The 72,089-nt window shown below is 30.9% G+C and overlaps 3 pseudogenes across 3 annotated transcripts; all 3 read right to left on the reverse strand.

Moving 5' to 3' along the window:
- Nucleotides 1-7,065: 7,065 nt before the first annotated feature.
- LOC149201316 (putative serine/threonine-protein kinase WNK11 pseudogene) lies at nucleotides 7,066-8,748 on the reverse strand (annotated as a pseudogene). The gene is made up of 2 exons (XR_016253416.1): nucleotides 8,616-8,748; nucleotides 7,066-8,332 (listed from the first exon to the last, which is right to left on the reverse strand). The product of XR_016253416.1 is annotated as a putative serine/threonine-protein kinase WNK11 pseudogene (transcript).
- An 18,152-nt stretch (nucleotides 8,749-26,900) lies between these two features.
- LOC149201317 (putative serine/threonine-protein kinase WNK11 pseudogene) lies at nucleotides 26,901-28,599 on the reverse strand (annotated as a pseudogene). The gene is made up of 2 exons (XR_016253417.1): nucleotides 28,479-28,599; nucleotides 26,901-28,184 (listed from the first exon to the last, which is right to left on the reverse strand). The product of XR_016253417.1 is annotated as a putative serine/threonine-protein kinase WNK11 pseudogene (transcript).
- A 15,579-nt stretch (nucleotides 28,600-44,178) lies between these two features.
- On the reverse strand, nucleotides 44,179-45,991 carry LOC149201318 (putative serine/threonine-protein kinase WNK11 pseudogene; annotated as a pseudogene). The gene is made up of 2 exons (XR_016253418.1): nucleotides 45,818-45,991; nucleotides 44,179-45,534 (listed from the first exon to the last, which is right to left on the reverse strand). The product of XR_016253418.1 is annotated as a putative serine/threonine-protein kinase WNK11 pseudogene (transcript).
- Nucleotides 45,992-72,089: the final 26,098 nt, after the last annotated feature.

Genomic DNA, 72,089 nt, shown 5'->3' on the forward strand with positions numbered 1-72,089 from the left:
ATGATAAAACTCTACTCATCCATGAATTTTTGTGATATTCTTATTTGTTTTGTAGTTGGAATGAAGATTTGCCTATAACAATATTAGTTTGCAATAGCATGCATGTTAGGATCTTGGATGGAGTGGATGTATTACCCTCTCCAAGCCTAATTCGAGCACTTAATCAAATCAAATACAAACACGTATCCAATTTTGCATCCAATTAGAATATGTGACATAGATTAACATTATGAGATTGCTGAAGCAAGCATGGGGATAATGAGTGTAGAGGGATTGCTCAAGGACCTCAAGGAAATTACAAAATAAAATTCACTTAGGGATTAGGCCATATGACTAATAATGAGATTGAAGCACCACCAATGTATCTAGGGATCACTTTCTTAAAGGATATAGAGTAGTGTGTTGTGGTTATTGTTGGAGACTCTCATTATCATAAGACCATTGAGCCAAGGAAGTGCTCCTTTCTTCCTCACCTTCACTTGCATCTTTCAAAGATAATCTTACTCCTCCAAACCTTTGATCAATCTCATTTATTTTAGATCAAGCAAACATACAACTCTCACATTGACAAAATAACCTACACAAAGGGTATTTATTTTATCTCATTGACACAGGTTCTCTTGATTGCATTTTTTAGTAGATGTTTTCTTGATACCTAAGGATTTCTCATCTCATTGGAGCTTTCATAGCCTAAGCACATCATTTTTTGGACTAACAATTCATTCCTTAACATCACAACCACTCAACACAAAGATAGTTTCCTCATACATTGCAACTTTCATTCCCTTTTCCTAACACTATTTCAAAACCAAGAGGAAAGTGAGGATGTTTTCCACTTAAGCTAAGAGGAATTATGAGGAACAAAGACATCCCCCACTAGCATAGTGCCCAAGGAGGGCTTAGTCAACACATCCAACCTAGAAAGCTAGTAAACTAGCCAACAAGCTGAGATATTGATCTAAAAATGAAAAGTGAAGGTTTCATTAAACAATTTGCAAGCTAGTTTATGTCTTTGAGGCAATGGATCATGGTTGCAAAAGTACAAAAGAAGAGGAAAAAATTATAACATCAAACACAAGCAAATTGATAATGGAGTTCACCCATCTTGGGCTATGTCTCCGGTGCATCTTCTAGTGGTGACCACTTTATTATATGCTCAAATTATCAATACATCAACATGAAAGATTTAATATGCAAATATAACATTGTCGTTGTGTCCAGAATGCTGAAAAAACCCCATCTAGTCTTTTCTTCAGGTCAAAAAAGCTTAAATTGAGAAAAATATGCCCTCTTCTCTAAATTATTCAGCAACTACAACCTATTAGCCCTCACCTCTGCAAATTTGGTAGCAAATTGGCCTCTACTCCACTTTTCGGGCACTTTGATTATCCTCTCGCAGGTCACAGGTTTGACTAGTTAGAGGAGCGTTTAGTTGCAAAATTTTTGGTGTGATTGTTTTGTATTAAACAAAAATATTAATGGAGCATTGGCCCTTTGGTTAATATTCTATGCCATTCGTATGGCCACATAGAGCCATATGTCAGAGGCCATAGGCCATGCACCCAGTCCTTAGCCTCTGCTCCTTTTTTATCTTCTCCATGCCTTATCTACTTTTATGGATAAACTTCAACTTCATCTTGTGAGTTATTTATCTCTTGGATTGAATGTAGTCTTGTCTTGTGTATTAATTCTCTTGCTCTTGTTTGTAGATATCTATTTCTAATCAATTGGAGCTGTTGATTATGGTGCATGTGAATATTTCTTCCATTTTAATGGCCTAGGGACATTAATCTATCCATTCATTTATATTTTCCACATGATCTCTTTAGGGGATTCACATCAAGTATTGAAGGTTACTGAATGTTCCGTAGGGCAATGTAATTCAAAACTTACCATGGAAACTTAGCATGGTGTTGTCAAGCAGTAATAACACCTTTACCTAAACATTGTTAAACATGATTTGGCTCCCAAAATATTAGGAAAAAGAGGGTAAGTACAATGTTCTTGATATTTTTGATACCTAAGACCTTCTTGTTTGTCTAATTGACTTTGTATATCTCTCTCGTAAAGTGCTTGCCATAAGTGCTTTCAACCTCTTGAAAACTCTCAAGAAAACCTAATCATTACCAATGTTGAAGATGTGAAATATAAGTTAATTTAATTTACTATTTGATTAATAAAGTATTTAATTTTATTACTTTTTATTCAGTTAGTTTGTAGAATTATATTTCAACAAATTTGTGACAAAGGTAATTCAATCTATTTTGATAATAGAGAATTGCATGTTGTCAAATTAAACCTTCTACTTTTAGTATGGTTAACAAATGTATTTTGATTTGATAAATAAAATCATAATTCAATTTATAAGAAAAGGAAAAAAATAGTTACTACACATGATTTATTTATTTAAATGATGTGTAGATATACTTTGATTTGTGTAGGATAATAGAAGTCAAAGACATCAAAAGTTTCTCAAGGATTAATGACAATTAACAAGGAAAAATTCACTATAAAGTAATACATATAATAAACCAATATAAATGGAAATAAGTAGTAAGTTTGTCTTATTGACTTTGATGAAGTTTTCTATTTCATTTACATAATCATATTTTATTATTTTCCATTAAAATATATTAAATCCAAATCTCATATCACAAATACACTAGAGGAAATAATAAGTATGATACCTTTTCTTTTCTTTCCAATTTTTTAAAATTACTTCAATTCCTTAATTGTTTTTATGTTTATATTTTTTTAATATTCAAATATGCACGCATTGATTTTAAAAGTTTATGATTTGGAGAAAAATATGATTTTCCCAATTAAAATGAATTATTTTTTTTTTTTTAAATAATTATATTAAAATTTAAAAAATATTTATTTAAATTTTGGAATAAAAAGTTATAGATACAACTATTAATCTTATAAAAAAATTGTTTTGATATTATTTAAACTTTTATAAATCAAACTAATAATAATACACTAGAAATTATGAGTGACGAGTTTCTAAATCCTATGTGTATATACTAAAAATAAAATGTTTTGATAATTACATTATTTAAAAATTTATTTAAAAAATAATTAATATAATAAAATTTTATTAATGATAATATATTAGGAATTATATAAATTTCTGCATCTTATTTACAACACAAATAAAAACATAAAATAATATTAAACTGAACAATACTTTACTTTTATCTTAAAAAATAAGAAATGAAAATTTTAATGGAAAAAAAATATTTAAATAAACCAAAAGATCAACTGAGTAAATAAATAAATTATGAATTTATAAATTATAAATGTATATAGTGAATAATATATATCCACTTCCTATCTAATCAGAAAATATTATGCACTTCATATCTAAGCACAAAATATACTATATGGAGCAGATATTCCGGAACAAATTTAATACTTTAATAAATTATATATTTAAATCTATATCATAAAAATATTGGAAAATATGCATATTCATATTATATTTGTTTGGATAATTATCGGGACTAGATATTCTATAACCGGAAAAGAAATCACACATTCAAAGTGATTCTTTTGTTATGAACTTTTCCAATTTGGTTTGATAATGGGTGACAATGCGTTGAAAGCGGATTGTTGGTAATAAGTTAGTGTATTAATTGGTATTGGTATTTATTTAGAAGAAAGATATATTTTTATAATATTATTTAAAATTAAAATATTTATTTATATTTTTTTTTTTTTTTTTTTTATGATTTTTTATAATTTTTAGTAATAAATTATTATATATATATAGGTGGTTTTTTGTTTTTTAAATAATTATATATTTAATTTGATTATTTTGTTAAAATTAGATTATTATTAGTAATAGTAATAGTTTTTAGATGTTATAGGAATATAATTTGTTGGAAGCGCACAACTTTAAATTAGAAAAATAAAAAAATATTGAAAGAAAATATCATTAATGTTGATGTAAAATAATTATGTTTATTTTTTATAGACTGAACAAGATGTTAATTATCAAACTAGTTATAATATGTTTTTCATAATTAATTTGTATTTTAGGTTATGTGGATATACATTCTAACATATAAAGTTTGTTAAGATAGGTGTGGTATAACTTCCATGTATTGATGGGTATGGATAAGTCATTTAATATTGCAACAATAGTTATTATTATTATTATTGAAATATAATTATATCAATTTTTTTATATGAGCTAGGTCAATTTGGAATTGGGTGAAACCCCTACAGATATTTTTCCAATGTTCATGAATATAAGATTACTATAGAACTCATGCATGGAACTTTTGTGAGATTCTTATTTGATTTGTAGTTGTAAAAAAAAATTTGGCCACAACAATATTACTTTAGTGTAGCATGAATGACATGATCTTGGATGGAGTGAATGTACTGCCCCCTACAAATCTAAACCCAGACATTTCATCCAATCAAAATATGTGATGTAACTTCACATTATAAGTCACTGTGAGGCATGTAGGGGGATAATGAGTGTAGATGGACCATAAGGACCTTAAGGAAATCATAAAATAAATTTTTCTTGAGGATTAGATCATGAGACTAATAATGAGTTCACCCAGTTAAAATATGTGATGTAACTTCACATTATAAGACAGTGAGGCATGCAGGGGGATAATGAGTGTAGAGGGACCATAAGGACCTTAAGGAAATCATAAAATAAAATTTTCTTGAGGATTAGATCATGAGACTAATAATGAGTTTGAAGTTTTAGCAATGTATCTAGAGAAAAAAATTAAAACTGTCAATCTAATTTGAAATCATCTAAAAAGTTAAATGAAAAAATATTAGGTACACAAGCATATATGATGTTATTTAATCAATGCATACAATTTAAAATATCCATCCACAACACACCTAAGTCCTATATGCGTTTCATATAGATGGAGGAAACAAATGTATACTTTAATTTCAAAATATGTTCATAAAAATACAAATTCGAGTCCATTTCATTAAAAAAATTGCAAAAGATACATTTTAAATATGAATAATTTATGTTGTAAAAGTTATCCATTTTAAAAACCAAACATGTTTCCATGATATTTTATGATGTAAAAGTTATCCATTTGAAAAAATAACACATGTTCCTTCTCTTGGCAATTGGTATGCATGTATAAGGGGGCCTATCACAACTAACCTAGGGAAAAGCAATTGATTGTAAGGCATTTATTTTATTAATATGCTTGAAAAGTAAGCATAGATAGTGTTCCATGTTGTTAAAGAAAAATGATATATTTACATGCATTTAGAATAGAAACAAAAGATAAAATTAGAAATACTAGCAATTTCTAATTTTTTAAAATTTACCATATATCAAAGAACAAAGCTGATAGTTGAATTCTAATCATTGAATAGAAACAAAAGGATAAATATTACCATTATTATAAACTTACAATTTTTTAAATTTACCATATAACAAAAAACAAAGACATGAAATCTAGTGGCTCTACAAAATGAGCACATTGCAAAAGATGCATTTTGAATGTGGAAATTTTATAATATGAATTTGTGAAAACTAAACTATGTTTCCATCCTTTAAAAGTGAGGGTAGGTATATGGTTCATATATGTATAGGGGCATATGACAATTTATTAATGGAAAGACAATTGATTTAAAAGTGTATACCAATAAATGGTTGTGATATGTATAGGGGCATATGACAATTAATTAGTGGAAAGACAATTTAAAAATGGAGTTTGATATATGGTTGTGATATGTATGGGGACATATAGCAATAAATAAAAAAATGCAAATGATTGTAAAATCTTTATCTTATAAATATACATGTATCATTGTCTTATGTTTTTATGAAAAGGGAAAGATTATCAACTACCAATAACTCATAATTTTGTATATGTATTACACAACTAGAATATAATTAAAAATAACTTATAATTTTGTAAATTTATTAAACAACTAGAATCTAATTAAAAGGAGTACTTGGAAATTCAACAAATTCTAATAATTGTGGAGGCAAAATGGGCACATAGTCATTCTAACCATGTCCAAAAAATTATATTACTTTAAAGCATAAATATTATTTTAATATACACTAGTGGTTGGTTGTAAGTCAATATAAAACAATCATGTAACATGTGTGCTAAGTTGCAATATGGAGAGTTCTACTGGGTAATTAGAACCATTGAGTTCTTTTTCACTTCTTAAAATTTGTTTTGTATGTTAACTTTGGCTATTAAATGACATTCTAATACTTTACATCAATGTATGAGATTCTTACACTACCTACAAACTACATAGCCATAGATTGGGGTTTCAACTTTCTACTAAACGTTTCATATTAGGTGGTTGAAGTAGCTTAGCCTCTCCTACATATATGAAAGTTTAAGTTTGGATTATGCCTTGATTCTAAACAATGAATTCACTTTTCAAATGCATAATTATAATGTTGAATTAGATTGCATTAAGTATTTGACCTTATAATTTACAAGATTATAAGTAAGTTTCTAAAATTTGTACAATATCAATATTTTAAAATTTTATATTCTAAACAAAATACAATACTTTAATTAAAAATTTTCCATTTTATAATAAATTATTTTACTAACAAATCAAATTTAAAATAATTTAATGCTAATAAATTTAATATCCAAATCAATATATATAAAATACTTATCAATATATATAAAATACTTTTCCATATTGCAAAAACTAAAGATCAAAATAATTTTATCTCAAATACTTTTCCATATTACAAAACTTTCCTATATTATAAAATCAAAAAGTAACCAAATAATCTAATTTACCCCTCACCATTCAAATGCCCACTGATTATAAAACCTTGCGCATTAAATATAAAACCTTTCCAAAACTTTCTATATTGCAAAATCTAAAAAATATCAAAATAATCTAACCTAATCCGACGAAACAACCCACTATAAATCTAGAAACATATAATGTTATTTATCTATCTTTCCAAATTGCAAGATCCAAAAGACATCAAAAGAATCTGGCGAAATAACTCATTAGATATATCTATAAACATATAATATGATTTATCGATTTTTCCAAATTGCAAGACTAAAAGACATCAAAAGAATCTAGCAAAATAACTTATTCTAAAATTTATACACATCTGATATGATTTATCTTCCCCCATTATGTTATAGTTATCTATAACTACATTGCAGATCTCAAAAAAAAATTGGCAAAATAAACAGGCAGAAATCCATCTTTCCTGTTCAGTGAAACAACCTGGCATCTAATAGGTTCCCGCTTGTACTCCTTTAAAAAATGGGTCCATCAGAAGCTCTGCAGCAGAAGGCCTCACTGGTGCTGCAGCCAGGCATTTTTCAATGAACTGTCTCATTTCTTGATTTGTAACCTTTTCCAATGCTGCAGGCCTTAGGTCAGAACTCACCTTCTTATAAATTTGAACAACGCTACGGCACTCACTATAAGGAATTTCCAAAGTAACCATCTCCAGCAAGCACATGCCGAAGGAATAAATATCTACAAGCTCATTATACTCCTCCTCATATAATTCTGGAGCCATGAATTCCGGAGTACCGAGAACAGTGTGTGCACAACGATCATTTACCAGGGTAGTGGCAAGACCCAGATCCCCAATCTTCAGAACGCCACTATTGCCATTCACAAAAATATTGCTGCAATTCAAATCTCTGTGAATTACACAAGGCTCATGATTATGAAGATAATGCAATCCTCCCAGTATCTGGAGTGCCCAGTTCTTCAAAGCCTTCATTGAGACATGACGGTGCTTCTGGCGGTACTCTCTCAGAGTACCCGAGGTACAGACCTCAGTAATGAAATTCACATGACTTGTCTTTCTATCTAGCCATGCATTATAGAGCATAATTATGTTCTTCTTACTCAGAGATTTCAACAGACGGACTTCTGCATAGATCCTCTGTATGGAAACATCATCTAGGTTTTGCAGAGGCACTTTGTTCCAAGCAACCTCAATACCCTCTTCTTGATCAAAAGCTCGGTATACCTTCTTCATAGCACCACGGCCCAGCAAATCTTCATAGCGACCATACCTCCCAGTGGGATCCAGTTCAACAAAGGGCTCCCTGTCCTTATCACAGGTGTCATATTTTACACTAGGCATTTCTCCACCTCCTATAAAGGAAAGGAAACCCTAACCCTGGAATTCCAAATTAGGTTCCTCTTCTAATTTGAATTTAATAAACAAAATCCCTTGCAGGGCTATAGGAAGACACAGAAATGGAGATTTTCCCTAAATTCCGAAGACGAACAGACGGCAAAGACAAAAGGCTTTGCCTCCTTTGGGATTACTGCAGACACTAACAGCATTTTCGCTCCAGAGATACTGAGAAAACAGAGCCGCCAGATTCAGAAAGCCACCCAATAAATTTAAGTGTAAAACATAAAATTGCCAAGCAATCTTAAATCAAACCAGGAAATCCAAGACCCTAACTCTACAGACAAACAAATTCTCTCCGCAGAAAAGAAGTCTCATAAAAATATTTTGATAAACAGAATCCTCAAAAAATAAAACTGTGATCAAAACCATTGCAGTGCACAGAGTTCAAATTTCACTGATAAAGGAAAACAACCTTATAAAAATAAATAGGAGAATGCAGAAAACATACCGGTCTATCTGTAACCACAGAAATCGCTCAGAGTCCGTCCTCGTAATCCAGGCAAAAGATATTTGAGTCGAGAACATGGAGAGCAATCTGAGGATGTAAATAACAGAGGTGTGTATTTATACTAGAGGTTGGGTTTGACCGAGAAATACCACCTACGCATAAATATCTGTTTGGATTATTATCGGGATTGAATATTCCATAACTGAAAAGGCAATCACACGTCCAGAGTAATTCGTCGGTTATGAGCTTTCCCAACTCCGTGAATTGTTTTGTTTTTTATGATGAGTAACAATGGGTTTAAAGTGGTTTATTGTCAGGTGGGTGATAATTTTTTTATTTTAATTGAATTATTTGGATGGATGAGATAAATGGTATTTATTTATTTTTTAATTTAATTAAGAGATGAACTTGTGTGTTTATTCATTTTGTAATTTAATTAACAAATGAAATATTTTTTTATTTACTTTGTAATTTAAGTAATAGATGAAATTGTTTTTTGTTGTTGTTTTTTTATCAGTATTTTTAACTAAAAATCTAGTAGAATATTTTATAAAAATAGTTTAGTTGGTTTCATTTATCTAATACAAAATTAGTTTACGGATTTTATTTATAGAAAATTTACGAGTTTTATTTATAGCAATGTTTCAAGAACTTATCATGAGGTAAATTTATTTATTTATTTAATTAATTTTTTTAGAAATTTAAATTAAAAATTTGGTAGAATTTTTTATAAAAATAGTTTAAGTTGTTTCATTTATAGAATATAAAATTAATTTAAGCTGTTTTATTTATAAAATTAATTTAAGTTGTTTTATTTATAGAAATGTTTCAAGAGTTTATCATGGCTCTAAATCTATTTATTCATTCAAAATATAATTTAAATAAAAAATCAAAGTGAAAAAAAATAATTTCATCTATTACTTACACATTGTCTTTATTTAGACAAAAATGTGTAATTATTTTAAATTATTTAAACTTTTATAAAATTGAAAATAATTATTTACACTTTTACAGATTTTAGTAGTCAAATTGTTGTGTGGGGAAGGGTCTCTTGTCTCACAAATAAAAGAGCTTCATACATCAATTTTGTGTTTGACTTGGTTGTGATTTTAAAAAAATGTTAGAATTTTGGAGATGTTATATGAATATGATTTATTGGAAGAACACAAGTTTAAAGTGGAAAAAAACAAGAAATATTGGAAGAAGAGATAACTAACGTTGATGTGAAACAACTACCTTTATTATCTATAGGTTGAACAAAATGCTAGTTATCATATTTTTTTCATAGTTAATTTGTATATTACCTTTATGTAGGTGTACATTTAGACATATAATGTTTCTTAAGATAAGTTATGATATAACTTCTATGTATTGATGGATATGAATAAGTCATCTAATCTTGTAACAGACTTTTTATAATTATTGAAATATAATGATATAGAAAGTGAGATTTCACATATATTAATGACCTTGATCAATTTTTTCATGATCTAGGTTGATTTGGAATTGGGTGAAATCCCTTAGGATATATTTCCGCCCTCCTTGAATCTTAGATCGTGATAAAACTCTATTCGTTCATAATATTTTTGTGAGATTCTTATCTAATTTGTAATTAGAAAGAAGGTTTGGCTACAATAATATTAGTTTACAATAGCATCGATGTCGGGATATTAGATGAAGTGGATGTATTACCCTCTCCAAATCTAAATTTAGGCACTTTATCAAATCGAATACAAGCTCATAACCAACTTTGCATCCAATCAAAATATTAATGTAGCTTAACATTATGAGATTTTTGAAGCATGCGAGGGGATAATAAGAGCAGACGGATCATTCAAGGACCTCAAGGAAATTAGAAAATAAATTTCACTTGGGGATTAGGCCATATAACGAATAATGAGGTTGAAGTTCTAGCAATATATCTAGGGATCACTTTTTTAAAGAATATAGAGCAATGCGATGTGGTGATTGTTGAAGACTCCTATTATCATAAGACCGTTGAGTCAAGGAAGAGCTCCCTTCTTCCTCACCTTCACTTGCATCTATCAATGAAAATCTTACTCCTCCAAGCCTTTGATCAAGCTCATTTCTTGTAGATTAAGCAAAACACAACTCTCACATTGATCAAATAACCTACACATAGGGTATTTGTTTCTATCTTGTTAACACAGGTTCTGTTCATTTCATTTTTTGAGTAGATGTTTTCTTGATACCCAAGGATTTTTCATCTCATCGGAGCTTTCATAGCCTAAACACATCCATTTTCATACTAGCAATTCGTTCCTTAACATCACAACCAATCAACTCAATGATAGTTTCCTCATACATTGCAACTTTCATCCCCTTTGCCTAACATCATTTCAAAATCAAGAGGAAAGTGAGGATGCTTTACACTTAAACTAGGATGAATCATGAGGATAAAGACATTCCCCACTAGCATAGTACCCAAGGAGTGCTTAGTCAACATCCAACCTAGAAAGCTAGTCAGCAAGCCAACAAGCCTAGATATTAAGGGGCATGGTTCCCTTGTTGAATCCCACTAACCAACTTAACTAGGAAACACAAAATTTAAGGGATGCTACCCCGTAGAGGGCCAACCTTCAACTAACCAACCAAATCAAATAGGAAAACACAATGTTTGAATTGTGGTAACCCCTTGGGGGGTCAACCTTCTAGTTGCATCTGAATTATTTTATTATTTAATTGCGTGAGTTACATAGAAATACATCTCTTTCTATCCTGGAGTTTGTGCATATCCATTTTATATTGTTTTGTAACTTTGACTCACATACATCCGTAGATTAGGGTTTTAGAATTAGAGAATTTGTAAGCCTATAAGAAGGCCTCTTGGATTCATTAATAAACCGAGGAAGTTGTTTTTATCTTCTGCATATATTATCTACTATTTTGGATCAACTTCAACTTCATCTTGTGATTTATTTATCTATTAGATCAAATATAGTCATCTCTTGTGGACTATTTCTCTAGCTCTTGTTTGCAGGTATCTATTTCTAATGAATCGAAGCTGTTGATTATTGCCCATGTGAAATTGTGTTCCATTTTAATGGCCTAGAGACATTAATCTATCCATTCTTTTATATTTTACACATGATCTCTTTAAGGGATTCACATTAAGTATTTAAGGTTACTCAGTGGTCCTTAGGGAAATTCAATTCAAACTTACCATGGAAACTTAGTAGACAAAGGAATGGAAAGAGAAAGGAAACTCTAAACTTGATGGTGTTGTCAAGAAGCAAGAACACATTTACCTTAACATCGTTTTTCTTTTGTTAATTTGTCTTTGATCCTCTAGGCTTGACCTGTGGCTTGAGAAACTGCAACGCAAGGGCATCTAAGCTATCAAAGTCGCTCGGGGATCACACTCGGCCTGGGCCACACTAGTCCTAAGCTCACTTCATTTTAGTGTGTCAACTCCTCCTAGCACGGGCAAAACAAGCTCTGTGAGGTTTGATCCTAGGCTTCCTTGCTAATGAGGCCCATCCTCAATCAATTGTGCTAGTGAGACTTGACATTTACCTAAACATTGTTAAACACACTTTAGCACCCAAAAGATTAGGAAAATGAGGCTAAGGACACCCTTTTTGATATTTTTGATACATAAGACCTTCTTATTTGTCTAGTTGACTTTATATATCTCTCTCCTAAGGTGCTTGTTAGAAGTGATTTCAACCATTATTCCACAGAAGGCTCTCAAGGAAAACTAATCATCACCAATGTTGAAGATGTCAAATATAAGTTAATTTAATTTACTATTTGATTAATAAACTATTTAATTTTATTACTTTTTATTTGGTCATTTTATAGAACTATATTGATTTTCTAGAAAGATAATTCAATCTATTTTGATGATAGGGTTTAACATGTTAGTTAAATCAAACCTAAGTTTAAGAAATGTATTTTGATTTAATAAATAAAGTTATAAGTCAATTTATACACCAATATAAATATATTTTGTTGTTAGATAAATAAAAAATATTAAAAATAGTTATTACACATGAATTATTTATTTAAATGATATGTGAGATATATCATGATTTGTGTAAGATAATAGAAGTCACACGCAACAAAAGTTTTTCCCTAGATTAATGATAATTTATAAGAAAAAAATTCATTGTAAAAGTTTATATTTCATTTCCATAATCATAATTTTTATTTTCAATTTTATATTCACTGATTCCAAATCTCAAATCTTACACACAAGAGCAAATAAGTAATATGATAATCCTCCCTTTTTTCATGAAAAGCAAAAGAACAAATAGGGATATGACCCAACTTTTTGTTCCATGTTTTTGAATTTTAATTTTTTTCAATTCCCTAATTGTTTCCATGTTCATAATTTTTTAATATTTTGGTCAGATCTGTATGCGTTGGTATTAGAACAAATAGGGATATGACCCAACTTTTTGTTCCATGTTTTTGAATTTTAATTTTTTTCAATTCCTAATTGTTTCCATGTTCATAATTTTTTAATATTTTGGTTAGATATGTATGCATTGGTATTAGAGGGTTATGATATTAGAGGGTTATGATTTGGAGAAAAATATACTATTCTCAACTAAAACGATTATTTTTTTAAAATAAATATTATATTAAAAAGTCATTTTTATAAATTTTGAAGAAAAAAAGAAGTAAATACAACTATTAATTAATCATATAAACAAATTGTTTTACTAGTTATACTTAAAATAAATCTTTTTATTATATTATTTAAATTTTAAAAAAATAATAATAATACCCTAAACATGACTGAAAAATATTTAAATCCCACCTATATTAAAAAAATGGTGTTTTGATAGTGATAATAAAAATAACAATTTTTATTATATTTAATAATAATAATAATAATAATAATAATAATAATAATAATAATAATAAATGAATTTCTAAATTCCATATAAATACACAAATAAATTAAAATATATCATAAACATTAAATTTTATAATAATTTAATAATATGAAATGAAAATTTTAATTAAAAATCATTAAAAAAAACTACAATTATTAAAAAAAACAACTTAACATCGTATGAATCTATATAGTAAATAATATATATCCAATCCCTATCTAAACACAAAATATAATATATTGCATATATGTTCACGAACCAATTTAATATCTTAATGTTAAAATATTTTAATATATTATATATTTAAATCCATATGATAAAATAACAATTAAATAGAGGTATACAGTGCAGCAAGTAATAGCAGACAAATATAAAAAATCTCCAACACGGGTGCATTAAACATCTCAAGATATTTGTGTGAAGACTAGCACCAGTACACCCTTTAAAACGAGTGTGCTACAGCTCTTTGTGCAACACAAAAAAACCTTCTAAGCGCAACCCAAAACAGTGAGGATATCCGCCACCAAAGAGCCTGTAAAATCAATCAGTTATGAAATAAGTTATGAATTAACTAATTCTTGATAAGGATGAGATCGAGAAAGGAGAGAACTGTCATATTAGCAGCGAGTTGGAAGGAGCTGGGGTTACATCTTAAGAGCCGCCATAATTATGAGAGTGAGCCATATATTATTGTGGAGCGGTGGAAGCAGAGCAATTTTGTGAAAGTGACCACCATCGAGTGAAATAAGTGACAGATTCCGGGTTTGAAGATCGTGAGCAACTTATTATCAAATTTTACAGACGCTCACGATTGCTGTCAACATATACTTGACTGTAGTGTGATTAAAGGAGCAACGACTTTTGTTTGGAACAGCCATATTCAACCAATGATCTATGGGTAGGAGCCTATCCGCATTGGATAACTGTGAGAGCGGCTGCATGATTTGTGTTTTGCTTTGGATAGTTTGTGGTGGTGCAACTGAAAAAAATAAGTAAACCCCTTGAAATATATTTTTGTTTATGTGCACAGAAAGATAGGGTTAATCTTGTCCATGTTCTTCAAAGTATATTCTTTATTTTGGTGTACAAAGTATAGTTGGTTATGATTGCCAGGTATTGCAAAGTCTCTATGCATTAAAATATTGCAGAAATATAGTCCTCTTGAAAATATTTGCTGCCTAGTTTATGCACAATAAAAGCTAAGTAGTTTTGTGATTTTCTTGAGTGTTAAAACTTAGGTAGCTTTATTATTTCATTGGGATAAATTACACAAGGATTCTTGCTAAGTACCCAAGACATCCTCTTGAGAAGAGATGTATGAGACATCTCAAGTTCTTGGGGAGATTGTGGTTTTATATTTTCTTGGCAAAGAAAATATATTAGTACATGTAAGTAAAGATTATATATTCCTCTTGGTAAAGAAAATAGGGTTTTTACTTGAATAACCTAAAGAGGATTTTACTTAAATAACCAAGTATGGGTAATTCAATATACTACTACATGTAGAATAAGGTTAAATGTTCCTCATAATATTACTACATGTAGAATAAGGTTAAGTATTTCTCTAGTAAAGTATTACTACATATAGATATTTTACTGCCTGTAGATAAATATTGATCATTGATTATTATATATATTTTCTTGGTAGAGAAAATATATTACTACATGTAGTTAAAGGTACTACATGTAGAATAAGGTTAAGTATTTCTCTAGTAAAGATATTACCACATGTAGAATAAAGTTAAGTAATTCTCTTGTAAAGAAAATAATAGATATTACTACATGTAGTTAAAGGTACTACATGTAGAATAAGGTTAAGTATTTCTCTAGTAAAGATATTACTACATGTAGAATAAAGTTAAGTATTTATCTGGTAAAGAAAATAATATTTTACTCCCTGTAGATAAATATTGATTATTGATTTTACTGCCTATTATTATATATATTTTTTTGGTAGAGAAAATATATTACTACATGTAGTTAAAGGTTGTTATTACTATTCTTTAGGAAAAGATGGTTATTATATATATTTGCAACATTAAAAGATAAGTAACATTTATTGTTTTTATATAACATGCATAAGTGTTGATGTAAGAAAAGATAGGATGAAAGTAACATTTATTGTCTTTATATAACATGCATAAAGATACGATGAATTCTCTTTTCTTAAAGAGGGATTTCATAGTCTTTTTCCTAGAAGTGAATATAGATTAAAGAGGTTAATTTGTGAAATATTCTCATGGATAGATAGTTCTCTTGAAAAAACAATATAATAAACTATGCATAGATAAAATGCACAGAGATCAGTCATAATAGGAAGTTTCGAAAACGATATATCCTTTTATGCATGAAAGTAAGTTAATGGTGTTAATCCCTTTGCAAGAGTTTGCAAAAGTTTCATGTTTTGGTGAGTAAAAAGGTAAAGGATTTGGTTGTTGCATATTGGGAATGCATAGAGATAAGTCATAGGAACCTTCTTCGAAAATGATATATATTTTTATTCATGAAAGATAAATTAATGGTGTTAATCCCTTTGCAAGAGTTTGCAAAAGTTACATGTTTTGGTGAGTAAAAAGGTAAAGGATTTGGTTGTTGCATATTGGGCATGCACATAGATAAGTCATAGGAACCTTCTTTGAAAATGATATATCTTTATATTCATGAAAGATAAGTTAATGGTGTTAATCCCTTTGCAAGAGTTTGCAAAAGTTACATGTTTTGGTGAGTAAAAAGGTAAAGGATTTGGTTGTTGCATATTGGGCATGCACATAGATAAGTCATAGGAACCTTCTTTGAAAACGATATATCTTTTTATGCATGAAAGATAAGTTCATGGTGTTAATCCCTTTGCAAGAGTTTGAAAAAGTTACATGTTTTGGTGAGTAAAAAGGTAAGGGATTTGGTTCTTGCATATTAAGAATGCACATAGATAAGTCATAAGAACCTTCTTTGAAAATGATATATCTTTTTATGCATGAAATATAAGTTAATGGTGTTAATCCCTTTGCAAGAGTTTGCAAAAGTTTCATGTTTTGGTGAGTAAAAAGGTAAAGGATTTGGTTGTTGCATATTGGGTAGTTTGATTCATTGCATGGTTAAATGCATAAATGGTTAGCAAAAAAATGTTCATTATGATACCTTGTTGAAACAAATGCATGAAGACCTTGTTATGATACTTTCATGGAAACAAATGCATAATAGCTTTGTACATAAATGATAGAAAAACCATGATGGGTTCTTGAAAAATAACCATGTGAAAAGAACACATATGCAAAAGCATAGAAACAATAGTTTATTACATGTATAAAGATATAACTATTGTGTTGTATATTGTAAAGAGGAACATGGATTTGTAGAACTATTGGGTTAGATATTTTGAAGAAAAATATGCATTAGTGTAAATAAGAATTGTGGAAAGTAAAACAAGTATTTACTTAAATAAATGAACCCGTAGCTATTAAGACATGCTTGATAATTGTTTGTGCACAGCATGTGGTGATATATATTTATAGCTCATGCACATGAGTAGATGTAGAAAGATCACTTTTAGAGACTCAATAGATGTTGAAAGATCACTTTTAGAGATTGATTTATGATTGATTAATATTGTAACTAATCTTGTTGCCAAAGCTTGTTGACAACAACAAAGACAGGAAACGATGACGGTTTGTGCCAAAGAAAAATGGTGTTTAACATTGTGGTAGGTTGAGAACTAACGGCCACGCGCAGGAGTACGAGTTGCGGTATGTAGGTAAAGGGTTTCATGGAAAATGTAATAGCTTTAGCTAGTTATATGACATTGTAATGATATTTCATTGTAATATTTTATAGCGATGGATAAGGGATGGAATCCCTTATACCCCATTGAATGGGGTGAAAACTCTCATGAAAATTTAATAATAAGATTAAACGTTTGACTTACGGGGTTTCTAGGGCATATCGGTGTTCAATGATGTGATTGCTTATTGTGTTAGATTGATGTGTTGAATCCTTGATGATGTTGATTCCTTATTTAATGTGATAATCATAATGTCAAGTATGTGATTAATTAATATGGTTAAGGGAATCTTGAAATGGATGCAAGGTTCATCATTAATAATTTATGTTAGTGTACTACAACAAGGTACTACAACAAGGTGCATCATTAATAATTTATGTTAGTGTACTACAACAATGGTTGACAATGGTTATGCAATTGACAAAGGTTATGCAACTCACTATCCTCTAATGGTTAATGAGGAATGTGGAGTTGTGATTTGGATAATTACTTGTGGGTAATTTGTGTAAAAAAATCTAACTCCTTGCTTTTACATGTGAGGTTGGGTATGTAAAAGAGCCAATACAACAAACTTACAAACTTTTTCAAGAGAAAGCTTTCACTTCCCAATTGTTTTAATTACAAAAAATAATTAATAATTTTAAATAATAATAATAATTTTAACAAATTAAACATATTTTAATATAATTTTAAATTAATATAATATTAAAAATTATATAAAAAATTATCAACTAAAAAGGTTATTCATAAGTTTTTGCTAAATAAAAACTTTTATCTACAACTAATTAGATTAAGAGTTTAATATATCAAATTTTCCTTTGGATTTAAGTTTATACCTATTAAAAAAACTAATGGTTTATATATTAGACTGGGCTAGAGATTGTATACCGATCAAGAGTTTAGTGAATAGATAGCAAATTCACTTTTTTTTTAATGTACTTTTGTTTATTTGTTTATTGTGTAAGAATAACCTAAACTATATATAAAGATAAAATAGAAATATGCAGAAAACATACCTGTCGATCTGTGGCCACAGAAATCTCTGTCTGTTCTCGTTAACTGGGAGAAATATTTAGTTCGATAAGAGGCAGAGCACCGTGAGGATGTGTATACATACTCGAGGTTGGGTTTGACCGAGAAATACCAGCTACGCATAAATATCCGTTTGGATAATTATGGGGAGTGAATATTCCACATCGGAAAAACGATGACACGTGAGTAATTATTTAGTTATGAGCTTTTCCCAACTTCCTGGATTATTTTGTTTTAGTTGATGAGTGACAAATTACAATGCCTTTTATTGTTAGCTTGGGGATAAGTTTTGATGTTCATTGATAGAAATATATATATATTTCCCTCTTCAAGGATATGATTTTTAAAGTAAATTATTTTAAGTTATGAATTTTTTTAGTAAATTTTTTTAAGTTATTTCATTTACAAAATATAAAATTATTGTAAGTTTTTTAATTTATAAAATTTGAGTTAATGTATTTAAAAATATATTTTAAATAATAAAAAGTTATTGTGAAAAAAAAAAAATTATCTATTATTAGTTAGACGGTTTATTTTGTCTATTAGTTAAATTGTTATTTTATTTAGAGAAAAAAGTGTAATTATTTTATATTATTTAATTTTTTAAAAATTGAAAATATTTATTTATAGTTTTATAAATTTTATTGGTCAAATTGTTGCCTTGGAGGTGAGTCTCTTATCCCACAACTAAAAATATTTATTTATAGTTTTATAAATTTTATCGGTCAAATTGTTGCCTTGGAGGTGAGTCTCTTATCCCACAACTAAAAGGGGGTTTCATACGTCAATTTAGCATCATGCTTGGTTGTGATTATGAAAAATTAAATTATTATTTTATCATGTTAATAAGTCATTAGAATCTTCTAGATGTTGTATGAATACAATTTATTGGAAAAACACAATTTCAAAGTGGAAAAAACAAGAAATATTGGAAGAAGATATCATTAATGTTGATGTGAAAACTCTTTTTATTCTGTGTAGGTTAAAATGCTAGATGTCATGTTTTTTTCAAAGTTAATTTGTATTTTACCCTTTCGTTAAGATAAGGTATGGTATAACTTCTATGTACTGATGGATATGGCTAATTCATTTAATCTTGTAACACTTTTTTATAAATATTGAAATCTAATGATATAGAAAGTGGGAGTTCACATTAATTTAGGGCTTAATTGGGTGAAATCCATAAGGATATTTTTCACCTTTCACCAATTGTATATCATGATAAAACTCTACTCGTGCATAATTTTTTTGTGAGATTCTCATAAGTTTGTAGTTAGGAAAAAGGTTTGGCTACAACAATATTAGTTTACAATAACATAGATATTGGATGGAGTGCATGTAGTTTGGCTACAAAAATATTAATTTACAATAGCATAGATATTGGATGGAGTGCATGTAGTGCATGTATTACACTCTCCAATTCTTAATGTGGGCACATAATCAAATTGAATGCAAACACATAACCAACTTTGCATCCAATCAAAATATGTGACATGGCTTAACATTATGAGAATGTTGAAGTATGAAAGGAGATAATGAGTGTAGAGGGTGATTCAAGGACCTCATGGAAATTAGAAAATAAAATCCACTTAGAGATTAAGCCATACAACTAATAATAAGGTTCAATCTCTACCAATGTATCTAGGGATCACTTTCTTAGACGATATAGAGTAGTGTGATGTGGTGATTATTGGAGAATCTCATTATCATAAGACCATTAAGCCAAGGAAGAGCTCCCTTCTTCCCCACCTTCACTTGCATCTTTCAATGATAATGTTACTCCTCCAAGCCCTTGATCAAGCTCATTGCTTTTAGATTAAGCAAATATACAACTCTCACATTGATCAATTAGCCTACATATATGGTATTTTTTCATCTTATTGACACAAGTTATCTTCATTGCATTTTCTAGTATATGTTTTCTTTATACCCAAGAATTTCTCATCTCATTGGAGCTTTCATAACCTAAATACATCATTTTTCAAACTAGAAATTCATTCATTAACATCACAACCACTCAACACAATGATAGTTTCCTCATACATTGCAACTTTCATCCCCTTTTGCTAACACCATTTCAAAACCAAGAGAAAGTGAGGATGCTTTCCACTTAAACTAGGAGGAAATATGAGAAACAAAGACACCCCCCACTAGCACAATGCCCAAAGAGGGCTTAGTCAACACATCCAACCCAAAAAGCTAGTCATCCAACCAACAAGCGTAAATATTAAGGGGCATGGTTCCCTTCAAGATGAAGCCAACTAACCAACTCAACTAGGCAACACAATTTTTTAGGGGTGCTACCCCCTTAGGGGCCCAACCTTCAACCAACTAACTCAACTAGGAAATCCAATGTTTGAGATGTGCTACCCTGTTGGGGGCCTAACCTTCTAGGGGAACATACATTATTATATTACTCTTTGTATGAGTTACATAGGAGGACATCTCTTTCTATCTTTGATTTTGTGCATATACATTTTATATTATTTTGTAACTTTGAGTGACATACATACCTAGATTAAGGTTTTCAAATTGGAGAATTTATAAGCCAATAAGGAGGCCTCTTGGATTCATTAATAAATCAAGGAAGTTTTTTTTATTTTCTCCATGTCTTATCTACTTTTTTGGATCAACTTCAGCTTCATCTTATGAGTTATTATCTCTTGGATTGAATGTAGTCCTGCCTTGTGGACTATTTCTCTTGCTCTTGTTTGCAGGTATCTATTTCTAATCAATTGAAGTCATTGATTATGACGCATGTGAATCTTTCTTCCATTTTAATGGCCTAGGGACATTAATCTATCCATTCATTTATATTTTCCACATGATCATTTTAGGGGATTCATATCAAGTATTGAAGTTTCCTTAATGTTCCTTAGGGCAATGCAATTCGTAACTTACCATGGAAACTTAGCATGGTGTTGTCAAGAAGCAAGAACACCTTTACCTAAACATACACCTTTACCTAAACATTGTTAAACACGATTTGGCTCCCAAAAGATTAGGAAAAAGAGGCTAAGTACAATGTTCTTGATATTTCTGATACATAAGACCTTCTTGTTTGTCTAATTGACTTTGTAGATCTCTCTCCTAAAGTTCTTGCCCGATCTCTCTCTGGAAGGCTCTCAAGGAAAAATAATCATTACCAATGTTGAAGATGTGGAATATAAGTTAATTTAATTTACTATTTGATTAATAAACTATTTGATTTATTACTTTTTATTCGGTTAGTTTGTAGAATTATATTTCAACAAATTTGTGAGAAAGGTAATTCAATCTATTTTGATAATAGAGAATCATATGTTGTCAAATTAAACCTAGTATGGTTAAGAAATGTATTTTGATTTGATACATAAAATCATAATTCAATTTATAAGAAAAGGGGAAAAAGAGTTACTACACATTATTTATTTATTTAAATGATGTGTAGATATACTTTGATTTGTGTAGGATAATAGAAGTCAAATACATCAAAAGTTTCTCAAGGATTAATGACAATTAACAAGTAAAAATTCACTATAAAGGAATACATATAATAAACAAATATAAATGGAAATAAGTAGTAAATTTGTCTTATTGACTTTGATGAAGTTTTCTATTTCATTTACATCATTATATTTTATTATTTTCCATTAAAATATATTAATTCCAAATCTCATATCACAAATACAAGAGAGAAAATAATAAGTAGGATACTTTTTCTTTTTTGTTTCAATTTTTTTTTATGTTGCGCTAATTGTTTTTATGTTCCTATTTTTGAATATTCTTATGAAATATTGTTTTTATGTTCCTATTTTTGAATATTCTTATGAAATATGCGTTCATTGGTATTCAAATTTTATAATTTGGAGAAAAAAAAGATATTGTCAACTAACATGAATTATTTTTTATTTTTAAATAATATATATTAAAATTTTAAAAATATTTATATAAATTTTGAAATTAAAAATATAGATATACTTATTAATTTTATAAAAATATTTTTTTGATATTATTTAAAATTTTGTAAAACAAACTATTATGAGTGACAAGTTTCTAAATCCTATGTGTATATACAAAAAATTAAAATGTTTGCATAATTACCATTAAAATAAATACTTTTATTGTATTATTCAAAATTTTATTAAAATAATAATTAATATAATAAAATTTTATTAATAATAATATATTAAAAAATGAAAATTTTAATGGGAAAAAATATTAACCAAAAAATCAACTAAGTAAATAAATGAATTATGAATGTATATAGTAAATAATATATATCCACTTCCTATCTAATCACAAAATATTATCCACTTCATAAAAACACAAAATATAATATATGGCACATATATTTCTGGAACAAATTTAATATTTTAATAAATTATATATTTAAATCTATATCATAAAAATATCAGAAAATATGCATATTCATATTATATTTGTTTGGATAATTATCGGGATTAGATATTCCATAACAGGAAAAGCAATCACACATTCAAAGCGATTCTTTTGTTATGAATTTTTCCAAATTGGTTTGATAATGGGTGACAATGCGTTGAATGTGGATTGTTGGTAATAAGATTTATTAAGTTAGTGTATTAATTGGTATTTATTGGGGATAAAGATATATTTTTATAATATTATTTAAAAATAAAATATTTATTTACATAGTTTGTAATTTTTTAAATATTTTTTTTTATAAATTTTAGTAATAAATTATTATATGTGGGTGGTTTTTGGTTTTTAAATAACTATATATTTAGTTTTATCATTATGTTAAATAGTAATAGTTTTTAGATGTTATAGGAATATAATTTGCTGGAAAAGCATAATTTTAAATTAAAAAGTCAAGGAATATTGAAAGAAAATAATTTTAAATTAAAAAGTCAAGGAATATTGAAAGAAAATATCGTTAATGTTGAGGTAAAACAACTATATTTTTTATAGATTGAATAAGATGTTAATTATCAAATTAGTCATCATATGTTTTTCATAGTTAATTTGTATTTTATAGTTATGTCATGTACATTCTGACAAAAAAAGTTTGTTAAAAGAGATATGGTATAACTTCCATGTATTGATGGGTATGGATAACTCATTTAATCTTGTAGCAATAGTTATTATTATTATTGAAATACAATTATAACAATTTTTTTCATATGATTTAGGTTAATTTGGAATTGGGTGGAACCCGTACAGACATTTTTACAATGTTCATGAATATAAGACTAATATAGAACTCATGCACAAAACTTTTGTGAGATACTTATTTGATTTGTAGCTTTAATTGTTGTTTGGCTACAACAATATTAGTTTAGTGTAGCATGAATGTCATGATCTTGGATGGAGTAAATGTACTGCCCCCCTCCAAATCTAAATCTAGACACTTCATCCAGTTAAAATATGTGATGTAACTTCACATTATAAGACTATGAGGCATGTAGGGGATAATGAGTGTAGAGGGACCATTTCAAGAACCTTAAGGAAATCATAAAATAAAATTTGCTTGAGGATTAGATCATGAGACTAATAATGAGTTTGAAGCTTTAGCAATGTATCTAGAGAAAAAAAATTAAAATTGTCAATTTAATTTGAAATCATCCAAAAAGTTAAATGAAAAAATATTAGGTAAAAAAAGCATGTATGATGTTATTTAATCAATGTGTACAATTTAAAATATCCATTCTCAGCACACCTAAGCCCTAGATGGGTTGAATATAGATAGAGGAAACAAATGTATATTTTAATTTCAAAATATGTTCATAAAATACAAATTCGAGCCCATCTCATTAAAAAAATTGCAAAAGATACATTTTAATTATGAATAATTTATGATGTAAAAGTTATACATTTGAAAAATCAAAGATGTTTCCATGATATTTTATGATGTAAAAGTTATCAATTTGAAAAACTAAACATGTTCCTTTTCTTTGCAATTGGTATGCATGTCTGTGATATAAGGGGGACTATCACAACTAATCTAGGGAAAAGCAATCGATTGTAATGTATTTATTTTATTAATATGCTTGAAAAGTAAATATAGATAGTGTTCTATGTTGTTAAAGAAAAATGTTACATTTACATGCATTTAGAATAGAAACAAAAGATAAAATCAGAATTACTAGCAATTTATAATTATTTAAATTTACCATATATCAAAGAACAAAGCTAATGGTTGAATTCTAATCATTAAATAGAAACAAAAGGATAAATATTACCATTACTAGAAACTTATAATTTTTTAAATTTACCATATAACAAAAAACAAAAACAAGGAATCTAGTGGCTATACAAAATGAGCACATTGCGAAAGATATATTTTGAATGTGGAAATTTTATAATATGAATTTGTGAAAACTAAACTATGTTTCCATCCTTTAAAAGTGAGGGTAGGAGATACATTTTGAATGTGGAAATTTTATAATATGAATTTGTGAAAACTAAACTATGTTTCCATCCTTTAAAAGTGAGGGTAGGTATATGGTTCATAAGTGTATAGGGGCAATTGATTTAAAAGTGTATATCATTATATGGTTGTGATATGTATAGGGGCATATGACAATTAATTAGGTGAAAGACGATTTAAAATGGAGTTAGATATATGGTTGTGATATGTGCGGGGACATATAGCAATCAATAAAACAAATTGCGAATGATTGTAAAATCTTTATCTTATAAATATGCTTGAAAAGCATGCGTCATTGTCTTATGTTATTATGAAAAGGGAAAGATTATCAACTACCAATAACTCATAATTTTGTATATGTATTACACAACTATAATCTAATTAAAAATAACTTAAAATTTTGTAAATGCATTAAATAACTAGAATCTAATTAAAATGAGTACTTGGAAATTCAACTGAAATTCTAATAATTGTGGAGACAAAATGAGCACATAGTAAGTCTAACCATGTCCAAAAAAAATATTTCTTTAAAGCATAAGGATTATTTTAATATACACTAGTGGTTGTAAGTAAAGGTAAAACAATCATGTAACATGTGTGCTAAGTCGCAATAGGGAGTTTGAGTGGGCAATTGGAACCATTGAGTTCTTTTTCACTTCTTAAAATTTGTTCTGCATGTTAACTTTTACTCTTAAATTACATCTAACACTTTACACCACAAATCTATGAGATTCTTACACTACCTACAAACCACATAGCCCTAGTTTATGGTTTCTACTAAATGTTTCATATTAGGTGGTTGAAGTAGCTTAGCCTTTCCTACATATCTGAAAGTTTTAAGTTTGGATTATGCCTTGATTCTAGACAAGGGATTCACTTTTCAAATGCATAATTATAATGAGGGAGATTGAGTGGGCAATTGGAACCATTGCGTTCTTTTTCAGTGCTTAAAATTTGTTCTGCATGTTAACTTTTACTCTTAAATTACATCTAACACTTTACACCACAAATCTATGAGATTCCTACACTACCTACAAACCACATAGCCATAATTTATGGTTTCTACTAATCGTTTCATATTAGGTGGTTGAAGTAGCTTAGCCTTTCCTACATATCTGAAAGTTTTAAGCTTGGATTATGCCTTGATTCTAGACAAGGGATTCACTTTTCAAATGCATAATTATAATGTTGAATTATTTGACCTTGTAATTTACAAAATTTTCAGTAATTTTCTAAAATTTATACAATATCAATATTAAATTATATTCTAAACAAAACGCACAATACTTAATTGAAATTTTTCTATTTTATAATAAATTATTTTACCAACAAATAAATTTTAAAATAATTTAATGCTAATAAATTTAATACCTAAACTAATATATACAAAATGTTTTTCCATATTACAAAAATTTCTCAAAATATAAAAACTAAAAAAATAAACAATAATTTAATTTACCATTCACCATTCAAATGACCACTAAATATACTAACTTTTAGGAACTTTCCAAATTACAAAATTAAAATATTAAAATTTCTCAAAATATAAAAACTAAAAAAATAAACAATAATTTAATTTACCATTCACCATTCAAATGACCACTAAATATACTAACTTTTAGTAACTTTCCAGATTACAAAATTAAAAAATATCAAAATAATCTAGCCAAATAACCCACTATCAATAAATAAATAAATATATATATATATATATATATATATATATATATATATATATATATATATATATATTCAAATGCTCACTAAATAAAAAAACTTTTCCTAACTTTCCAAATTCCAAAATCTAAAAAATATCAGCATAATCTGGCGAAATAACCCACTATAAATCTATACATATATAATATCATTTATATATCTTTCCAAATTGCAAGATCTAAAAGATATCAAAATAATCTGCCCTTTATAATATCATTTATATATCTTTCCAAATTGCAAGATCGAAAAGATATCAAAAGATATCAAAATAATCTGGCCAAATAGCCCATTATAGTTTATACACATTTAATACCATTTAGGTCACTCATTATGTTACAGTTATCTATAACAACATTTGATGCGACTATAACATGTGGGCCTAATACAGGTTGAGTGGGCCTAATGGTTAAGAGCATGTGTTTCCTCCTAAGAGGTCACAGGTTCAAAACCAGAGGGGGTATGCCTTCGTAGACTTAGCAGTCAAATCGCTACGCGGAGGTGGGTCCCTTGTCCCCCAAACAAGGGGGTCTCATACACCAATTTGGTGTTGACCTTAAAAATGGATATTATTATTATTATTAACAACATTTTCTTCACATCGTATTAAAAAAATTGTGCAGATGTCAAAAATAAATTGACAAAATAAACAGGCAGAAATCCATCTATCCTGTTCAGTGAAACAACCTGGCACCTAATAGGTGCCCACTTGTACTCCTTTAAAAAATGGGTCCATCAGAAGCTCTGCAGCAGAAGGCCTCACTGGTGCTGCAGCCAGGCATTTTTCAATAAACTGTCTCATTTCTTGATTTGTAACCTTTTCCAATGCTGCAGGCTTTATATCAGAACTCACCTTCCTATAAATTTGAGCAACGCTACGGCACTCACTATAAGGAATTTCCAAAGTAACCATCTACAGCAAGCACATGCCGAAGGAATAAATATCTACAAGCTCATTATAGTCCTCCTCATATAATTCCGGAGCCATGAATTCCGGAGTACCGAGAACAGTGTGTGCACAACGATCATTTACCAGGGTAGTGGCAAGACCCAGATCCCCAATCTTCAGAACGCCACTATTGCCATTCACAAAAATATTGCTGCAATTCAAATCTCTGTGAATTACACAAGGCTCATGATTATGAAGATAATGCAATCCTCCCAGTATCTGAAGTGCCCAGTTCTTCAAAGCCTTCATGGAGACATGACGGTGCTTCTGGCGGTACTCTCTCAGAGTACCCGAGGTACAGACCTCAGTAATGAAATTCACATGACTTGTCTTTCTATCGAGCCATGCATTATAGAGCATAATTATGTTTTTGTTCCTCAGAGATTTCAACAGACGGACTTCTGCATAGATCCTCTGTATGGAAACATCATCTAGGTTTTGCAGAGGCACTTTGTTCCAACCAACCTCAATACCCTCTTCTTGATCAAAAGCTCGGTATACCTTCTTCATAGCACCACGGCCCAGCAAATCTTCATAGCGACCATACCTACCAGTGGGATCCAGTTCCACAAAGGGCTCCCTGTCCTTATCACAGGTGTCATATTCTACACCAGGCATTTCTCCACCTCCTATAAAGGAAATGAAACCCTAACCCCGGAATTCCAAATTAGGTTCCTCTATCTAATTTGAATTTAATAAACAGAAACCCTTGCAGGGCTATAGGAAGACACAGAAATGGAGATTTTCCCTAAATTCCGAAGACGAACAGGCAGCAAAGACAGAAGACTTTGCCTCCTTTGGGATTACTGAAGACACTAACAGCATTTTCGCTCCAGAGATACTGAAAATACAGAGACGCCAGATTCAGAAAGCCACCCAATAAATTTAACTAAATTTAACTGTAAAACTTAAAATTGCCAAGCAATCTTAAATCCAACCAGGAAATCCAAAACCCTAACTCTACAGACAAACAAATTCTCTCCGCAGAAAAGAAGTCTCATAAAACTATTTTGATAAACAGAATCCTCAAAAAAATAAAACTGTGATCAAAACCATTGCAGTGCACAGAGTTCAAATTTCACTGATAAAGGAAAGCAACCTTATAAAAATAAATAGGAGAATGCGGAAAACATACCGGTCTATCTGTAACCACAGAAATCGCTCAGAGTCCGTCCTCGTAAACCAGGCAAAAGATATTTGGGTCGAGAACATGGAGAGCAATCTGATGATGTAAATAACAGAGGTGTGTATTTATACTAGAGGTTAGGTTTGACCGAGAAATACCAGCTACGCATTGATTTTTTTAGCAGTGGTCTATAACGCGGTTTTTTGAAAGTTTTTTGGGCGGGTTTTTCCGGTCCAAATTCCGCAGGAATTTATTAGAATGGCAAGTTTATAGCTAGTTTCTGCATAATGAAAGCGTCCCAGGGGTTTTCCAGAGTGCTGAATCCAAATATGGAGTTAAAAAACCATTTTAACCAACGAATCAAGATTTAGCTTCAATTTCTTCAGCCCGATTCCGTCATCGAAATCTCCAAAAAATCACATTATAAACAACTCCATTTTTTATATATATCTGTTTGGATTATTATCGGGACTGAATATTCCATAACTGAAAAGGCAATCACACGTTGTTCAGAGTAATTCGTTGCCTATGAGCTTTCCAACAATGCGTTTACAGTGGTTTATTGCCAGGTGGGTGATAAGTTTTTAATTTAATTGAATTATCTGTATGGATGTAGTTTAATTAATAGATGAAAGTGTTTGTTTATTCATTTTATAATTTAATTAATAAATGAAATAGCTTATTTATTCATTTTGTAATTTAATTTATAGATGAAATTGTTTGTATGTCTTGTTTTTGTTTTGTTTATTTTTTTTAAGGAATTTTATTAAAAATTTAGTAGACTTTTTTATCTAAATATTTTAAGTTGTTTCATTTATAAAATATAAAATTAGTTTAAGTTGTTTTAAGAGTTTATGATGGCTAAATCTATTTATTTATTTATTTTTAGCAATTTTAACTAAAAATTTGGTAGAAATTTTTATTAAAATAGTTTAAGTTGTTTCATTTATAGCATAGAAAATTAGTTTAAGTTGTTTTATTTATAGAAATGTTTCAAAAGTTTATCATGTTGTTAAATCTATTTATTCATTCAAAAACATAATTTAAATAAAAAATCACTGTCAAACAAATAATTTCATCTATTAGTTACACATTGTTTTTATTTAGACAAAAATGTGTAATTATTTTAAATTATCTAAACTTTTATAAAATTGAAAATACTTATTTACACTTTTATAGATTTTAGTAGTCAAGAAGTTTCATACATCAATTTTATGTGTGACTTGGTTGTGATTTTAAATGAACATTAGAATTTTCTAGATGTTATATGAATACGATTTATTGGAAAAACTTAAGTTTAAAGTGGAACAAAAACAAGAAATATTGGAAGAAGGGATAATTAATGTTCATGTGAAACAAGTACCTTTATTCTCTATAGGTTGAACAAAATGCTAGTTATCATATCTTTTTCATAGTTAATTTGTATATTACCCTTATGTAGGTGTACATTTAGACATATAATGTTTGTTAAGATAAGGTATGATATAACTTCTATGTATTGATGGATATGAATAAGTCATCTAATCTTGTAACAAACTGATTTTTTACTTATTGAAATATAATGATATAGAAAGTAAGAGTTCACATTATTTATGACCTTGATCAATTTTTTCATGATATAGGTTGATTTGAACTTGGGTGAAATCCCCAAGGATATCTTTCCACCCTCTATGAATCTTAGATCATGATAAAAATTTATTCATGCATAATTTTTTGGTGAGATTCTTATCTGATTTGTTGTTAGAAATAAGGTTTAGCTACAACAATATTGATTTACAATAGCATGGATGTTGGGATCTTAGATGGAGTGGACGTATTACCCTCTCGAAATCTAAATTTAGGGACTTTATCAAATCGAATACATACACATAACCAACTTTGCATCCAATAAAAATATTTATGTAGCTTAACATTATGAGATTGTTGAAGCATTAAAGGGGATAATAAGTGTAGACGGGTCATTCAAGGACCTCAAGGAAACTAGAAAATAAAATTCACCTAGGGATTAGGCCATACAACTAATAATGAGGTTAAAGTTCTAGCAATATATCTAGGGATCACTTTCTTAAAGGATATAAAGCAGTGTGATGTGGTGATTGTTGAAGACTCCCATTATCATAAGACCATTGAGTCAAGGCAGAGCTCCCTTCTTCCCCACCTTCACTTGCATCTTTCAATGATAATCTTACTGCTCCAAGCCTTTGATCAAGATCATTTCTTTAAATTAAGCAAAATACAACTCTCACATTGATCAAATAGCCTACACATAGGGTATTTTTTTCAATCTTGTTAACACGAGTTCTCTTCATTTAATTTTTTGAGTAGATGTTTTCTTGATACCCAAGGATTTTTCATCTCATTGGAGCTTTCATATAGCCTAAACACATCCATCTTCATGCTAGCAATTCTTTCCTTAACATCACAACCACTTAACTCAACGATAGTTTCCTCATACATTGCAACTTTCATCCCCTTTGCCTAACATCATTTCAAAATCAAGAGGAAAGTGAGGACGCTTTCCGCTTAAACTAGGACGAATTATGAGGAACAAAGACATCCCTCACTAGCACAATACCCAAGGAGGGCTTAGTCAACACATCCAACCGAGAATGCTAGTCAACAAGCCAACAAGCCTAGATATTAAGGGGCATGGTTCCCTTCAAGATGAAGCCCACTAACCAACTTAACTAAGAAACACAACATTTAAGGCAAACCCAATGTTTGAGTTGTGCTAACCCCTTGGGGGGGAAACCTTCTAGGGACACCTACATTATTTTATTATTTAATAGTGTGAGTTACATAGCAATACGTCTCTTTCTATCCTAGATTTTTTGCATATCCATTTTATATTGTTTTGTAACTTTGAGTGACATACATATGTAGATTAGGGTTTTTGAATTAGAGAATTTGTAAGCCTATAAGAAGGCCTCTTAGATTCATTAATAAACCGAGGGAGTTGTTTTTATCTTCTCCATATATTATCTACTTTTTTTTATCAACTTCGTCTTCATCTTGTGATTTCTTTGTCCCTTGGATCAAATATAGTCATATCTTGTGGACTATTTCTCTAGCTCTTGTTTGCAGGTATCTATTTCTAATCAATTGAAGTCATTGATTACTGCCCACGTGAAGGTTTCTTCCATTTTAATGGTCTAGATACATTAATCTATCCATTCTTTTATATTTTTACACATGATCTCTTTAAGGGATTCACATAAAGTATTGAAGGTTGTTGAATGGTCCTTAGGGAAATGCAATTCAAACTTACCATGGAACCTTAGTAGACAAAGGAATGGAAGGAGCAAGCTAACTCTAAACTTGATGGCATTGTCAAGAAGCAAGAGCACATTTACCTGAACATTGTTTTTTTTTGTTAAGTTGTCTGTGATCCTCCAGGCTTGACATGTGGCATGAGAAACTGCGACCCAGGGGAATCTAAGCTGTCAAAGTCACTCAGGGATCACACCTAGTCTGGGCCACACTTGCCCTAACCTCACTAGATTTTAGTTTGTTGCCTCCTCCTAGCACATGCACAACAAGCTCCGTGAGGTTTGATCCTGGGCCGCCTTGCTAACGAGGCCCATCCTCAATCAATTGTGCTAGTGAGGCTTGACATTTACTTGAACATTGCTAAACATACTTTAGCTCCCCAAAGGTTAGGAAAATGAGGTTGAGGACACCCTTTTTTATATCTTTGATACAGAAGACCTTCTTGTTTGTCTAGTTAACTTTATATCTCTCTCCTAAGGTGCTTGCAAGAAGTTCTTTCAACCATTACTCTAGCAAAGGCTCTCAAGGAAAATTAATCATCACCAATGTTGAAGATGTAAAATATAAGTTAATTTAATTTACTATTTGATTAATAAACTATTTAATTTTATTACTTTTTATTTTTTCATTTCATAGAACTATATCTCTACAAATTTGTGAGAAAGGTAATTCAATCTATTTTGATAATAGGGAATTACATGTTAGTCAAATTAAACTTTCTACTTTTAGTATGTTTAAGAAATGTATTTTGATTTGATAAATAAAGTTATAAATCAATTTATACATCAATATAAATATATTTTATTGTTAGATAACTAAAAAAGGATAAAAATAGTTATTACACATGAATTATTTATTTAAATGATGTGTGAGATATATTGTGATTTGTGTAAGATAATAGAAGTGAAATACAAAATGAATTATTTATTTAAATGATGTGTGAAATATGTCTTAATTTTTGCAAGATAATAGAAGCCACATACAACAAAAGTTTCTCCCTAGATTAATAATAATTTACAAGAAAAAATTCATTGTAAAGGTTTATATTTCATTTCCATAATCATAATATTTTTATTTTCAATTCTACATTCAATGATTCCAAATCTCAAATCACCCATACACTCTAGCAAATAAGTAATATGATAATTCTCCTTTTTTCATGAAAAGCACAAGAACAAATAGGGATATGACCCAACTTTTTGCTCCACCTTTTTTTTCTTAAATTTTAAGTTGTTTCAATTCCCTAATTGTTTCCATGTTCATATTTTTTTAATATTGTTACATTTTTCTACATTGGTATTAAAGGTTTATGATTTGGAAAAAAATTAATATCCTTAACTAAAGCTAATTATTTTTTATATTTTTTGAAAATAAATATTATATTAAAAAAATATTTATTTAAATTTTGAAAAAAAATATAACTAATAATTAATCATATAAACAAACTATTTCGATAGATATACTTAAAAATTTCTTTTATTATTTTACTTAATTTTTTTTGAAAAAAATTAATAATAATATCCTAAACATGAGTGGCAAATATCTAAATCCCACCTACATAAAAAAATCCCACTACATTAAAAAAATAGTGTTTGGATAGTAGTAGTAAAAATAAGTATTTTTATTATATTTTAAGAAATTAATAATAATATATTAAAAATTATGAATGGTCAATTTCTAAGTCCTATAGACATGCATAAATAAATTAAAGTATATGATAAACATTAAATTTTATAATAATTTAATATTATGAAATACAAATTTTAATTTAAAATCATTAAAAAAAATCTACAATTATTAAATAAAATAAAATAAAATCAGCTGAGCCTCGTAAGAATGTATATAATAAATAATATATATCCACTCCATATCTAAGCACAAAATATAATATATTGCATATATGTTCACGAACCAATTTAATATCTTAACTTTAGAATATTTTAATATGTTATATATTTAAATCCACACGATAAAACATGGGAAATGGTGCAAATTCATATATATCTGTTTGGATAATTATGGGGGAGTGGATATTCCATAACGGAAAAAGCAACCACACATTCAAAGTGATTCGTTGGTTACGACCTTTTCCAACCTATTGTATTGTTTTGGTTTGATAATCGGTGACGAGGTGTTTAAAGTGGTTTGTTTATTGATTGGTTAACTGGTATTTATGCAGAGCAAAGGTATCTTTTTATAAAATTATTTAAATATTTAAAAATAAAATTTGATTTATAATTTTGTAATTTATTATTATATTTTTATAAAAAAATTGTTTTTTAAATAAAAACATGTTTAATTAAATTATGATTTCAAAATTATATTATTATTATTATTACAAGTTTCTAGATGTTATATGAATACAACTTGTGGAAGAGCATAATTTTATTTATGTCAGTTTTTTTTTTCATAAGTGATGTCATAATAATAATAATAATAATAATAATAATTATTATTATTATTATAAGTTGATTATTATTTTTATTATCATATCCATTTTAAAGTTGACCTAAACCATTTACTCTAGTTAATTATCAAGATATATATGAATAGCTAAACTACAGAACTAATATGCGATGGATTAATCACAACAATGAAAAAATTAAAAAATCATTATAATAAAAATGAATGTTAGAAAGAAATAATAAAATCAAAACTAAAAGATAAAAATAATTAAAAAAAAAAAACTAAAAACTAAAAAGAAAATTCAAAAAATAGGAAATAAAATAATAATAATAATAATAATAATAATTATTATTATTATTATTATTATTATTATTATTATAAGTTAATTATTATTATTATCATCATATCTATTTTAAAGTTGACCCAAACCATTTACTCTAGTTAATTATCAGGATATATATGGATAATTAAACCATAGAACTAATAAATAATATTTATGAGATGGATTAATCACAACAATGAGAAAATTAAAAAATTATTATAATAAAAATGAACATTAGAAAGAAATAATAAAATAAAAACTAGAAGATAAAATAATGAAAGAAAAAACTAAAGACTAAAAGGAAAATTCAAAAGAAAAATAGGAAATAACATAGATGTGATAAATAAAAAAACATGTTTATTGTATGATAAAAATAAAAAACCGAAGGAATGAAAGAAATTAATTGAAAGTCAATGAATAATAAATAAAGGAATAGTCTAACTTATATATGAAATGGCCTTTTTCACTTTTCTCGTTAATTTTTATCAAAATATGACAACGATTTTTAAAAATTTGAATTTAAGTTGTTTAATCTATAGAAAAATATTACAGAGATTTTTAAAAACTTGAGTTTAAGCTGTTTAATCTATATAATTATATAGTCGGTGGAAAAGACGATTTCATCTATAAGTTAGACTAAGTCATGAAAAAAAAATTGTAATAATAATAAAACTTCTAATATTTAATAAAAATGAGTAGTTTGACTTATGGACGAAATAACTTTTTCATTTGATTTCACCAAAATTCCGCAATACAATTTGAAGATTTTTTTTGTTTAAAATTCATTTTTGAATGCATAAATGGATTCAACAACATGAAAAACATGTGGGGCATTCTAATTATGCATATTAAACAATTTAAACGCAATTTTTTTAAAATCACATTATTTGCAAAGACAATGTTTGTGTGGACCCCACAAAGGTTGCGGAAATTGTGAATAGGGATCCACCGGCCAATGTGAAGCAGTTGCTATTGACGTTGGGCCACACAAGGTATTATCATCGATTCATCTGCAACTATGCGTCCATAACCGCTCCCATGGAGAAGCTGCTCAGGGACACAAAAACATTCAACTGGATGGAGATGTGTCAAGTGACATTGAACATCCTCAAGGAAAAGTTGGTAAGTGCGTCGATCTTAGTATACCCAGATTGGAACAAGAAATTCCACGTAAATATTGATGCATCATACATTGCCTTAGGGGTAGTGTTGGCGCAACCAATGGAAGGGAACTTGGATCATCCAATCTACTTTACAAGTAGGAACATGTCAATGGCAGAAAAGAACTATACCATGACTAAGAGAGAAGCACTAGCCATGGTATACTCCTTGCAAAAGTTTTGACACTATTTACTTGGAGCTCCATTCAAATTATTTACAAATCACTCAACATTAAAATACTTGGTCCACAAGCCAGACTTAGAGGGAAGAATCTGCAAGTGGCTACTATTGTTCAAGGGGTCTACATTTGAGGTTATCATTAAGCCAGGAAAGTTGAATGTGAGACTGGATCATCTCTCTAGATTGGAATCAGGGGAAAGTGGGGGCTCCCTAGATGATCAACTACCAGATGTTGATTTATTCCACATAGAAGCAATTCCTGACTACTTGGAGGAAATCACAGCTTTTCTAGCCATAGGACAATGTCTAGAGGGACATACGGTGACACATAAGAGATATATGGTGGTGCAAGCAGCTGACTATCAACTAATCATAGGACATTTATATAAGTTGGGCCTAGATCAAGTCTTTTGATGATGTCTCCTCCAGCATGAACGACAAGATGTCCTATGGGAATGCCACTCTGGTGTTGCGGGAGGGCATGTCGAGGAAAAGCAACAATGAGGAAGGCCTTGCAAGTAGAGTTATGGTTGCCTACTCTCTATAAAGATGCCAAAGAATGTGCGAAAGGTTGTGATGTGTGTTAGAGAGTTGGAAAACCATCATCGAGATGAATTACCACTACAGCCAGTACGTATACTGCAAATATTTTTACCCGAGGTACAAACCTCAGTAATGAAATTCACATGACTTGCCTTTCTATCCAGCCATGCATTATAGAGCATAATTATGTTCTTGTTCCTCAAATATTTCAATAGACGGACTTCTGCATAGATCCTCTATATGGAAACATCATCTAGGTTTTGTAGAGGCACTTTGTTCCAAGCAACCTCAATACCCTCTTCTTGATCAAAAGCTCGGTATACCTTCTTCATAGCACCACAGCCCAGCAAATCTTCATAGCGGCCATACCTACCAGTGGGATCCAGTTCCACAAAGGGCTCCCTGTCCTTATCATAGGTATCATATTTTACACTAGGAATTTCTCCACCTCCTATAAAGGAAAGGAAACCCTAACCCTGGAATTCCAAATTAGGTTCCTCTTCTAATTTGAATTTAATAAGCAGAAACCCTTGTAGGGCTATAGGAAGACATAGAAATTGAGATTTTCCCTAAATTCGGAAGGCGAACACACAACAAAGACAGAAGACTTTGCCTCCTTTGGGATTACTGTAGAAACTAACAACATTTTCGCTCTAGAGATACTAAAAAAATAGAGCTGCCGGATTCAAAAATCCACCTAATAAATTTATTTGTAAAACTTAAAATTTAAATAAAAAATCACTGTGAAAAAAAAAAAAATCATCTATTAGTTACACATCGTCTTTATTTAGAAAAAAATGTGTAATTATTTTAAATTATTTTCAAACTTTTACTAAATTGAAAATATTTATTTACACTTTTATAGATTTTAGTAGTCAAATTGTTGTGTGGATAATGGTCCATTCTCCCACAAATAAAAGAGTTTCATACATCAATTTTGTGTGTGACTTGGTTGTGATTTTAAAAGAATGTTAGAATTTTCTAGATGTTATATGAATGCGATTTATTGGAAAAAACACAAGTTTAAAGTGGAAAACAAACAAGATTTCATAGTTAATTTGTATATTACCCTTATGTAGGTGTACATTTAGATATATAATGTTTATTAAGATAAGGTGTGATATAACTTGGATATGAATAAGTCATCTATTCTTGTAACAATTTTTTTTTTAATTATTGAAATATAATGATATAGAAAGTGAGAGTTCACATATATTTATGACCTTGATCAAATTTTTCATGATCTAGGTTGATTTGGAATTGGGTAAAATCCCTAAGGATATATTTCCACCCTCCATGAATCTTAGATCATGATAAAACTCTATTCGTGCATAATATTTTTTTGAGATTCTTATCTGATTTGTAGTTAGAAAGAAGGTTTGGCTACACCAATATTAGTTTACTATAGCATGGATGTCAGGATCTTGGATGCAGTCTCTCCAAATCTAAATTTAGGCACTTTATCAAATCAAATACAAACACATAACCAACTTTGCATCCAATCAAAATATTTGTGGAGCTTAAAATTATGAGATTGTTGGAGCATGCAAGGGGATAATAAGTGTAGACGGATCATTCAAGGACCTCAAGGAAATTAGAAAATAAAATTCACTTGGGGATTAGTCTATACAAGTAATAATGAGGTTGAAGTTCTAGCAATATATCTAGGGATCACTTTCTTAAAGGATATAGAGCAGTGTGATGTGGTGATTGTTGCAGACTCCCATTATCATAAGACCATTGAGTCAAGGAAGATCTCCCTTCTTCCTCACCTTCATTTGCATCTTTAAATGATAACTTTACTCCTCCAAGCCTTTGGTCAAGTTCGTTGCTTTTAGATTAAGCAAAATACAACTCTCACATTGATCAAATAGCATACACATAGGGTATTTTTTTCTATCTCACTAACACAGGTTCTCTTCATTGCATTTTTTGAGTAGATGTTTTCTTGATACCCAAGGATTTTTCATCTCATTGGAGATTTCATAGCCTAAACACATCCATTTTCATAATAGAAATTCATTCCTTAACATCACAACCACTCAACTCAACGATAGTTTCCTTATACTTTACAACTTTCATCCACTTTTCCTAACATCATTTCAAAATCAAGAGGAAAGTGAGGATGCTTTCCACTTAAACTAGGATGAGTTATGAGGAACAAAGGCATCCCAACTAGCACAGTACCTAAGGAGGGCTTAGTCAACACATCCAACCTAGAAAGTTAGTCAATAAGCCAACAAGCCTAGATATTAAGGGGCATGGTGTCCTTCAAGTTGAAGCCCACTAACCAACTTAACTAGGCAACACAACATTTAAGGGATGCTACCCCTATAGGGGGCAACCTTCAACTAACCAACCAACTCAACTAGGCAAACCCAATGTTTGAGTTGTGCTAACCCCTTGGATTGCCAACCTTCTAGGGGCACCTACATTATTTTATTATTTAATAGTGTGACTTACATAGCAATACATCTCTTTCTATCTTGGAGTTTTTACATATCCATTTTATATCGTTTTGTAACTTTGAATGACATACATATGCAAAATAGGGTTTTTAAATTAGAGAATTTGTAAGCCTATAAGAAGGCCTCTTGGATTCATTAATAAGCCGAGGAAGTTGTTTTTATCTTCTCCATATATTACCTACTATTTTTTATCAACTTAAACTTCATCTTGTGATTTATTTATCTCTTGGATCAAATATAGTCATGTCTCGTGGACTATTTATCTAGCTCTTGTTTGCAGGTATCTATTTCTAATCAATTGAATTCGTTGATTATTGCCCATGTGGAATTTTCTTCCATTTTAATGGCCTAGAGACTTTAATCTATCCATTCTTTAATATTTTACACATGATCTCTTTAAGGGATTCACATCATGTATTGAAGGTTGCTTAATGGTCCTTAGGGAAATTAAATTCAAACTTACCATGGAAACTTAGTAGACAAAGGAATGGAAGGAGAAATCTAACTTTAAACTTGATGGTGTTGCCAAGAAGCAAGAACACATTTACCTTAACATTGTTTTTTTTTGTTAAGTTGTCTGTGATCCTCCAAACTTGACTTGTGGCTTGAGAAACTGCGACCGAGGGGCATCTAAGATATCAAAGTCACTTGGGGATCGCACCCAGCTTGGGCCACACTAGTCCTAAGCTTACTAGATTTTAGTGTGTTGCCTCCTCCTAGCACGGACACAACAAGCTTTGTGATTTGATCTTGGGTCGCTTTGCTAATGAGGCCCATCCTCAATCAATTGTGCTAGTGAGACTTGACATTTACCTGAACATTTTTAAACATACTTTAGCTCCCAAAAGATTAAGAAAATGAGTCTAAGGACACCCATTTTGATATTTTTGATACATAAGACCTTCTTGTTTGTCTAGTTGACTCTATATATCTCTCTCCTAAGGTGCTTGCTAGAAGTGCTTTCGGCCATTATTCTACGGAAGGCTCTCAAGGAAAACTAATGATCACCAATGTTGAAGATGTAAAACATAAGTTAATTTAATTTACTATTTAATTAATAAACTATTAAAATTTATTACTTTTTATTTGGTCAATTTATAGAACTATATCTCTACAAATTTGTGAGAAAGATAATTCAATCTATTTTGATAATAGGGAATTACATGTTAGTCAAATTAAACCTTCTACTTTTAGTATGTTTGAGAAATGTATTTTGATTTGATAAATAAAGTTATAAATCAATTTATACATCAATATAAATATATTTTATTGCTAGATAACCATAAAAAAGGATAAAAATAGTTATTACACATGAATTATTTATTTAAATGATGTGTGAGATATATAGTGATTTGTGTAAGATAACAGAAGTCAAATACAACAAAATGAATTATTTATTTAAATGATGTGTGAAATATATAGTAATTTTTGTAATATAATAAAGGCCACATACAACAAAAGTTTTTCCCTAGATTAATGATAATTTACAAGAAAAAAATCATTGTAAAAGTTTATATTTCATTTCCATAATCATAATATTTTTATTTTCAATTCTATATTCATGGATTCCAAATCTCAAATCACACATATACAGGAGCAAATAAGTAATAGGATAATTCTCACTTTTTTCATGAAAATCACAAGAACAAATAGGGATATGACCCAACTCTTTGCTCCACTTTTTTTTTAATTTTAAGTTGTTTCAATTCCCTAATTGTTTCCATGATCATATTCTTTTAATATTCGGGTCACATTTTCCTGCATTGGTATTAAAGGTTTATGATTTGGAAAAAAAATAATATTCTCAATTAAATCTAATTATTTTTTATATATTTTGAAAATAAATATTGTATTAAAAAATTATTTTTATAAATTTTGAAAAAATAAATAAATATAATTAATAATTAATCATATAAACAAATTGTTTTTTTCGTTATACTTAAAATATTTTTTTATTATATTACTTAATTTTAAAGAAAAAATAATGATAATATCCTAAACATGAGTGGCAAATATCTAAATCTCACCTCCATTAAAAAATGGTGTTTTGATAGTGGTAGTAAAAATAACTACTTTTATTTTATTTTATTTTATATATATATATATATATATATATTAAAAATTATGAAGGGGGAATTTTTAAATCCTATATAGATGCATAAATAAATTAAAGTATATTATTAACATTAAATTATATAATAATTTAATATTATGAAATGGAAATTTTAATTAAAAACATTAAAAAATCCACAATTATTATATAAAATAAAATAAAATGAACCGAGCATCGTATGAATGTATATAATATAATAAATAATATATATCCATTCCATATCTGAACATAAAATATAATATGTTGCATATGTTCATAAAATTTAATATCTTAAATTCAAAATATTTTAATATTTTATATATTTAAATCCATACGATAAAAACGTGGGAAGAGGTGCAAATTCATATATATCTGTCTGGATAATTATGGGGGACTGGATATTCCATAACGGAAAAAGCAACCACACATTCAAAGTGATTCATTGGTTATGACCTTTTCCAACCTATTGTATTGTTTTGGGTTGATAATCGGTGAGGAGGTGTTTAAAGTGGTTTGTTTATTGATTGGTTAATTGGTATTTATGCAGAGGAAAGGTGTATTTTTATAAAATTATTTAAATATTTAAAAATGAAAATATTTATTTATATTTTTGTAATTTTTTATTATATTTTTATAAAAAATTGTTTTTAAATAAAATTATGTTTAATTGAATCGTGATCTTAAAATTATATTACTATTATTATTATAAGTTTTAAAATGTTATAAGAATATAATTTGTTGGAGGCAGAGGCGGATATTGCGGGCGAAGTCAGCTGAACTAAGGTTTGCAACAGGGTATCAATGCTGGTAACCATGGAGGGGCGAGGAGGGGGGAGTTCCACTCCCTCTTACAGTGATGCAGTTTCGAACCGCTTCAAGAAACCAATGGACGCAGACACTGAGAGTAACAACATAGAAAAACAAAAAAATATCAGATCATATGAACAAGAAGAGAATCATGAGGAAGTCAGAAGAGAGAAAAGAACAGGAGGAGGCAGTCAGAGAGCTTAGCACAAGAATATGACAGGACTCTATAAATCTAGGTCAACCATCACACCCCGGGTTGTATTAAGTGATCTAGCGCTACAGGTGCACAGGTATCACATGGCAACTTATGCGATAATATGAAAATTTATGGGGATATGGCCAACAGAAAAGGCTTTACATGCATGGATAAAGAACCACTAGAAACCTAAGGGAGAAATAAATCTCACTTTGGGTCTAGGGGTTTCTTCACAGTAATGTTCACAAACTTAGAGGACAAAGACAGAGTGTTCGAAGGAGGACCATATTTTTATGCTACTACAGGCCTCTACATGCGACCATGGGTGATGAATTTTGTCTCAGAACGAGAGACATTCACATCAGTGCCGATATGGATAAGACTCTACTCTTTACCTTTAGATTATTGGCTCCCAGAATCCTTAAAAGCCATAGACAATAAACTAGGTCATTTTTTAAAAATACCAAATGCGACTCTTGAAGAAAATACACCTATTGTCCAAATATGCGTAAAAATGGACCTATCCGGAGCAATTCCGGATGAAATCATTCTAAAAGTATATGATGAAGAATGGGTGAAGGCGTTTGACTATGAACATGTCCCATTTATATGTCGCAAATGTCATGAACACGGGCATCTCTTCAGACACTGCCCATTAAACAAACTGGAGAACAATATTAAAACATAGGAGAACATAGGAAAAGACACTGAAGGCTTTACCAAGGTGGGAGGCAGAGGGAAAGGAGGGAAAAAGAATCAGAAGAAAATCAACGAGGAGAAGCAACCAAGTCATAGCAGCTTCAAGATTTTTGAAGAAGAAGATGGGAACAATGGGATGAACCAGGTATGGGATGAACAATGGGAACAATTAATTAGGTGAAAGATGATTTAAAATGGAGTTAGATATATGGTTGTAATATGTACAAGGACATACAGAAATCAATAAAACAAATTGCAAATGATTGTAAAATCTTTATCTTATAAATATGCTTGAAAAACATGCATCATTGTCTTATGTTATTATGAAAAGGGAAAGATTATCAACTACCAATAACTCATAATTTTGTATATGTAAAACTATAATCTAATTAAAAATAACTTAAATTTTGTAAATGTATTAAACAACTAGAATCTAATTAAAATGAGTACTTCGAAATTCAACTGAAATTCTAATAATTGTGGAGACAAAATGAGCACATAGTAAGTCTAACCATGTCCAAAAAAAATATTTCTTTAAAGCATAGAGATTATTTTAATATACACTAGTGGTTGTAAGTAAAGGTAAAACAATCATGTAACATGTGTGCTAAGCAGCAATAGGGAGTTCAAGTGGGCAATTGGAACCATTGAGTTCTTTTTCACTTCTTAAAATTTGTTCTGCATGTTAACTTTTACTCTTAAATTACATCTAACACTTTACACCACAAATCTATGAGATTCTTACACTACCTACAAACCACATAGCCCTAGTTTAGGGTTTCTACTAAATGTTTCATATTAGGTGGTTGAAGTAGCTTAGCCTTTCCTACATATCTGAAAGTTTTAAGTTTGGATTATGCCTGGATTCTAGACAAAGGATTCACTTTTCAAATGCATAATTATAATGGTTAATTAGATTACATTATATACATATTTGACCTTGTAATTTACAAGATTTTCAGTAATTTTCTAAAATTTGTACAATATCAATATTTGAAAAAATTATATTAAATTATATTCTAAACAAAACACAATACTTTAAATTTTTCTATTTTATAATAAATTATTTTACCAGCAAATCAATTTTAAAATAATTTAATGCTAATAAATTTAATACCCAAACTAATATATACAAAATGTTTTTCCATATTACAAAAATTTCTCAAAACATAAAAACTAAAAAAAAACAAATAATTTAATTTACCACTCACCATTCAAATGGCACTAAATATACTAAATTTAAGTAACTTTCCAAATTACAAAATCTAAAAAATATCAGCATAATCTGGCCAAATAATCCACTATAAATCTATACGTATATAATATCATTTATCTATTTTTCCAAATTGCAAGATCTAAAAGGTATCAAAATAATCTGGCCCAATAGCCCATTATAGTTTATACACATTTGATACCATTTATGTTACTCTATACGTATATAATATAATTTATCTATCTTTCCAAATTGCAAGATCTAAAAGTATCAAACATTTATCTATCTTTCCAAATTGCAAGATCTAAAAGGTATCAAAATAATCTGGCCAAATAGCCCATTACAGAATAGCCCATTACAGTTTACATTTAATACCATTTATCTTACTGATTGTGTTATAGTTATCTCTAACTAACAACACATTTTCTTCACATCGTATTAAAAAAATTGGGCAGATCTCAAAAATAAATTGACAAAATAAACAGGCAGAAATCCATATCTCCTGTTCAGTGAAACAGCCTAGCACAAAAAATTGGGCAGATCTCAAAAATAAATTGGCAAAATAAACAGGCAGAAATCCATCTATCCTGTTCAGTGAAACAACCCTGGCACCTAATAGGTGCCCGCTTGTACTCCTTTAAAAAATGGGTCCATCAGAAGCTCTGCGACAGAAGGCCTCACTGGTGCTGCAGCCAGGCATTTTTCAATAAACTGTCTCATTTCTTGATCTGTAACCTTTTCCAATGCTGCAGGCTTTATATCAGAACTCACCTTCTTATAAATTTGAGCAACGCTACGGCACTCACTATAAGGAATTTCCAAAGTAACCATCTCCAGCAAGCACATGCCGAAGGAATAAATATCTACAAGCTCATTATAGTCCTCCTCATATAATTCCGGAGCCATGAATTCCGGAGTACCGAGGACAGTGTGTGCACAACGATCATTTACCAGGGTAGTGGCAAGACCCAGATCCCCAATCTTCAGAAGGCCACTATTGCCATTCACAAAAATATTGCTGCAATTCAAATCTCTGTGAATTACACAAGGCTCATGATTATGAAGATAATGCAATCCTCCCAGTATCTGAAGTGCCCAGTTCTTCAAAGCCTTCATGGAGACATGACGGTGCTTCTGGCGGTACTCTCTCAGAGTACCCGAGGTACAGACCTCAGTAATGAAATTCACATTACTTGTCTTTCTATCGAGCCATGCATTATAGAGCATAATTATGTTTTTGTTCCTCAGAGATTTCAACAGACGGACTTCTGCATAGATCCTCTGTATTGAAACATCATCTAGGTTTTGCAGAGGCAGTTTGTTCCAAGCAACCTCAATGCCCTCTTCTTGATCAAAAGCTCGGTATACCTTCTTCATAGCACCACGGCCCAGCAAATCTTCATAGCGACCATACCTACCAGTGGGATCCAGTTCCACAAAGGGCTCCCTGTCCTTATCACAGGTGTCATATTCTACACCAGGCATTTCTCCACCTCCTATAAAGGAAATGAAACCCTAACCCCGGAATTCCAGATTAGGTTCCTCTATCTAATTTGAATTTAATAAACAGAAACCCTTGCAGGGCTATAGGAAGACACAGAAATGGAGATTTTCCCTAAATTCCGAAGACGAACATGCAGCAAAGACAGAAGACTTTGCCTCCTTTCGGATTACTGAAGACACTAACAGCATTTTCGCTCCAGAGATACTGAAAATACAGAGCCGCCAGATTCAGAAAGCCACCCAATAAATTTAACTGTAAAACTTAAAATTGCCCAGCAATCTTAAATCAAACTAGGAAATCCAAAACCCTAACTCTACAGACAAACAAATTCTCTCCGCAGAAAAGAAGTCTCATAAAACTATTTTGATAAACAGAATCCTCCAAAAATAAAACTGTGATCAAAACCATTGCAGTGCACAGAGTTCAAATTTCACTGATAAAGGAAAACAACCTTATAAAAATAAATAGGAGAATGCAGAAAACATACCGGTCTATCTGTAACCGCAGAAATCGCTCAGAGTCCGTCCTCGTAAACATATTTGGGTCGAGAACATGGAGTGCAACCTGAGGATGTAAATAACAGAGGTGTGTATTTATACTAGGAGTAGGGTTTGACCGAGAAATACCAGCTATATATATCTGTTTGGATTATTATTGGGACTGAATATTCCATAAATGAAGAGGCAATCACACGTTGTTCAGAGTAATTCGTTGGCTATGAGCTTTCCTAACAATGCGTTTAAAGTGGTTTATTGCCAGGTGGGTGATAAGTTTTTTATTTTAATTGAATTATCTGTATGGATGAGATAAATGGTATTTATTTATGTGGTAGTTTAATTAATAGATGAAAGTGTTTGTTTGTCTTCTTTTTGTTTGTTTTATTTATTTATTTTTTATAATTTTAATTAAAAATTTAGTAGAATTTTTTATAAAAATATTTTAAGTTGTTTATAAAATACAAAAATAGTTTAAGTTTTTTTAAGTGTTTATGATAATGCTAAATTTATTTATTTATTTAATTTTTTTTAGCAATTTTAATTAAAAATTTGGTAGAAATTTTATAAAAATAGTTTAAGTTGTTTCATTTATAGCATATAAAATTAGTTTAAGTTGTTTTATTTATAGAAATGTTTCAAGAGTTTATCATGGTGCTAAATCTATTTATTCATTCAAAAACATAATTTAAATAAAAAATCACTGTCAAAAAAATAATTTCATCTATTAGTTACACATTGTTTTTATTTAGACAAAAATGTGTAATTATTTTAAATTATCTAAACTTTTATAAAATTGAAAATATTTATTTACACTTTTATAGATTTTAGTAGTCAAAGAGTTTCATACATCAATTTTATGTGTGACTTGGTTGTGATTTTAAATGAACATTAGAATTTTCTCGATGTTAGATGAATACGATTTATTAGAAAAACTCAAGTTTAGAGTGGAGAAAAAGACAAGAAATATTGGAAGAAGAGATAATTAATGTTCATGTCAAACAAGTACCTTTATTCTCTATAGGTTGAACAAAATGCTAGTTATCATATCTTTTTCATAGTTAATTTGTATATTACCCTTATGTAGGTGTACATTTAGACATATAATGTTTGTTAAGATAAGGTATGATATAACTTCTATGTATTGATCGATATGAATAAGTCATCTAATCTTGTAACAAACTGTTTTTTTACTTATTGAAATATAATGATATAGAAAGTAAGAGTTCACATATATTTATGACCTTGATCAGTTTTTTCATGATCTAGGTTGATTTGGAATTGGGTGAAATCCCCAAGGATATCTTTCCACCCTCCATGAATCTTAGATCATGATAAAAATTTATTCATGCATAATTTATTTGTGAGATTCTTGTCTGATTTTGTAGTTAGAAATAAGGTTTAGCTACAACAATATTGATTTACAATAGCATGGATGTTGGGATCTTAGATGGAGTGGATGTATTACCCTCTCGAAATCTAAATTTAGGCACTTTATCAAATCGAATACATAGACATAACCAACTTTGCATCCAATCAAAATATTTATGTAGCTTAACATTATGAGATTGTTGAAGCATGCAAGGGGATAATAAGTGTATATGGGTCATTCAAGGACCTCAAGGAAATTAGAAAATAAAATTCACCTAGGGATTAGGCCATACAACTAATAATGTGGTTAAGGTTCTAACAATATATCTAGGGATCACTTTCTTAAAGGATATAAAGCAGTGTGATGTGTTGATTGTTGAAGACTCCCATTATCATAGGACCATTGAGTCAAGGAAGAACTCCCTTCTTCCCCACCTTCACTTGCATCTTTCAATGATAATCTTACTGCTCCAAGCCCTTGATCAAGACCATTGCTTTTAGATTAAGCAAGATACAACTCTCACATTGATCAAATAGCCTACACATAGGGTATTTTTTTCGATCTTGTTAACACGAGTTCTCTTCATTGCATTTTTTGAGTAGATGTTTTCTCGATACCCAAGGATTTTTCATCTCATTGGAGCTTTCATATAGCCTAAACACATCCATCTTCATTCTAGCAATTCCTTCCTTAACATCACAACCACTTAACTCAACGATAGTTTCCTCGTACATTGCAACTTTCATCCCCTTTGCCTAACATCATTTCAAAATCAAGAGGAAAGTGAGGATGCTTTCCGCTTAAACTAGGATGAATTATGAGGAACAAAGACATCCCTCACTAGCACAATACCCAAGGAGGGCTTACTCAACACATCCAACCGAGAAGCTAGTCAACAAGCCAACAAGCCTAGATATTAAGGGGCATGGTTCCCTTCAAGATGAAGCCCACTAACCAACTTAATTAAGAAGCACAACATTTAAGGCAAACCCAATGTTTGAGTTGTGCTAACCCCTTGGGGGGGCAACCTTCTAGGGACACCTACATTATTTTATTATTTAATAATGTGAGTTACATAGCAATACATCTCTTTCTATCCTAGAGTTTTTGCATATCCATTTTATATTGTTTTGTAACTTTGAGTGACATACATATGTAGATTATGGTTTTTAAATTAGAGAATTTGTAAGCCTATAAGAAGGCCTCTTAGATTCATTAATAAACCGAGGTAGTTATTTTCATCTTCTCCATATATTATCTACTTTCTTTTATCAACTTCATCTTCATCTTGTGATTTTTTTGTCCCTTGGATCAAATATAGCCATATCTTGTGGACTATTTCTCTAGCTCTTGTTTGCAGGTATCTATTTCTAATCAATTGAAGTCATTGATTACTGCCCACATGAAGGTTTCTTCCATTTTAATGGTCTAGAGACATTAATCTATCCATTCTTTTATATTTTTACACATGATCCTTTTAAGGGATTCACATAAAGTATTGAAGGTTGTTGAATGGTCCTTAGGGAAATGAAATTCAAGCTTACCATGGAACCTTAGTAGACAAAGGAATGGAAGGAGAAAGCTAACTCTAATCTTGATGGCATTGTCAAGAAGCAAGAACACATTTATTTGAACATTGCTTTTTTTTGTTAAGTTGTCTATGATCGTCCAGGCTTGACATGTGGCATGAGAAACTGAAACCCAGGGGAATCTAAGCTGTCAAAGTCACTTAGGGATCACACCTAGTCTGGGCCACACTTGCCCTAAGCTCATTAGATTTTAGTGTCACCTCCTCCTAGCACGTGCACAACAAGCTCCGTGAGGTTTGATCTTGGGCCGCCTTGCTAACGAGGCCCATCCTCAATCAATTGTGCTAGTGAGGCTTGACATTTACCTGGACATTGTTAAACATACTTTAGCTCCCAAAAGGTTAGGAAAATGAGGTTGAGGACACCCTTTTTTATATTTTTGATACATAAGACCTTCTTGTTTGTCTATTTAACTTTATATCTCTCTCCTAAGGTGCTTGCAAGAATTTCTTTCAACCATTATTCTACTAAAGGCTCTCAAGGAAAATTAATCATCACCAATGTTGAAGATGTAAAATATAAGTTAATTTAATTTACTATTTGATTAATAAACTATTTAATTTTATTACTTTTTATTTGGTCAATTTATAGAACTATATCTCTACAAATTTGTGAGAAAGATAATTCAATCTATTTTGATAATATGGAATTACATGTTAGTCAAATTAAACTTTCTACTTTTAGTATGTTTAAGAAATTTATTTTGATTTGATAAATCAATTTATACATCAATATAAATATATTTTATTGTTAGATAACTAAAAAAAGATAAAAATAGTTATTACACATGAATTATTTATTTAAATGATGTGTGAGATATATTGTGATTTGTGTAAGATAATAGAAGTGAAATACAAAATGAATTATTTATTTAAATGATGTGTGAAATATGTCGTAATTTTTGTAAGATAATAGAAGCCACATACAACAAAAGTCTCTCCTTAGATTAATGATAATTTACAAGAAAAAATTCATTGTAAAGGTTTATATTTCATTTCCATAATCATAATATTTTTATTTTCATGATTCCAAATCTCAAATCACGCATACACTCTATCAAATAAGTAATATAATTTTGTTTTTTTCATGAAAAGCACAAGAACAAATAGGGATATGACCCAACTTTTTGCTCCACCCTTTTTTTCTTAAATTTTTAGTTGTTTCAATTCCGTAATTGTTTCCATGTTCATATTTTTTTAATATTGTCATATTTGTCTACATTGGTATTAAAGGTTTATGATTTAGGAAAAAATTAATATTCTTAACTAAAGTTAATTATTTTTTATATTTTTTGAAAATAAATATTATATTAAAAAATTATTTATTTAAATTTTGAAAAAAAAATATAACTAATAATTAATCATATAAACAAATTGTTTTGATAGATATACTTAAAATTTTGTTTTATTAGTTTACTTAATTTTTTTTTTAAATTAATAATAATATCCTAAACATGAGTGGCAAATATCTAAATCCCACCTACATAAAAAAATCCCACTATATAAAAAAAATAGTGTTTTGATAGTAGTAGTAAAAATAAGTATTTTTATTATACTTTAAAAAATTAATAATAATATATTAAAAATTATGAATGGCGAATTTCTAAATCCTATAGACATGCATAAATAAATTAAAGTACATGATAAACATTAAATTTTATAATAATTTAATATTATGAAATACAAATTTTAATTAAAAATCATTAAAAAAATCTACAATTATTAAATAAAATCAAATCAAATCAGCTGAGCTTCGTAAGAATGTATATAATAAATAATATATATCCACTGCATATCTAAGCACAAAATATAATATATTGCATATATGTTCACGAACCAATTTAATATCTTAACTTTAAAATATTTTAATATATTATATATTTAAATCCATACCATAAAAACATGGGAAAAGGTGCAAATTCATGTATATATGTTTCGATAATTATGGGGGAGTGGATATTCCATAACCGAAAAAGCAACCACACATTCAAAGTGATTCGTCGGTTACGACCTTTTCCAACCTATTGTATTGTTTTGGTTTGATAATCGGTGACGAGGTGTTTCAAGTGGTTTGTTTATTGATTGGTTAACTGGTATTTATGCAGAGCAAAAGGTATATTTTTATAAAATTATTTAAATATTTAAAAATAAAATTTTATTTATAATTTTTTAATTTATTACTATATTTTTATAAAAAATTATGTTTTAAATAAAAATATGTTTAATTAAATTGTGATTTTAAAATTATATTATTATTATTATAAGTTTCTAGATGTTATATGAATACAATTTGTTGGAAGAGCATAACTTTATTTATGTAGGTTTTTTTGTTTTTCAAATAACTGATGTTAAAATAATAATAATAATAATAATAATTATTATTATTATAAGTGATTATAAGTTAATTGTTATTATTATTATATTTATTTTAAAGTTGACTCCAACTATTTACTCTAGTTAATTATCAGGATATATATGGATAGCTAAACCATAGAACTAATAAATAGTATTGATACGATGGATTAATCACAACAATGAAAAATTAAAAAACCATTATAATAAAAATGAATATTAGAAAGAAATAATAAAATCAAAACTAGAAGATAAAAATAATGAAAAAAAAACTAAAGACAAAAGAAAATTCAAAATAAAAATAGCAAATAAAATAATAATAAGAATAAGAATAATAATAATAATTATTATTATAAGTGATTATAAGTTAATTATTATTATTATCATCATATCTATTTTAAAGTTGACCCAAACCATTTACTCTAGTTAATTATCAGGATATATATGGATAATTAAACCATAGAACTAATAAATAATATTTATGCAATGGATTAATCACAACAATGAAAAAATAAAAAAATCATTATAATAAAAATGAACCTTATAAAGAAATAATAAAATCAAAACTAGAAGATAAAAATAATGAAAAGAAAAACTAAAGACTAAAAAGAAAATTCAAAAGAAAAATAGGAAATAATATAGATGTGATTAATCAAAGGACATGTTTATTGTATGATAAAAATAAAAAACTGAAGGAATGAAAGAAATTAACTGAAAGTCAATGAATAATAAATAAAGGCATAGTCTAACTTATACATGAAATGACCTTTTTCACTTTTCTCATTAATTTTAATCAAAATATGATAATGATTTTTAAAAATTTGAATTTAAGTTGTTTAATCTATAGAAAAATATTACAGTGATTTTTAAAAACTTGAGTTTAAGTTGTTTAATCTGTAGAATTATATAGTCAATGGAAAAGATGATTTCATCTATAAGTTAGACTAAGTCATGAAAAAAATTATAATAATTATAAAACTTCTAATATTTAATAAAAATGAGTAGTCTGACTTATGGACAAAATAACATTTTCATCGGAATTCACCAAAATCCGCCAATACAATTTCAAGATTTTTTGTCGTTTAAAATGCATTTTTGAATGCATAAATGGATTCAACACCATGAAAAACATGTGGGGCACTCTAATTATGCATATTAAACAATTTAAATGCAAGTTTTTAAAAATCACATTGTTTGCAAAGACAATGTTTGTGTGGACCCCACAAAGGTTGCACAAATTGTGAATAGGGATCCACCGGCCAATGTGTAGCAGTTGCGATCGACGTTGGGCGACATAGGGTATTATTATCGATTCATCCGCAACTATGCTTCCATAACCGCTCCCATGGAGAAACTGCTCAGGAACACAAAGACATTCAACTGGATGGAGATGTGTCAAGCGACATTGAACATCCTCAAGGAAAAGTTGGTAAGTGCATCGATCTTAGTATACCTAGACTGGAACAAGAAATTCCACGTAAATATTGATGCATCATACATTGCATTAGGGGAAGTGTTGGCGCAACCAGGGGAAGGGAACTTGGATCATCCAATCTACTTTACAAGTAGGAAGATGTCAATGGCAGAAAAGAAATATACCACGACTGAGAGAGAAGCACTAGCCATGGTATACTCCTTGCAAAAGTTTCAACACTATTTACTTGGAGCTCCATTCAAATTATTTACAGATCACTCAACATTAAAATACTTGGTCAACAAGCCAGTCTTAGAGGGAAGAATCTGCAGGTGGCTACTGTTGTTCCAGGAGTTTACATTCGAGGTTATCATTAAACCAGGCTAGTTGAATGTGGGACTGGATCATCTCTCTAGATTGGAATCAGGGGAAAGTGGGGGCTCCCTAGATGATCAACTACCGGATGCTGATTTATTCCACATAGAAGCAATTCCTGACTACTTGGAGGAAATCACAACTTTTCTAGCCACAAGGCAATGTCTAGAGGGACATACGGTGACACATAAGAGATATATGGTGGTGCAAGGAGTTGAATATCAACTAATTGTAGGAAATTTATATAATTTGGGCCTATATCAAGTCTTGCAGCGATGTCTCCTCCAGCATGAATGACAAAATGTCCTATGGGAGTGCCACTTTGGAGTTGCGGGAGGGCATGTCGGGGAAAAGAAATAATGAGGAAGGTCTTGCAAGCAGGGTTATGGTGGCCTACACTCTATAAGGATGCCAAAGAATATGCGAAAGGTTGTGATGTGTGTCAGAGAGTTGGAAAACCGTCACATCAAGATGAATTATCACTACAGCCAATACATACAATGCAAATATTTTTACCCGAGGTACAGACCTCAGTAATGAAATTCACATGACTTGCCTTTCTATCCAGCCATGCATTATAGAGCATACTTATGTTCTTGTTCCTCAAATATTTCAACAGACGAACTTCTGCATAGATCCTTTGTACGGAAACATCATCTAGGTTTTGCAGAGGCACTTTGTTCCAAGCAACCTCAATACCCTCTTTTTGATCAAAATCTCGGTATACCTTCTTCATAGCACCACGGCCCTGCAAATCTTCATAGCGACCATACCTACCAGTGGGATCCAGTTCCATAAAGGGTTCCCTGTCCTTATCATAGGTGTCATATTTTACACTAGGCATTTCTCCACCTCCTCTAAAGGAAAGGAAACCCTAACCCTGGAATTCCAAATCAGGTTCCTCTTCTAATTTGAATTTAATAAGCAGAAACCCTTGCAAGGCTATAGGAAGACACAAAAATTGAGATTTTCCCCAATATTTGGAAGGCGAACAGACAACAAAGACAGAAGACTTTGCCTCCTTTGGGATTACTGCAGACACTAACAACATTTTCGCTCTAGAGATACTGAAAAAAATAGAGCCTCCAGATTCAAAAATCCACCCAATAAATTTGACTGTAAAAATTTAAATTTAAATAAAAAAATCACTATTTATTCATTCATTCAAAAACATAATTTAAATAAAAAATCACTGTGAAAAAATAATTTCATCTATTAGTTACACATCGTCTTTATTTAGAAAAAAATGTGTAATTATTTTAAATTATTTAAACTTTAACTAAATTGAAAATATTTATTTACACTTTTATAGATTTTAGTAGTCAAAATGTTGTGTGGAGAGGGGTCCATTCTCCCACAAATAAAAGAGTTTCATACATCAATTTTGTGTGTGACTTGGTTGTGATTTTAAAAGAATGTTAGAATTTTCTAGATGTTATATGAATACGATTTATTCGAAAAAAACAAGTTTAAAGTGGAAAAAAACAAGAAATATTGGAAGAAAAGATAATTAATGTTGATGTGCAACAACTACCTTTTTGAAAAAAAAGCTAGTTATCATATTTTCATAGTTAATTTGTATATTACCCTTATGTAGGTGTATATTTAGATATATAATGTTTTTTAAGATAAGGTGTGATATAACTTGGATATGAATAAGTCATCTAATCTTGTAACAACTTTCTTTTAATTATTGAAATATAATGATATAGAAAGTGAGAGTTCACATATATTTATGACCTTGATCAAATTTTTCATGATCTAGGTTGATTTGGAATTGGGTAAAATCCCTAAGGATATATTTCCACCCTCCATGAATCTTAGATCATGATAAAACTCTATTCGTGCATAATATTTTTTGAGATTCTTATCTGATTTGTAGTTAGAAAGAAGGTTTGGCTACACCAATATTAGTTTACAATAGCATGGATGCCAGGATCTTGGATGCAGTGGATGTATTACCCTCTCCAAATCTAAATTTAGGCACTTTATCAAATCAAATACAAACACATAACCAACTTTGCATCCAATCAAAATATTTATGTAGCTTGACATTATGAGATAGTTTGAGCATGCAAGGGGATAATAAGTGTAGATTGATCATTCAAGGACCTCAAGGAAATTAGAAAATAAAATTCACTTGGGGATTAGGCTATACAAGTAATAATGAGGTTGAAGTTCTAGCAATATATCCAGGGATCACTTTCTTAAAGGATATAGAGCAGTGTGATGTGGTGATTGTTGCAGACTCCCATTATCATAAGACCATTGAGTCAAGGAAGAGCTCCCTTCTTCCTCACCTTCACTTGCATCTTACTCCTCCAAGCCTTTGATCAAGCTCGATGCTTTTAGATTAAGCAAAATACAACTCTCACATTGATCAAATAGCCTACACATAAGGAATTTTTTTCTATCTCGCTAACACAGGTTCTCTTCATTGCATTTTTTGAGTAGATGTTTTCTTGATACCCAAGTATTTTTAATCTCATTGGAGCTTTCATAGCCTTAACGCATCCATTTTCATACTAGCAATTCATTCCTTAACATCACAACCACTCAACTCAACAATAGTTTCCTTTTACTTTACAACTTTCGTCCACTTTTCCTAACATCATTTCAAAATCAAGAGGAAAGTGAGGATGCTTTCCACTTAAACTAGGATGAGTTATGAGGATCAAAGGCATCCCAACTAGCATAGTACCTAAGGAGGGCTTAGCAAGACATCCAACATAGAAAGTTAGTCAACAAGCCAACAAGCCTAGATATTAAGGGGCATGGTTCCCTTCAAGTTGAAGCCCACCAACCAACTTAACTAGGCAACACGACATTTAAGGGATGCTACCCCTGTACAGGGGGCAACCTTCAACTAACCAACCAACTCAACTAGGCAAACCCAATGTTTGAGTTGTGCTAAACCCTTGGGGTGCCAACCTTCTAGGGGCACCTACATTATTTTATTATTTGATAGTGTGACTTACATAGCAATACATCTCTTTCTATCCTCGAGTTTTTACATATCCATTTTATATCGTTTTGTAACTTTGAGTGACATACATATGTAGATTAGGGTTTTTGAATTAGAGAATTTGTAAGCCTATAAGAAGGCCTCTTTGATTCATTAATGTATCAAGGAATTTGTTTTTATCTTCTCCATATATTATCTACTATTTGGATCAACTTCAACTTCATCTTGTGATTTCTTTATCTCTTGGATCAAATATAGTCATGTCTTGTGGACTATTTCTCTAGCTCTTGTTTGCAGGTATCTATTTCTAATCAATTGAAGTCATTGATTATTGCCCATGTGAAATTTTCTTCCATTTTAATGGCCTAGAGACATTAATCTATCCATTCTTTTGTATTTTATACATGATCTCTTTAAGGGATTCACATCATGTATTGAAGGTTGCTTTATGGTCCTTAGGGAAATTCAGTTCAAACTTACCATGGAAACTTAGTAGAAAAAGGAATGGAAGGAGCAAGCTAACTTTAAACTTGATGGTGTTGTCAAGAAGCAAGAACACATTTACTTTAACATTGTTTTTCTTTTGTTAAGTTGCCTATGATCCTCCAGGCTTGACTTGTGGCTTGAGAAACTGCGACCGAGGGGCATCTAAGATATCAAAGTCACTCGGGGATCGCACCGGGCCTGGGCCACACTAGTACTAAGCTCACTAGATTTTAGTGTGTCACCTCCTCCTAGCATGGACACAACAAGCTCCGCGAGGTTTGATCTTGGGTTGCTTTGCTAATGAGGCCCATCCTCAATCAACTGTGCTAGTGAGACTTGACATTTACCTGAACATTGTTAAACATACTTTAGCTCCCAAAAGATTAAGAAAATGAGTCTAAGGACACCCATTTTGATATTTTTGATACATAATACCTTCTTGTTTGTCTAAATGACTCTATATATCTCTCTCCTAAGGTGCTTGTTAGAAGTGCTTTCAACCATTATACTATGGAAGGCCCTCAAGGAAAACTAATCATCACCAATGTTGAAGATGTAAAATATAAGTTAATTTAATTTACTATTTAATTAATAAACTATTAAATTTTATTACTTTTTATTTGGTCAATTTATAGAACTATATCTCTACAAATTTGTTAGAAAGATAATTCAATCTATTTTGGTAATAGGGAATTACATGTTAGTCAAATTAAACCTTCTACTTTTAGTATGTTTGAGAAATGTGTTTTGATTTGATAAATAAAGTTATAAATCAATTTATACATCAATAGAAATATATTTTATTGTTAGATAACTATATAAAAAATATAAAAATAGTTATTACACATGCATTATTTATTTAAATAATGTGTGAGATATATAGTGATTTGTGTAAGATAATAGAAGTGAAATACAACAAAATGAATTATTTATTTAAATGATGTGTGAAATATATAGTAATTTTTGTAATATAATAGAGGCCACAAACAACAAAAGTTTTTCCCTAGATTAATGATAATTTACAAGAAAAAAATCATTATGAAAGTTTATATTTCATTTCCATAATCATAATATTTTTATTTTCAATTCTATATTCATGGATTCCAAATCTCAAATCACACATACACAGGAGCAAATAAGTAATATGATAATTCTCCCTTTTTTTTCATGAAAAACACAAGAACAAATAGGGATATGACCCAACTTTTCGCTCCATTTTTTTTTTTTTAATTTTAAGTTGTTTCAATTTCCTAATTGTTTCCATGTTCATATTCTTTTAATACTCGGGTCACATTTTCTTGCATTGATATTAAAGGTTTATGGTTAGGAAAAAAAATTGATATTCTCAACTAAAACTAACTATTTTTTATATGTTTTGAAAATAAATATTATATTAAAATGTAATTTTTATAAATTTTGAAAAAATAAATAAATATAATTAATAATTAATCAGTTTTAATAGTTATACTCAAACTTTTTTTTATTATATTACTTAATTTTTTAAAGAAAAAATTAATCATAATATCCTAAACATGAGTGGCAAATATCTAAATCGCACCTCCATTAAAAATATGGTGTTTTGATAGTGGTAGTAAAAATAACTACTTTTATTATATTTAAAAAAAATAATATTAAGAATTACGAAGGGCGAATTTTTAAATTATATAAATGCATATGCATAAATAAATTAAAGTATATGATTAGCATTAAATTTTATAATAATTTAATAGTATGAAATAGAAATTTTAATTAAAAATCATTAAAAAAATCCGCAATTATTATATAAAATAAAATAAAATCAACTGAGCATCGTATGAATGTATATAATAAATAATATATATCCACTCGATATCTAAACATAAAATATAATATGTTGCATATATGTCCACGAACCAATTTAATATCTTAACTTCAAAATATTTTAATATTTTATATATTTAAATCCATACGATAAAAACGTGGGAAAAGGTGCAAATTCATATATATCTGTCTGGATAATTATGGGGGAGTGGATATTCCATAACGGAAAAAGCAACCACACATTCAAAGTGATTCGTTGGTTACGACCTTTTCCAACCTATTGTATTGTTTTGGTTTGATAATCGGTGACGAGGTGTTTCAAGTGGTTTGTTTATTGATTGGTTAATTGGTATTTATGCAGAGGAAAGGTATACTTTTATAAAACTATTTAAATATTTAAAAAAGAAATTATTTATTTATATTTTTGTAATTTTTTATTTTATTTTTATAAAAAATTATTTTTAAATAAAAATATGTTTAACTGAATCGTGATCTTAAAATTATATTATTATTATTATTATTATTATTATAAGTTTTAAAATGTTATAAGAATATAATTTGTTGGAGGCAAAGGCGGATATTGCAGGGGAAGCGAGCTGAACTAAGGTTTGCAACAGGGTATCAATGCTGGTAATCATGGAGGGGTGAGGAGGGGGGAGTTCCACTCCCTCCTACAGTGATGCAATTTCCAACCGCTTCAAGAAACCAATGGACGAAGAAACTGAGAGTATCAACATAGAAAAACAAAAAAACATCAGATCACATGAACAAGAAGAGAATCATGAGGAAGTTAGAAGAGAGAAAAGAACAGGAGGAGGCAGTCAGAGAGCTTAGCACAAGAATATGACAGGACTCTATAAACCTAGGTCAACCATCACACCCCGGGTTGTATTAAGTGATCCAGCGCTACAGGTGCATAGGTATCACATGGCGACTTATGCGGTAATATGCAAATTTATGGGGATATGGCCAATAGAGAAGGCTTTACGTGCATGGATAAAGAACCACTAGAAACCTAAGGGAGAAATAAATCTTACCTTGGGTCCAGGAGTTTCTTCACAGTAGTGTTCACAAAATTAGAGGACAAAGACAGAGTGTTCGAAGGAGGATCATATTTTTATGCTGCTATAGGCCTCTACATGCGACCATGGGCGATGAATTTTGTTTCGGAACGAGAGACATTCACATCAGTGCCGATATGGATAAGACTCTACTCTTTACCTTTAGATTATTGGCTCCTAGAATCCTTAAAAGCCATAGGCAATAAACTAGGTCATTTTTTAAAAATATCAGATGCGACTCTGTGAAGAAAATACACCTCCTTTGTCCAAATATGCGTAGAAATGGACCTATCTGGAGCAATTCAGGATGAAATCATTATAAAAGTATATGATGAAGAATGGGTGCAGGCGTTTGACTATGAACATGTCCCATTTATATGTCGCAAATGTCATGAACATGGGCATCTCTTCAGACACTACCCATTAAACAAACTGGAGAACAATATTAAAACCAACATAGGCAAAGATACTGAAGGATTTACCAAGGTGGGAGGCAGAGGGAAAGGAGGGAAAGAGAACCAAAAGAAAATCAACGAGGAGAAGCAACCAAGTCATAAAAGCTTCAAGATTTTTGAAGAAGAAGATGGGAATAATGGGATGAACCAGGTACTGGAGGATAGTCCTGCAGGGAAGGAAAATGATGACAGCATGGAGGATATACCTGAAAACAACAAACTAAAGGAGGATCTGCCAAGCACTATGAAACTTGACAAGGATCATGAGATGACCCCAAGCAAGGTTGGAACAGAGGAACATGATCTGCAGGAAATTCTTGAAAGGGAGAATCTCGATCTAGAAAAGTTCTTGGAGCAGGGAACCACCAAAGGGGTTGATTCTCTACCACAAGAGGAGTTTGACATAGTACAACAACTCTTCCTTTGGAGATCTCAAGCAAAGGGTTCTGGATTCAAAAGAAACCATGATAGCCAGGAAAACAGAGGGGTAAAAACGATGGAGGTAACATCGGGACACACTTCCAAGAACCCAGACAAGAAAAGAGGAAGGAAAAGACAGAATGAGCAACTGACAAAATGTAGGAAACTCATGATAAACTCAGGTAAGATTAAAGTTCTTACTAGTTACTCATTTACAAACCTTTCTTAATGAAGCTTACAACCTGAAATATTAGGGGTCTAGGAAGTAAAAGGAAAGAAAGAAATCTTAGCAATAGAATAAAAGAAGAAAAAACAGATATGGTGTTTATCCAAGAAAAAAATGTTCAATAGATAAAATAAGAGAGATAAATAGCAAATGGCTCATTAAGTATGAATATCTAGAAGTTAAAGCAGACAACACAGCAGGAGGGATTCTCACACTTTGGAACCCCTAGAAACTTGGAATCGTAGATGCTGAAGCATCCAGGAACTATCTATCAATGGTGATCCAACCTTTGGGTGATAAGGAAGTCTATTTGATCACAAATGTCTATGGTCCTAAAAAACGCGAAGACAAACTTAGGCTTCTTATCTCTCTGGAGGAACTAAGAGAAAGATATCCTGTTATGCCCTAGATTCTGGGATGGGACTTTAATATGACCAGATCTCTTAAAGAAAAAAAGGTGGGACCACAACACTAGGTAGCAACTCCATAGCCTTTCAGAACTTCCTAAACAACATGAGGCTAGTGGATACAGAGACAAAAAATTGTACCTTCACCTGGAATAATAAGCAGGGAGGGGCTTCTCAAGTTGCCTCTAAACTAGATAGATTCATAATCTCTAAGGACCTCATTCTCACAGGCCTTGACTTGCCTGATTTAATCCTTCCTTTTGGAGGCTCGGATCACTGGCCTATCCAACTTGAAGCTTCTTTTATAGGCACTCCGAGAAACAAACCTTTTAGGCTTGAAAATATTTGGCTCACCCACCCTGACTTCATCAACAATATCGAAAAATGGTGGGCAGAAGATATGCCCGTTCAGGGAACTAATATGTTCCTTCTGCAAACTTAGGCTTAAAGATTGGAAAAAAATGAGTTTGGCAATATCTTCAAAGCCAAAAAAGAAGTTGAACAGAAACTACAGGGAAATAACTAGGTCCTCATCACAGATGGCTTTATCGAGGAAAGGAAAATACAAGCTGACTCTTTTCAGTAGGACTGGGAAGACAAAAGCAAGCAAGAGGAGATCTTCTGGAGACAGAAATCGAGAGTGCAATGGATAAAATAAGGAGAAAGAAACACAAAGTTTTTTCACAAGTCAAACATGGATCACAGGTTTCACAACAGGATTTCAAAATTCAGAGATACTCAAGGAAAATAGCTCAACACCCACAAAGAAATAGAATTTTCTCTGGTATAACATTTCCAAAGCATAGGAGAGGAGCCTCTCATAGATAGATCACAATTTATCAATAACTTCACAAAGCACATTCCTAAGCTTGTTACTAAAGAAGACAATTACAATATTAACAGGCCAGTGACTGAAGAGGAGGTCAGCGAAGTCAACAAAGAGATGCAAAATGGGAAAGCTCTAGGCCCATATGGGTTCAATGTAGACTTCTTCAAAGCATGATGGGAAATAGTCAAACAAGATATCCTTGATGTGGTGGAGGACTCGAGGAAAAACAAAAATGTTTTGAGGGCGCTTAATGCCTCTTTCATAACTTTGATTCCAAAGTAGGAAAAAGCTATGACACCAGATAGATTTAGATCCATAGCTTTATGCAATGTGGTGTACAAAATTATATCCAAAGTAATTGAAAACAAGCTCAAGCCCCTTCTTCCAACTCTTGTGTCTGAGGAGCAAACTGGATATGTGGAAGGAAGGCAAATTCTAAATAACATCATTCAAGCTCATGAGGTGGTACATTCTCTCAAGAGTAATAAGAAAGCAGGGATGAACATACAACTTGACCTAGTGAAAGCTTATGATAAGCTAAGCCGGGCATACATTAGGGAAGTACTAAAAGCATATGGCTTTGACCACAACTGGATAAGATGGGTAATGGCCCTTGTCACCATAGCTAGGTTTTCAATCCTACTTAATGACTCACCATCCAGAACCTCTAGGCCTTCGAGAGGCCTCAGACAAGGAGATCTGCTCTCCCCCTTCCTCTTTATTCTCATGATGGAAGGTTTAGGCAATGCGATCAAACCAACCAATCTAGAAGGAAAAATCTAGGGTCTCAAACTCACCCTGAATGGGGATGCTTTGACTCATCAACAATTTGTGGATGACACTATGCTGCAGGGTACACCTACGGTCAAGGAGGCTAGAGCTTTCAAGAAAATCCTGAACAACTTTGCTATGGCTGTTGGTACAGAGGTAAGCCTTACCAAATCAAAGATTTTCTTTTTTAATACTGACATTTCTATTCAAAGAAATCTCACTAAAATTCTCAGCTTTCAAAGAGAACAACTACCCTCCAAATATCTGGGAATAACTCTAATGGACAAACCTCTGAGCAAGGAACTTTGGGAGCCAGTAACTAATAAACTCTGGGACAAAGTCCGGAAATGGACAAGCAGGTCTTTGAATTTAGTAGGATGGATAGTGCTAACAAACGTTGTCCTACAAACTATTCCCATCTTCATGTTTTCAGCCCTTCCTGCTCCTAAAGGAGCTGTGCAACACATCAAAAATATCCAAAGAGACTTTCATTCGGGCAAAGGGGAAGAGAAAAAGAAATGGGCTTTGGTAGCATGGGATAAGATCTATAAACCTAAGAACCATGGAGGTTTGGTACTTCATGACCCTGAAACCCTAAGCAAAGTTTTGGGGGAAAACTATGGTGGAGATGGCTAAAGGAATCGGTAACGCCTTGGGCCAAGGTCTAGAAACAAAAGTATGCAAATAATTGGCAAGAAAGGGATCACGTTTGAATGTCTGGGCTCATCAAGGACTCCCACATTTGGAACAAAGCATGGGAGAATAGAGCCATTGTTTAGAAACATAGTTTCTGGGAGATTAGAGATGGAAACCTAGCTTGGTTTTTGGAGGACAACTGGCAACAGGAACCTAACCTGTTAAGAGAAGAACTAGCCAATCTCAAGAATGACACTGACAATAAAGGTTTACTTAGGGTAAGTGACTTCTGGGATCAGGCTAGAAACAAGGGAAAATGGAGAATATGGAAGGACCTGGTATATAGTGAAGAGACCCCTTTGAAGGCCCAGACAGAAGCTCTTGCAGTGATCTTGGAACAAAGAAAGATTTTGACATCAACATCGTCAGAGCAACTAAGATGGGGAAGAAACAATGAAGGCAACTTCAACCTCAAAGAAGCCAAGAGAATGGCCCTAGGGCTTGACTTTCCAAACCCTGATAAGGTATGGAAGGACCTATGGCAGAACCCGCACTAGATGAAAATCAAACTATTCATGTGGTTGGTGCAACATAAAAAGGTTATGGCTTGGGAAAACCTTCAGAAAAGAGGTGTAGTCAGTCCATCTAGATGCCAGTTATGTGAATTACAAGAAGAAACAATGGAACACCTAATCAACCTCTGCCCATTCACCTCTACCTTGTGGAATTGGGTGGCTTCAATCTTCAGACAAACGGATAGGGACAATTTAAGCATCACTAGTAATTTGAAGAATTGGAGAAGAAACTTCTCTGAAAATGAAATAATCAACAAAGCTTGGACTCTGGTTCCAGGCTCTCTAATCTGGGATGTCTGGAAAGAATGCAACAATAGGATTTTCAGGAACAGAATTGGCTCATCCCAGAGAGTCATAACTCAGATCATTAGACAACTCAAAGAGACTGTAGGCACCCTTCTAAACAAACCCTTTGAGAACCCACCTCAAGACCAGGATGCACAAATACTATTGCATTTGGGTCTACAGGTGCCTTTCCCCCAGGGCATAAGCAAGATTGTAAGTCATATAACAAAAGATAAGGACTTCTGGCAACCTCCTCGTCGTGGTTTTTTGAAATTTAATATAGATGGAGCCTCTAAAGGAATCCATGGGGTGGCTGGTTATGGCGGAGTGATAAGAGATGAGCAGAGATACATAAAAGTCATCTTTCATAGTCATTTATTGAAGGCCACTAATAATATGGCAGAACTCACGGCCCTAGAGAAATGCCTAGAAATCTTGATTGAATCAGATTTACATAATTCCATCATTAAAGCTGACTCTGAATTGATAATTAATTTCGGTCAAGCAGATATGCAATGGCACAACACCATAAAGAGTGTCGAAACACTGGCGGTTATTGCAGGTCTATCAATGTATACAATCCCACCTGAGAGCCCTAAGAACCGTCAATTTTGTTCATGCGCCCAGAACACCTAACGGGTTAGTGGGTCGTTTGGCGAATGAAGGAGTACTTTGTTCAAAAAGCAATAGAAGATATGACTAGATGTCAACTCCCCCCAGGGAAATTGCGCGAAGACTATCACAGAGAGGCTACCAAAGACAGGGATTACTTTCAAAGTATGAGAAATAAGCAGAGAGAACACTAATGGAAATAGAAGAAAGTGGACCAATCACAAGGAAGTAGCAAGTGGTAAACAGTGGGCAGGTTGGTAGGCACCTAACTAAATATTTCCCTGATCTCCATCATCCTATGGATTTTGGGCCGGAAAATGCACGTAGGTTAATTTCAAAAAAAGACCCAAAAAATATAGAATGGTGGCCTATTTACTCTTCGGGTCCATAAGAAAAGCTAAAGTGTGGGCAAGTTGCCGAGATCGGTTTGGAACTCCTTCATCCTATGGATTTCAGGTGGAAAACTGCATGATAGTTAATTCTTCAATTGGACTCAAAAAACTATAGTGCGGTGGCTTATTTATTCTTCGGATCTGTAAGGGAAGTTAAAGAGTGGGCAAGTTTCTGAGACCTCTTTCGATCTCCTTCATCCTATGGATTTCGGGTAGAAAAACTGCATGATTGTTATTTCTTCAATTGGATCTGAATTTTTTTAAAGAGGTGGCCTATGTTTCTCTTCGGGTTCGTAAGAAGAGATAAAGTGTGGGCAAGGTGTCGGCCCGAAATCAGCTCATGACCATTGGATCATTGAAGGTTGGATCGCATGGTCATCGGGTTAACAAGATAACCGAAGGTTAAAGATGGTCATTTGATGCAGTTTTTTGGGCCTTTGGATGGTCACATGTTGCAGTTTTCTGGGCCTTCGGATTTGTGGGCCCTCATCATCAAAGGCTTTTAGGTTGTTTGATGCACGGCAGTTCAGATTCCAAGTTTCATGTTCGCTGGTTGTTCAGAGCGACGCCTTGAGGGCAGACTGTTCATGGGTGTTTTTTGGATTCTTTGCACTTTAGGTTGGGCGGATGTTTTGTTAACAACTCTTTTGTAGTCTTGTTTGGGATTTTCACAGTTTTTAGAGTTAGGTTCAGGATTTTGCCAGCCCAGCTGTCTGTTGAATTTCACAGAGCTGGTACTACCAGTTTTGACTCAGTTAAAAAAGTGCACATTATGTATTTTTTCTAGATTAATAGAAGGTTCCACTCTTACTTCATAAAAAAAAAATACAATTTGTTGGAAGAGCACAATTTTATTTATTTAAGTTGTTTTTTGTTTTTCAAATAAATGGTGTTAAAATAATAATAATAATAATAAGTGTTTATAAGTTAATTATTATTATTATTATTATTATCAATATTGTTCATTGGAGAAAATGACATATCTATTTTAAAATTGACATAAACCATTTACCGTGTTCATCATCAAGGTCAATGAATAATAAATAAAGGCATAGTCTAACTTATACATGAAATGACCTTTTTTCACTTTTTTTGGTTAATTTTAATCAAAATATGACAAAGATTTTTAAAAAATTGAGTTTAAGTTGTTTAATCTATGGAAAAATATGACCTTGATTTTTAAAAACTTGAGTTTAAGTTGTTTAATCTATAGATTTGTATAGCTAGATTTATATGGAAAAGACTATTTCATCTATACGTTAAACTAAGTCATGAAAAAACAAATTATAATAAAAATAAACTTCTAATATTTAATAAAAATGAGTAATCTAATTTATAGACGAAATAATGTTTTCACCCGAATTCACCAAAATCCGGCAATACAATTTCAAGATTTTTTGTTGTTTAAAATGCATTTTTGAATTCCCAGATGCGGGTGCTAACAGTTTTAATGCCGCGTGTTAATGGAGTTAAGAGGCATGTGGCTTGTCACATGGGCCTCTGTCAGCCCGGACAAGCCACGCCACTCCACGACGAAGGCTCCTTAAATTCGCCGGAAGGCGAAGCAATGAGCGAGTCTGCAATGGTTTATGCGGAGGGGAATGTCGTTAGTCTGTCTAGTCGCTTGCAGGGGAATACTGTGGGAATGTACAGTCGTTTGCAGGCGCCATTCAATGCGCTGCAACATCCGAGGAGTATGGGAGCTATTAAGGTTGCTACCCAAACCACTCTGCTGCATCTCAAGCCGTTTGAGTGGGTGATCGCTTGGTGTAAGGTTTCTCAAGGAATTGCTGGTGTGGGAAGCCATTGTCAAATGTCAAGGGAGAGGCTCAGGATGAGCAGTCGCAGAGGAGGGTCACGGGGTCGTTCTGCCTCTTAGAGGCCTGAGATCTCACCATCCTCTTCAGTAGAGATTACCTCTGAGCAAAACAGGCCTCCAGGCAGCAATGTTAGAGGAAGCTGGGGCATTCCGGAGTGTGGTCACACGGAACACCCGACCATTCGTTACAGAATCCCCTGTGCATTTGCAAACAACACTCTGATAGTTTCGGTCACCGTGGAGCATTGCAGCAGTATTCGGGGGCGCTTGGAAACTGTGAATGTTCCGAGGGTTGATATGGAGACTCCCACTGTCGACTTCAGGCGTCCAGTTCAGAAGGATGAGGCCGGCCCCAGTGAACCTGTTCAGAGGAGCTCGTGCCAGGATAAGGAAGATTCAGAAAAGCTCAAGGGCCCTGCAAAAGATGAGCCTCACACCACGGATGAAGATTAACTCAGAAGATGCCAAGTCTGGGCAGCAAGGAATGAATTTCTCTGACCATCTCATTTTGCTGTTTTTGTATATTTGTCATGGGGTTTATGCTCGCAGTTTCGGTCCAAATCACCATAGTCTCAGTCCACGCGTCAGTCTACATGTTCACTGTGTCGTTTTCTATAAACATCGTGTTGAATTATGTTCACCGTGTCAAGTAATGCATCCATCGTGTCGATTTCTGTATTCACCGTGTCAAGTCATGAATCCATCGTGTCAAGTACTGTATTCACCGTGTTGAATCTCTCTGCAAGGTTAGCAATGACTGATATCTTCTTTGAAGAAACAGGGCTTCGGCCCAGATGTAATTTTTGTTGTAATTTTGACTTTTTTGTAATATAATTAGCTCAGTTTTAACGAGAAAAAAAAAAAATGCATTTTTGAATGCATAAATGGATTCAACACCATGAAAAACATGTGGCCCAATCTAATTATGCATATTAAACAATTTAAACTCAAGTTTTTAAAAATCACTGTAGGATTTTGATCAAAATTAAAGAGAAAGTGGCTTATAAGAATTTCTTCTATAAGTTAGACTACCCTTAATAAAAAATACTAATTCAAAAAAAAAGTCAATAAAAAAAGAAAGTAAATAATAAAAGAGGGAAATTCACATAGGAAAAAAAAAACTTAGGAGTAAAGAGATGGAATTCAACAACAACCATCATCCCTATTTAGTGTCTTAGACCTTTTCTCAATCTCCATGGTCTCGTTAAATTTACCACGGTGGAAGTGATCAATCTTGGCAATTACTTGGAATCCTCAATACTAATGTGGTGCTTAGTCTTCTCAACATGCTCAACATGAGCAATCATGCTTTATGTGATTAATGGAAGTGATCGATCTTGGCAATTACCTAGAATCCTCAATACTAATGTGGTGCTTAGTCTTCTCAGCATGCTTAATAGGAGCAATCATGCTTTATGTGATTAATGGAATGACCAATTTCTCCAATGTAGGGAGGCCCACAAAAACATAAGATCAAATACACACCTTTCATGTCTTTGGGATTCACTTAGTCTTTTACTTTTTTCATGATTCCTTTATATTTATTTATTATTCATTGAATTTTAGTTCATTTCTTTTATTCCTTCTGTTTTTATTTTATTTTTTAATTAAAATAAATAAATAAATGTAATAATAACAATAAATAATAAATAAAATTTAAAATTTTCCTAATTTTATTTTTAGTCTTTAGTGTGTATATATATATATATATATATATATATATATATATATATATATATAAGGGCTTTTTCATTATTTTTATCTTCTAGTTTTTACTTTATTATTTCTTTCTAACTTTCATTTTTATTATAATGATATTTTAATTTTTTCTTGGGATTAATCTATTGCATCTCTACTATTTATTAGGTTGATGGTTCAGTTATCCATATATAAGTGGTTGGAAACATGTCCACTTTAAAATTGATATTTGATTTCGTTTGGAAAAAAATTGATATAAATCATGAATCACAAAAGCCTTATATCTTATTATTATTATTATTATTATTATTTAAATGTTATATGAATACAATTTGTTGGAAGAGTACAACCTTGAATTAGAAAATCCAAGGAATATTGAAAGAAAAGATCATTAATGTTGATGTGAAACAACTTTGCTTATTTTTTATAGATTGATATCAAACTAGTTATCATATTTTTACTTTTTTTGTTTTTTTTTTATAGTTAATTTTTATTTTACAATTATGTCAGTGTAGATTCTAACATACAATGTTTGTTACGATAGGTATGGTATAACTTTGATGCATTGATGGGTATAGATAGGTCATTTAATCTTGCAACATTTTTTTTTAATTATTGAAATACATTTTTATCAATTTTGACACGATCTAAGTCAATTTGGAATTAGGTGAAACACCGTTCATGAATCCTAAATCATGATAGAACTCATGCACTAAATTTTTGTGAGATCTTTATTTGATATCTTGGATGGAGTGGATGTATTACACTCTCCAAATCTAAATCCAAACACTTAATCAAATCGAATACAAACACATAACTAACTTTTCATCTAGTCAAAATATGTGACGTAACTCAACCTTATAAGATTTTGAGGAATGCATGGGGATAATGAGTGTAGAGGGATTGTTGGTGTCCAAGTGTGAATGATGTGATTCAACCCTTTAGCACATTAATATGTCAATTCAGGTGCGTACAATTTTCAAGGTAACACACACGATATATGCAGGGGCAAGGTTACAATCTTACATTGACCAATGGTTCGTGACTAAGAAATTAAAACATTGTTGTAACAATAATGGAAATTAAATTGCAGAAAGAAAAGCATTCACAACAATATATGGAAATATGTAACAAAAATAAAGAAAATACAACCAGTAAAAGAAATATACATAAAAAGGACACATGCACAACACCTGATCAGAAGAGTGGGCCCAACTCCCTGGTCAGGGATGTGCTTAACTCACATATTGAGAAAAAATTCAAAAGGCTGGAAATTTCATTAACAAGGGTTCCACTGTTACAAGGCTCAATTCTTATATTAGCTAGCTCCACTTTCTCTCTGAATTGTTTCTTTTAAATATACAAACATCCAAAGGAAACTTACAACAAACTGATCTCAATATTCAAGATGAGATATGAGAGATCTATCCATCATGATTCAGCTGGAACAAGTCGAATTTGGTTATTACAATTGGGTAATTCTGGAAAATGGTCGCAACAACAAATCTGCCAATATGTCCTTCGATGAACCTTGCTTTTCTCCCAATAAAAACTGAATTTTCGAAAATTGCTCATTAGGAAACTAATTGGGTTTATTGTGAACAAAACTCATGTCTCAAATTTTCCAGATTCACTTTCATTTGCCCAAAACGTCCAATGCAAAATTGTCACTTCTTATGCCAACAAATTCCCGAGTTGGAATATCTAATTTTCTATTGAAGATCAAATCTCCAATCTAGAAGAGATCTTGGAGGATAAAATCATGAATGAGGTTATAACGAATGAATAAACCAAAATTATGCATAATAATCATTAATTATTAAAAATAAATGAGATTAGATATTATTTATCCACAAGAGAATAAATGATTATGAAATGGAATAATATAATAAATTATGGTAAATAATGTAATAAAAGAATAGTGGAAATATATGAAATGAATGTTAAGAAGTGGTAATAATAATGACAAATTAAGAGCCCGACATTCCCCCAAACTGAATATGTTGCATGCCCACATGCAACGCAATGCCTTTGTATAAAGTAGGGGAAATAATGGTTTGAAAAAATATGAGCGAATAATGCTTAGTGGTTTTTTTTTTTAACATTCTCCTAAACTTTTAATAAATCAAACACTCATGTTATTTCACCTCAATTGTTACTTTCAACAAAATAATGTGGAATGACATCTATGGATTAAAATTTGTTGAAGCTAATGTAGGTTGAGCTTGTGTAAGTGATGCGGAAGGTGGAAGCCATGCAAGCTCAAAGAAAGTAATCAAAAAGTGTAGCAGGATTTCCTTCCCCCAAACTCATTAGTTTCCCTGTCATCAAGATTTCTATAACACATCTCATGAGTATCCTCAATCAGTAATTCATCAAGATTCAAAATCAGAATTAAGCCTCTTCATCCTTCCCCAAAATAATAGTAGTGTTGTTAAGCTAGGATTAAATAGAGATTGATTAGGTAAAGCAACTATCTTTGGTTAAAGATACGAAACTTGTAGAATAAAGGAATGATAGATTAGATGATACAAAATGTCAAATATCAAATATCCTAAAAATTTCATCCCTAACATGTAAAGTAAATATTGATAACTCAATAATAGATATAAACCATAACCACCATTATCTAAGAACTGATTAAATATTACCCCATGAACCATGAGTTCTAGAAAACCTTATATATGCAATAGTGGCATTATAGGCAGTTAGATTCTAGAAAACAAGATAACCAAGTAGATCATAGTGTTGAATTAACTTCTGTACCATAGGCATCGCCACTACTGCCAGCGGGCGTCCACAGCTTCGATAGGGATGCCTTTTTAACCCATTGAGATGACAGTGCCCCATCTATTAGAAATAAGTACATAGTTACAGAAGCATTTCAATTTACTTAGATTTCTAATGAAGATCATTGTTCTAGCTTGGTAACCAGTTAATAACAATGCCATTCACGGGAAGAAACAAAAGTGAACAAGTCGGCTCGTGATGAGACCTCTTGTCCTTCAGTTTTATGACTGAAAGCCATTACCCTGGATTGGTGACCAATAGTGGTAATGTCACACTATTAGGACCTATGATCATGGTAGGTCGGCTCGTGATGAGACCTCCTATCCTCCAATTGACTATTTATGTTTAAAATTTAACTATGGTTATTGTTAATCAACAAAAGGTAACCTAATAGATGGGGTGGCAAGCCAGCTCCTTAAGAGCTAGGGATGGCGTAAAACGTTTTGTAGTAACTATTTTCAACTCGGGTAATTTTTCTTCTCAAATACTGATAACCTTCAAACGACTGTTGATAAATATATTTTACTTTGTTAAGATTGGGGTTTGAGGAATAATTCATTAGATAGTGATGGAAAGATTTAAGTACAATTTTGTGGTCATTATCATAAATTTTACAAGATCAGGGACTTGACAAATTAGGAAAGTTGAAATTTTCCATGATGAAATCATATTTTCATAATTATTCCTTAAAAAATAAAACTATGTTTATAGATAAACAAAGATAAATTGACTACCCAATCATTATGTCAAAGACGACCTAGACAATCAAATGTATTTCCCCATTCACCAAGTTAATGTCATTGTGCATGATTCAAGTTCCAATGTGTGTGGATAAGTGGGGGTTATGGATTGTTATGGATTATGGTGGTAATAATCATGAGATGTATGAGTTTACGTGAAATTTTAATAACAATGATGACATGACATCATTGATATT

The sequence above is a fragment of the Pinus tabuliformis genome, chromosome 2_1 (assembly GCF_031772625.1).
Source record: "Pinus tabuliformis cultivar Carrire ecotype Pingquan chromosome 2_1, CPIR1, whole genome shotgun sequence".
NCBI lineage: Eukaryota > Viridiplantae > Streptophyta > Pinopsida > Pinales > Pinaceae > Pinus > Pinus tabuliformis.